The sequence below is a fragment of the Oryza sativa genome, chromosome 1 (genome assembly GCF_034140825.1).
Source record: "Oryza sativa Japonica Group chromosome 1, ASM3414082v1".
Lineage (NCBI taxonomy): Eukaryota > Viridiplantae > Streptophyta > Magnoliopsida > Poales > Poaceae > Oryza > Oryza sativa.
Window position 1 is genome coordinate 37,098,536 of NC_089035.1, and position 69,826 is coordinate 37,168,361.

Sequence of the window (69,826 nt, forward strand, 5' to 3'; positions counted from 1 at the left end):
ATCGGTTCGAACAGGTGGCACCTTTCCACGACACCTTGCTGCTGCTTATCCAGTTATCCCAAACCCAGATTAGACGGGCCGAAAAAGAGGTTTCTACCCCATTCATCCAACACGCCGCACATCGAACTTCTTATCTAGCTTTCCGAGTACTTCCAAGTTCCAAGTCCAACCCCTTCTATCATGCTCCATGCCGCGCGCATGCATCATGCACGCTGGACGCAAACTACGTGTCGACCATGGATGCGACGCGACGCGACGCGAGGCTTGCGTATGTGCTCCTCCTCCCTCTCCGCGGTGAAAGTGAAACCGATCGATCCCTGCAAATAATTCACCGCGCGCGCACTCCTCCTCGGGCGCCGATGGGTGGATACGTCCACGACGCGTTGGTTACTTTCGCGGAGTGCAAATCTCCGGCTTGGCTTTCCCCCCGTGCGAGCCCCGCGGACAGGGACGGGGTTTCGGCCCCGCGCCCTTGGCGGCATCGTCATCCGCATCGCCTTTTCCGTCTCGTCGCCACCGAGCCGTCCCCGTCCACGGCAAACAGGATAGAAAGCGGGAGCGAGCGAGGCAGCAGCGCCCGCGCGCATCGGGCGTGCGTGGACCTACCAGCCCGCCGTCGCGCGTCCCGCCGGCCACTGGACTGCGGCCGCGATCGAGAGCGCTAGCCAACGCCTTCCGGATCACGCGCTGACACTTGTAGACCCTAAGACCCGGACGGCCGGATCGATCTCCGCGAATTATTGAGCGGACCGGCTATATACGTCCTAGTTACCAGTAAAGGCATCGATCTTTCGGGTGGGTCTCGTCGTATCGTCGCGTGCGGGAGGAGGAGAGAAAAATCGGGAGAGCGAATCGGGGGCCGTGTGGATGTGCGCGCGGGGGCTGCCGGTTTCACGTCGATTCTCGGCGTCGGCGGCCCCGCCGCCGTGCCCTGGCCTTCCGGTGCGTGGCTAATTTCGGCCCGGCCGGAGCAGATCGGTCGATATCCGCGGCCGAATCCTGAGGAGGCTATCGAGATAAGGATGAACCGCGCGAGCCAGGACTGCAGGAGCACATCAATGTTCTGGCTGGTGTTCTCGCTCGCGCCAAAAAAGGCGGGCATCTTTTTCGACGAACCCAAATCCACTTCAGATAATATCTCCACTACTCGCTCGCCGCTCTGATATGGCACGGGCATATTTAGCCGTGACATGATGGCGTGCATGGTGACCTGTTACGGTGTTTTTCTCTGGGCCCCTGTTACAGTGAACCTTGGCTTGATCGCTTCATCATCAGCTCGACCCCTGTGGACCGATGGAGTTGACGACGACTTTGCATCTCTCGACGTACGTACAACCAGCCAATGGCGGCACGACAGGATCGGCATGGAGGATGGGCAAAAAAACGCATGTCGCGTCGCGTGAGCCGCCACGCCAGTGACGGCCGAGAAGCAAGAACAGTTCAGCCAACTTCCTTGGAACGGGCTGACTAACACGCACGCAGAGGTTCCTTTCCCATCATAACCTGAATCAGTCTCGGTCATTCTGGACCAGCTCGATCGCTCGGGGCCAATCAAGTTCGGCCGTGTGCATTGCCGCATTCGGGCAGTTTGTGCCGTCGCAAACTGCAACTCTGAAAAGTACACGCCCGATTTAAGCAAGTGATAGTGATCCACTGATCCTGGGTTAAATCCAGTCGAAAACCGCAACTAACTCTGGAAAGCGACGCCGCCCGATCTAATACCGGGATCCTTTGGTTAAATCCAATACTCCGTATACGTCGCAAACACACAGCCGTTCTGACAACTGTTGACTCGTGCACTGCAGAAAGCTGATGGAATCGTGGAGATTAAGAAACAAAGAAGCTGGAGGTGCGTGCAGGGGGAGTAGTGGATATTCCGGGTGGCAAATGGCCTGGGGTAGGAGGCGACCAGCGAGAGGAAAAGAAGAGGCGACGATAAGGCCATGGCTCAACATCGTCCTTGGGACAGGGAATGGAATCATCCTCGTAGGAGGTGAGGTCAAAGTGTGAGAGGTTGGAGGTATATGCTACGGCCCCATCGATTCCTCCCGAGTGCAAAGTCAAATAGGATGCAGTGCATTATGCTATCCAGAATCTATCTATCTATCTGCTGGTCAGTTCCTGCACAGAGCCGGGGACCTCCCTGCGAGTACACTTGTTGATCCTCTGTAAAATAAAAAACGAGAACGAATTCAGGGGATCGAAATGAACACCCCCTATCAGATTGGTTCTCGCACAAGGTACAGGCCGCTAAAACAAGGCTTTGCACGTGGTAAATTTTCAAGTGCCAATCACTTTCGGTGAATTCGATCATTATAGCTTAAAGCCTGAAACCTGTTTTTTGGGGACGGCGAACTACCGTGTGTGTTCTAGTAATCGCCCTGAATGCGAGGTTATCCGCATATGATATCTCCTGTTGATTCGAGAGAGGAGAATGAAAGATTACATCTTTGACTGGCTCAACAGCTGAAGCACGAAACGACCTTGTTGTGTTTGTTGTTCCCTTGGATTGATTTGCTAAGATCTTCACAGTTGGCTTATCATTTCACTACCACTTGCACACGTGTTGCCTTTGACAAGACAGATTGTTCTAAGGTCCCAACGTGGATGCTATGGGCCCCAACATGCACCATCTTATCCAAAGCATACCATATCAATTTCGCATATACTCCTACAGTCCTACGTTGATCAGTTAGTCGTACAAGCTAGCCTGCATCAGACTGATATATAAGTCACCAAGGGTTATACTTCCTCCATCTAAAATTCTCACCCGTATTACGTTTTCTAATTTTTCTATATAAATTGTATGCATTCGTAATCTACATGTATGCAAGCCTTAAATGAACAGCGTGATCGTTCGTTTAGCGCGCGGCGCTGGATTAAATTGATCTTGTGTCCCGAGCAGCCATCGTCCCACTCTTTTTTTTTTATTTAGAAACACCAAGGGGTTTTTCGGCTAGCTTCACAAGGTGGTGGGCTATACGACCTGGATTCGAAGCCTCATCATTTTTAATTATTTAATATTAGGTTCTTCCTTAATATTCGTGTCTTTTTTTAGCAGAGACGATGAACTCATGCATTACGCAGCCAACCAAACCAACGTGCATATGAATCGATGCGGATGTTTAATTGAATGAACGAGTATTTCGATTCTTGTTGGTTTCAGTGATAAAATATGTTGTAGAAAACTTTTGGACGAAGGAAGTAATACTAACGTAACATAGCACAAAGGGTATATAACCAACACAATAGGTATTTAATACTCTCATCGATTCAGATATAAATAATAAGAGACACAAGTCTAATTGTCAAATCCATTTCATATAACGGTTTTCAAGATATATTGATACTCCTATAAATTTATACAAATGAATTGATACACTTGGATAGTCAGTCTTAGCATGCACCTTACTATTATTGTCTCTAAGCTCCATGTGTTGTTGATGGCTACCTTTTGTCTGGGTTATGGATACCACATACCTAATAGTCATCGACTAAGTTCAGCGGGGTCCACCATATACTAAGTCTTATACGGAATCATATTTTTTATATAGAAAGAGTTCCGAATAAGGAAGGACAAGAAGTGTTTTATATGGAAACTATAAAGACTGCTCGGATTATATTTATATTGGTCGTTCTACTTGGACAATGAGACTTCTATGGGTATAAATACAAGCCCCCTAGGAGGAGAGGAGACACAACACACAAGTCAAGACAAGCTAAACATCGATATTGGAGATAGCCTAGATGGACTCAATCCGGTGCCTGCGGAGGCTGACAAGAGAGATCTAGTGCTATCTCTGATCTCGCCAAGTACGTATTCGACGAGGAGGACTACTCTGTCGTCGACTACATGTTGATGATCTATTCTGCCAAGTCGATGACAGCTAGATAGGTTATCCCAATTATTATACTTGTGTGATCCATATAAATAAAGAATAACACCGGCCTTCGGCCAACAGGAGTAGGGTCGTTACCTTCCTGTGAAGGGGCCTAAACCTGTATAAAAATCCTTCTCTCTATCTTTTTTACCTTGATCTCGCATACACCCTGGTACCAACGATCTCCATACCATGTAAATACCATAGTCATGACCTCAAACGTCGACACCTATCAAGGGTTAGGGATTTCGTACCGGTGAACAATTACGGACAATATAAGTGGCAACAATAACCACCATACGCACAATTCTTAATTGGCACTAGCATTAATTAGGGATGTAGCGTCCAATTTCTATCCCTAAGTAGAATAAAGTCACCATGTGGTATCTAACATGTAGGATCGAACACAAGTAACCAAGCCTACCAGGGGGGTGAATGGTAGGGAAAACTAAAAACCCAAAAAATTTTAGCGGAAATAAAAGTTACCCTCAAATTGATGGAAATCTCGACGTAGTCCTGTCGCCGCCGGTCGGACCGCTCGCACGCCGCCGGTTAGATCGCCTCCCTGTCGCCTGAACTCGAAGAAACACAAATTGAAGAACTCTCAAAGTAGATGACAACTTTATTGCTTCTCTCTATATTTACAAAGTGCAACAACAACACTCCTTACAAAAATCTCGACTAAACTCGAAACCCTAACTAAACTATCAACTTAATTGCTCTCAAAGCGATATCGGGAGGCCTCACCCTCCCTCTCTATTTATACCACAAAAACCCCCTACTCAAAGTAGGTGTAGAACTCCTATTCATAATAGGACTCAATCCCATAATTTCCTTTTTCTCCAAAACTACAGCCGCACAGAAGTCGGACTCCTCCTGCCGTCGCTGCTGCTGCTTGCTGCCTGAGCCGACTCGGCTTGCCTCTGCATGGATCAAGCCTGCCATCACTGAAGCTGCTTGACCACGCAACAAAGCCAAAGTCAGTCACCACCATGCATACATACATGCATCACACATGCATGCACGTACTGCATGTATACCACACATATATGCACGCTGCACACCAGCACGCATACATATATGCACGCTACAGTACACCACAGTACTGTAGCACCATACATAAGCCTCTTCCAATTTCTTCCAATTCCCTTTGCGAACACCGATGCTTGCACGCACACCTCGTGAAGCCCGTTGCGAAGATCTCTCCCACACGGTATCCATCCACCGTATGCCATCTCGTATCCAACTTCGTCACCCGGTATCCTTGACAGTCTGGACCTCAACTCCTTCCTGAGTCTAGTCCTGATCTCCACCGTTGACCGAAGTTGACCTCCAAGAATTCTAACTCTAGTCACCTTCTCACATGGTATCCCGACCGCACTAGACCTCTGTTTTTCTCTGAACATAGTCCCGGTCCTCGCCATTGACCAAGGCTGACCTCAAGTCACCTACACACAATCAGACAAAACAACCGTTTCTGGGCACAGATATCACAACCTGACCCACATTAGTCACACGCACTCACATCAACATCCACACATCTTTTCAAACCAATTCATTGATTAAATTATTTGCATAGCCAATTGTTCATCACAAATATTAATCATGACAATGATTTCACATAACATACCTCATCCGTTCCTCAATACAATGACTCATATGTATCGTCATCCATCGCTTCCCGGTCCCACACTCTATCAACCTCCGGTCTTTCTTTTAAAACCCTCACACAAGTACACCGAAGCTAGTATGTCGTCCCCATGAAGCTAGTTTGGTTGCGCATAAGTTTTCTATGCCACCGCCTATCGTTGCCATTACATCCAAAAAGAAGTCGTCATCCTACTATTCTAACAATGTGCCAACCGCTTCTACCCATGGTCAGCAATCTCTTAGCAACCCGACAACATGGACTATTCTACTTGCATAACTATGTTTAGTCATGTGGGACAAGTTAACGAGTGTTTGTGCAACTCCTTGTTGGAGACACACCATTGTTTTACTATGTCTTATACAACAACCCGTATAACTTTTTTAGATGTTCTGATTAAAAATCCTAGTTTTTTACATTATTAGAAATGAATTAAATGCAGATACACAAAATCAAATAAATTCCATGCTTTCAATAAATGCATTTGTTCTATATATATATACACCATATATACATTTATGGAAGCAGATTTATTGAATAAGATATTCAGCTGGAAGTTATTAAATAAAGATATCTTTAGGCTGCACATTTTTTCATATATGCCCTTTAAGCAATATGAAATTACCATTTATAGTCTTCATCATGTGCCTTTAAATACTGCCAAGTTGGAGACACTTATCAGTCAAGTGTTCTTGAGAATCCTCATCTCCACCCTCACCATAGAAACAGGACTAGAGTCCTTTCACGTGTCCTAGATTTGGGCACCTTTCTTTTGATCACCGAAATGGAACGCAAGAATCCGCTCCCTCAGCAAGAGTCTGAGCCTCACGTCGAAGGCAACAAGTCCCCTGCTCCCACCAGCATCGTCGACGACGCCACTAACACTACCGAGGACGACTCCGCGTTGAGGGACCTCCTCTACCCGCAATCTCTCGAGGTACCATTCAATATCTTTTGTAAGCATGCCGTTATTCTTTTAATTACGTTATTTGTGTTCGATGCGTTCTTATTTATTTATTAACTTAAAAATATTCACCTATAAATTTATTTTTATCGATTACATAGAAAACCTTATGTCTAACATGAGTTTTCACTTGATTCCATGGCTTCAAATTTTATATTACTTTTATATAAATGAATAAAAATTATAACTATGCACCAAGACAAGAATATGTCTAGATGCAATTGTATTCTAGAATGTACTGGATGTACAAGGGGCAAGTGGGTCCGTGTTTCAGTAGTAACCCACTTGTCCCCGTTTGACCGCTTCGTCTCGTACTAGTACTACCGTCTACAGCGTCCCGCTGATGCTCCATCAAACCGGTGGACGTAGACGATCGGAGGATCTCGCCGTGCATCGCGTGCTTTTTCGGCCATGCACCTCTCGTCGTCTTCCTGATTTCGCCGCCACTTGTAGCATCTGCCCGTGGGGTCCATCGGTCGATCGATCCCCGTAGCCAGCACATGTTGTCGTCTAGCTCAAGATTTGTTGGCTCGCCTTCCCTTCTTTTCGGTTCACTCTTGCTAGCGATCGAGACGACTTGAGAACAACCAACGGAGATAGCTAGCCGTCTCGTCAAAGCTGTGTCATCAGCCGACCAGCGAAGGCAAACTCGCAGAAGCCATCGTGTCATAGGTGTGGTGTGTGGAGAAGCGGTGGACCGACCGACGACGGCGGCAACCCGCACGGCGAGGCGAGGCGAGGCCGACGGCGGCGGCGCGCGTCCACGAAAAGCGGGGGGGTATCTACCTGTTTTTCGTATAAGCCCCTCAAGATCTAGGAAATCGCGGGGCGTGGTCCTCGGCCCGGGGCCTTTAAATGCGGGGGCACCCATGTAGGCCGGAGCAGAGCGCCACGAGGCGAGTTGTTGGGTGTTCCCTAGACTAGCCGTCTCTTCCTCCTCTCCCTCTCCTCCTCCTCCCGCCGCCGCCTGCAACCGCTTCACGTGGCCTGATCCTCCTCCGGAGCTCTCCCTTTCGACCCCAACAAATGGAGCCCAAGAGGTCCCCTGCGCTGCCGCAGCCCAACGTGGAGACCAAGAAGTCCCCTCCCCGCGCTGCCGCCGGAGGAGGCGGCGGCGGCACAGCTGCCGTCGGTGGCGAGTCGCCGTTGAGCAGCCTGTTCCACCAGCCGTCGCATGGGGTACTGATTCCTGACGCCTTTTGCATGTTTGATGTTATGCCTGTGTTCAGGCCCGACGTGAATCTTTCCTCCGAACAAGACGAAATTCGAGGGTGTTCTTTCGTTGTTTGTTTGTTTTTTTTGTTTTATTTTTTTTTGTTACGGTGACGCGGATGACACGGGATGAGTCCCCCTCCGTCTGCGAGGCGTTGATACATGCTGAATTTGCCTTTCATTCCATCGCTGTTGCACACGCATAAATTTAGTATGCTTTTAATGTAGATATGCCCCCCCCCCTCCTCTTTCTATTTGCGAAAATTAGTAATTTTCAATGTACAGGCGCCTGTCTTTCCAAGTGGATACGCGATAGTTTGTAGAATACTTTTGGAAATCAACCTTAGAGATTGTTTATATAGTTTGATGGTGATGGTATTTATCCAATCCCAAAGTATTGTTTTGCCGGCGCTTTGTTTACACTTAGTGAATTCCTTTACATTTTTCCATTTTCAGGCAAAAGGCAAAGAAGACATATACTCCATTTTCTACAAAGGGCAGAACGGGACTGCACAAGCTGGGACTGCAGGTAGTTGTGGTCTTGTGGATTGACCCAATCTCTTCCTTGCTCTTATGTAGGAAGGACATTCTTATTCCTTGGTGCCATTAAAGACACTGTTGCGAAAATGGAACATAATAATAAGCACAACTATATATAAACGAATTCAAATAAACCCAAAGAATACCAGTTCCATATAAAGCTTGAAAATTAGTAGCCTCCTTTTCATCTGTATTTACTATTTGCCTCCTTTCTTCTGTAATTACCATTTGCATCTGTTGGATATCTCTAGAGTTAACCAACGAGAAATTACTTTCCATCTGTTACTCTTGTCTGCACCATCATGTTTTTTTTTTCTTTTGTGGAGTGTCGTTGACTGTTATTCATCTTTGTGATCATCTTACTCGGTTCAGACTTTAGAGCACTGAGATGTTTCACGATAGCAAACTAACTGCATATAAACATTGATTTGTATGCCAGATGGTAAATCCCAGTGGACTCCTCCTAAAAGTCGCACCGTGTACACCAAGGATAACAAACAGTCAAATCAGTATGATTCGGTTGATACGTCCTGTTTTGGTTCTTCTGTGAACTATGGTGGTCGAGACTATTATGGAATCTCTGGACACAAGCAATCCACAGAATCCAATGATGTAAGAAATTGCCAAACCCAAAACTGCAAATTATGTTTGCAATTACTTTTTTTAAAAAAAGTATCATGAACTGGTCTATACAACTATACCACAACAAAGCTTTGAATATACTTTTGCTTTATTGCTTTCAGTATAAGGCGGACAAAAAGGACCCTTCCACAGATTCTCATGGTGACTGGTGGCAAGGTATATTTACTTATTTAGATATGCATTTATCTCTGAATTCAAGCTCCATATTGTTGAAATGTTGATTATTTATTTCTATCAGGTTCGTTTTACTACTAAGCGAACTTGGTGGCCTCTCCCTTGGTGGAAAAGGTAAAAGGCACATCTTAACTGTTTTTATGGTTTGCTGCTATTGTCTGTTTGTGCACATGATTATATGCTATTCAACTTACATTTGCGGCGCAATGGAATATCTTCTTTTCCATCTGACAGTTCATAGATATTGGTGTTAGCTCACTCGACCTATTTTATCAATTATTTGATACTCATGTTCTTTTTTATACGGAAGAGAACATATTCTCTTTTGTTTTGTTTTCCAAAATTCAGAACAGTTATACTAGAATTCAAACTACTAAGCCTTTGGAAATTATTGGTGATGATGTGCCCAACCAACGTTTCAATACAAAAAAGAGCCAAAAAAAACTATTTATATGAGGAACTGTTACTTTCAGCTGCACATCCCAAATGCTTCTAAGCTCTGCATATTCCCTCCCCCTCAAACACAAACACATGCAAAGTTTATCTATTCATGTGTCAATATCAAAGTTCCGTGCCTCCATTTAACTTTTTTTTTCCTGCACGATAAGCTGTATGGTTGTAAAATTTGACGAGGTTCAGTGGGCGGGAAAAGGGTTTAACTGTCCTGGAGTGAAAATTTTAGTTAGCTCCTGGCTTTATATGTCTCCATCACTGTATTAGTTACACCACTATCCCTATAATTTATTGACCTAGTGTATGCTACAAATTCACTTCGAGGAAGCAGAACAAAATTGCAATGAATCTTGTGCTGATGTTCCATTAAGCTGTATTACTTGCATACCGTGCTGTGTCAATTTTGTTCTGGTGAAACATGAATCCTCCATAAGAGGATTAGGCCCAGGTCCCATCTGGTAATGTAGTTTCATAAAATTCAGGTTATTCATAATATAAGGTAGAGATTGATTTTCTAAAGGCTGTTTTTAAGAAAAACAACTTAACCCTAAGTTCAACTACAAAACCAAAGAGGTTTAACGATGACCGTCTGTACGAGAAACAATCCGTTAATCCTAACTCCAGCTACATTATTTTCACTGTATATTTGTGTTATTTTATCGAATCTAACCATTATATTGGGCTTTTTGTGCCAGGGAATGGAATGGGAGGGGTTGGAGCTGGTTTTGCTTCACTGTTGCTATGCTGGCCGTATCAGTTACCTAAATCATACTAGTGTGACATCGTCCATCAGTGGTGGCAGTATTTGGATCATCACACCTGGGCAGATGTAGTGTGTCTTTACCTTTTCATTTCGTAGCTTGTGCTTTAGATGTGAAATGAATCGAACTTACAAGCACAGTAAGTTTTAGGTCGCAGGTTGCATAAATGGTCCCTATCCATTCTGCCAAATCTGGTCAGTAACCAGATTGGATCAGTTTGGTCTGGCTCTCTTAGATCGAAGTATATGTTCCTTGTACTCTCGGATCTTCGCTCCGGAGCCAAGAAGGCTGGAGAAGTGGAGATCACTTGCATTGTAAACATGTACTCGTTTAATTTCAAAGAACTTAGCAAACTGTTCTTATAAATAGTAGTACTTTTATTCCAACAGAATCATCAACTGCATTATTCAGAAAGATCCAGGAGAAGTCACATCCTTGAATTTCACAGAACTTATCAAACTGTTCTCTTATAGATAGCACCACTATTCGATAGTCATAAAGGTACTTTATTTCAACAGAGTCATTACAACTGCGTTATTTAGAAAGATTTATGAAAAGTTTCACGTGACAAAGGTAACATCAGTTTATATATATATATATCGGATAGTCAAAGTGTTCGAGTGCCCTTCCAGTTCCATCCCTTTGCTCCTCATGGCAGGGTGTATGCTGCACAGTTGAAAAAGAAAAACAGATGACTTGATGCGATTCATATTTTCGAAACAGACTGAAGGAAAAAAAAAAAGCAGCAGGAGCAGAAACTTACGGCCACATTTGTAACCGATGGGGCGGTTGGCGATGGCGCAGCGCTTGGGGATGGTCATGGCCACGGCGGGCTTGACGCCGGCGCTCCGCGCGGTGTTCGACAGCATGACGGCGCACAGGCACTTGGGGTTCCGCCCGATGCTGCGCACCTGCGCGCAGCAGTTGGGCGGCACCGCGGCGCGCGGGTTCTGCGTGGCCGCCGCGCACGGCGCCAGCTTAAGCGCCACCTGGTCCACGGGGACGCGGCCGCACTCCCCCGCGCCGCGCACGGTCTCCACCCCGGCGGCCACCACCACCGCAACCACCAGGAGAAACCACACGCACCTCACCTTGCTCTCCATCCCGTGCCCGCCGCTTTCCTTTTCTTCTTCGTCTTCTCGGCGTCGTCTGCAACTCTGAGCCGTGCTGCGATCGATGATCCTCCAGGCGTCTCACGGGGCGAGTATTTATGCAGCGCGCCGGAGCACGGAGCGTGGCTCGAAGCCATCATTGGGGGGCCGCTTGAGAATTCCCGCGGGTCGCACGGTGTGAAAGCCTCGGAAGTGGAGGTCGCACTGGCGAGCTCTTTCTGTTGCTCGCACTGAGCTCTGTTCTGTCCAATTTGGAAGTGTCACCTACTGCACTCCACTATGCTGAGGGGCATGCTTAGCGTCCATAAAATTCTCTCCGAAGAGCCTGAAGATCTGCCACGTAAATGGCCCGTGACGGAAAGATTTCGCTCGCCGATCGGTTCACAATCATCACCGGTGTGTCGGCGGCCTGCTTTTAGATCAGTGACACGGCCGGAGTTCTTGAAAACGCGAGAAGGAATCCACACTGCCTTTCCCGGACCGTCACAGACCTCTCCAGTACAAAGCTGCAGTAAGAACTTGCAGCCGTAAAATCTGCTGGTGCCAGTCTGCCAGAGGCAAGAACCGCAGTGAGTTAAGTTCCTCGGAGTTCATTGGCTTGATTCCTTTGATGCACTATACGGACAGTGGAGCTTTAATTAACCGTGTAATCATGATTTTATACACTTGTTATACTTGATCACGAGCAAATAGGAGCACACACCACACAGAGCTTAACACCAGGAATTTCAGGCGATACAGTAAGAACATGAATGCACTCAAATGGCACAAGTATACACAAAGACTAGTAGTCCTTAACAAATTTTATGAGTAAAACCTAGATTACCCTACATTACAGCTCTGTGGTCGTCGAGACATCGATCATCTTACCACCGCTGATTATCACCCCCATTACTTCAGGATTAACTAGATCAATTGCCAAGGCTTTCTTTGCGCCAAACCCCCTGTTGCTGTAAGACCGTCTCCCTGCACCCAGTGGGCTCCTCTCTTTCTTTGATGGGCTTGCAAGCTGCGCCGGCGAGAAGCTGGGCGTCGCATATGCGGTCACAAACGGTGTGCCTGAGGCAGGCACTTGGTACGGTGGAACAGCAGCCTTGTTGCAAGCAATCCTGCAATCTGCATCACCCTGTGGAAAATGCTCTGCATGCCTGTTCAGTTCATCGATGTTCAGTAGGTCGTCGATGCGAGCGACAATGTTGGACGCCAGACTCTCCAGCACCCTTGAATAACTCTCCAGTATTGATTTACCCACATCCTAGAAATGGTTCAAGACATAATAATGACAGGTGCATCAGTAACTAGCATGGCAATGTGGATAAAACAAACATAGGAAGATTCAGAGAGATACTGCACAAACCCTGTTATACTGAATTTTGCTCATGTCCAAGCTTGTCTGCGTCAGTCCAGGAAACCTTTGCTTCAAACATATCAGTAGGCCCTCTGCTCGTTCGGCAAGCAGCTCCCTCTTCTCCGTGTCTATTATCATGTCTTTCACCATGCCCCAGGATGATCTGCCACTGGTGGCACGGCCTAAGACACTTGCTGGTTTTGCAGCAATCCTCCGGCGCCACACATACACTGATGCCTCGACACGGTTGGCGATTTCCAGTGCTTGGTACTCCGTTGACAGGTCCAGGCAGTCGAGAAGGCACTCAGGAGAGAAATGATCAGACGTTATGTAGCGGTATATGATGTCACCCAAAGTTGCCCTTCCATTCTACATCCAAGATGAAGGTAACAAGCTGAGATCAACTAAATTACACATGAAATGGCAGATGAGGTTAGGTCAGGGTAGAGAGGCATGGTACCTTTGGTAGGGATTCTAGATACGATTCAGGGACCTCCATTTCAGCTAGAGCATTGCTGTTGATGGCCAAGGCAGCCTTCAAGATTTGATTAGCACAGTCACGTTTGTGCTGCAGTTGCTTCCTCGCTTTGTCACGCAGGCCTCCGGGAGGAACACGAGGCACCGGCAACCACCATTTCTCATCACGGCGGTGGAAAGCTGCTCTGAAGGAAGCTGAGCCATCACAATCCGGTGCGCATATCCCTTGTTCAACGTACCAGAACTCAGGGTCTCTGAAGCTGTCCAGGATTTCCTGAGAAATATTGCTCTGAGAAATTACTAAATGTCCGTGTTAAGGTTGGATTGTATTGAATTCACCGACGTGAAAAACTCACAATGAGCATATGGTCTAGCTTCCGAAGTGCTGGCAGATTGATGTATAAATCAGATCGTGGTCTGCTTGTCATGACCTGAAATGTTGCAACAGGAAAAAAATTGTAGCAGTACATTTTTTAGTGAGGAAAGGCAAACTTAATAGAAAAACTGTACAGCATTTGTCAGTTCGAAAATTACACGAAATCAAGAACACGGAACACGTATTTCACTCATGTATATGCAGCACTAATTACACGCACTACTGCTCATTGCCAATGGATTCAGTACTAATAGGTGGTTAGTAATCAATATTCTGCAATATTTGGCAGCCGCATAACATGTACTAGAGATTTGGTTTGGTTTCACTATTTCAGTACCCACGACCAAGGGCTGCTTATCATCTTCCTACGTTGTCCTCCGTTTCATATTATAAGTCGCCTTGATTTTTTTAAAAGTCAAAAATTGTTTAAAAAATATTAACATTTATAGCATCAAATTAGTTTTATTAAATTTAACATTAAATATATTTTAATAGTTTTTTATTTTATGTTGAAAATATTGATATGTTTTTCTATAAACTTGGTTAAAGATAAAGAAGTTCGACGTTTATTTTAAAAAAATCAAAGCGACTTGTAATATAAAACGGAGGTGGTATTCAAATTTTCAAATTGCGTTGTTTAATTAGATGTATGTAAAACATGTTATGCGTGCATGGGTTTTTCTATTGATCCCATTTAACCAAGGATGATACTCCCTCCGTTTCAAAATGTTTGACACCGTTGACTTTTTAGTACGTGTTTAACCATTCGTCTTATTCAAAAAATTTAAGTAATTATTTATTCTTTTCATATCATTTGATTCATTGCTAAATATACTTTCATGTACACATATAGTTTTACATATTTCACAAAATTTTTTGAATAAGACGAACGGTCAAACATATGCTAAAAAGTCAACGGTGTCAAATATTTTGAAACGGAGGGAGTATATTGATATGGGCATCTGTTGTCATGTTAGCATGTCCTTCCATGACATTACATTCGTTTGGTTACAGTTTAGGACTAAGTTCAGATACGGAAAACATGTTTAGTTAACAGGTTTCTCCTTTCTGTGGCTACAGTTCTCGCACTAAATATAACAAAAGCTGCGTATGTACACGGGGTACGTGCACTGTTTCAGTATCTACGGCCTACGGCTGTTTATCGTCCTGCTCTGCTGTATATTCAAATTTTCTGGTTGCGTCGTTTAATTAGCTCTGTATGTAAAACATAGCATGCGTGCACGGCCTTTTTATTGGGTACAGATGCGAAAATATACAACAGTTACAGTGATACAGTAACATTTTTGTCTTTCTTCTCCATGAAGCTGAATTCAGATAGGTAAAAACAGTTTGCTAACAACGGTTCGATCCCATTTTCTAGTGGTCCTTGTGCAACTAAAGTCACCATTATGAACCTTTCCCGTGCAGTGCCATGGTATCAAGTTCTATGGAAAGCCAGCAGTTGCACTTGTACTTATATAGAGCAACCGCTTTAATAGCCTCCAATTTCAGAATTGAACCAACAAATCCTATCGCCAGACAGCGCAGAGGTGTTGAATAATCAAATTGAAATAATGGGAGTTAACCGGACAAGCAAGACACTTGATGAACCGTTTTGAATTTGCAGCTCCTGAATTGAGCCAGCCTACACGGGTTGATCTGTCTGTGACCGTACGCTTTGAGTAGAAAAAATGGCGCGGTAGCCGCTCAGGGCCTGGAGTTTACTAAAAGAAAATTTTTTCGGTGTTTGGATGTTTGACAGGACGTTGGAAGGGGTTTTCGGACATGAATGAAAAAACTAATTTCATAACTCGTCTGGAAACCGCGAGACGATTTTTTTTTGAGCCTAATTAATCCGCTATTAGCATATGTGGGTTACTGTATCATTTATGGCTAATCATAGACTAATTAAGCTCAAAAGATTTGTCTTACCATTTCTTTCTAATTGTGCAATTAGTTTTTTTAAAATTTTATATTTAATGCTCCATGCATTGATATTTTTGGAATTTTTTTTAAAAAAAACTAAACCAGGCCTAAGTGATAATTGCAGCCAGATCGAGCTGCTATGCTAGTGCGTACCTCGAGCCTGGTTCCGTCGGGGAACGATTGCCAGGTGGGGACCAGTTCGACGATGTGGTCGCTGACGCAGAGCAGCCAGCCCATCTCGCGCCGCCACATGGCCTTCTTCTCCGGCGGGAGTGGCTCCAGCCTCCACAGCTGCCCGAAGATGGTGGCTGCAAGAGACGCAGTAGAGGTGCGTTAGTGCTAGTACACTGTACACCTAAGTAGAGCTCCACATTGATCAAACGGAATCATGAGGTGGGGAGAATTCTCACCGCAGAGGTTGGTAATGGCGTTGGCAATGGCGAGCGCCGTGCACACGCCCTTGCCGCTCCCGGACATGTCCTCCCCGAGCAGCAGCTTCGCGAACCTCTCCTTCATCATCTCCATCTCTGCTCATCACCATGCACAAGTATCATCAGTACGCTGCACAACCTGACCAAGGAGAAGAAGAGCGCGCGCATTGCTCGGTAGTGCCGGTACCTGAGCTGGGAGCTCTGCGCTTCTGCGCGTGCGGCTTGCTGCTGTCCACCACCTCCGCGCCGGGGACGCGGCCGCACGCCGCCGTCTTCCTGGGCGGCGCCGCCAGCGTCACGGGCCACTCGTCGGCCGAGGCCGCGTCGGAGCTGGAGCTGCTCCCGTCGGCGGAGTCCGTGAACGCCGCCTCGCTCCGCGCCTCCCTCTCCTCCTCCCCGCTCCCCATCCGATCGGTCCCAACCACGCGCGCGTGACGGGGTCTATCTAACTAGTTACACCTCTCCGTACGTGCGCGCTTGCTTTCGCGGGCGCGGGTGTAGTACGCGCTTCGCTGCTCCGTTCCTCGGCCGGCGCGGCCGAGTTCAGCTCCGCGTGCGCGACGAGACGCGCGCGGGCGGGGCGTGGCGTGGTGATTTGCGCGGCGTTTTGGCGTTTCGGTCTCGGTCGTGGCGCGGTGCGGTGGGCGAACGGAAGGCTAGGCGCTTAAAAAAGTTGGGCTTGGCTGGTCGATGGGGAAGAGTGACCGTTGGGTTTTGAGTTGTCTGGGAGGCCTTGGCGAGTTTACTTTTTAGAGGCGGAGAGAGAGAAGGAGAGAGGTTTTCCCTTTGTTTTTCTTTTGATCGGGGAGGGTGGGATGGAAATGGAATCATGGAATGGAACGGGCGGGGCGGCAGCGGCGCGCAGTAACGGTTAGCGAGTGAGGTGGAAGGCGTGCAGATAATAAAGAGGCTGGATCGGCGTGATGGAAACGCTCCCTCCTTGCTGCTCCTGCGGTGCTGCCGTTCTCGTTCTCTCGCCTTCCCCTTGTTGGCGACTTTCCGTTGCACGCTTTGTGTCGCTATAAGCACAGAAAGAAAGTAAGGAAAAGGTAATGGATCAGGAAAAGGAGTATTGATCAATAGCACGACCGATCCGTCCCTAACAATCATAATTAAGGTCCAGTTTGCATAGCTTAGATTGTGAGAAGTGAAAATCTAGAGAAGCTGACAAGCCATTTTCTAGATTCTACATCTACAGTTTTTTAAAATCTTGGTGAAAATCTGGACTGCTTAGGAGAGCTTCTGTTATCTTTTCAAAATGTGTTTATAGCTGGCTTAGAGCAGATACAATAGCAAACTATAAGCCAGCTTAAACACATATCGAGGAGATAAAAGAAGAGAGAGAAAAGCAACGGGCTACAGATTTGTAGCTAGGTGTATCATGGACTCCAAGACACAATGTATATATGACAGGTGAGACCATGTATTAATAGTCTAGTATATATTTATAGGTAATTATTGTACTCAATCCGTCCCAAAATATAAGAATCTAAGACTGGATGTACTAGTAAATGTCTCATCCGGTTATAGGTTCTTATATTTTGGGACAGATGGAGTATGAATTAGTTATTAGGGCAACAACAATATATATGGCTAAAGTAGTACATATAGATGGGACCCACATATATGGATTTTAACTATTGTAACCTTCACAATGTATATAGATAGTAAATAGCATTAAGAGGAGAAAAAAAGTAGAGACACATAATATATTTTATCCTCTATGGGCAGCCCATATGTTTGTGGGTAGCTTTTGTTATTTCTTTGTTATGAACTAGTTCCATAATGTTACTAGGTGGTTGAATGGAATACTATATTGCTTATGTACCAGTTTAGGACTACATTGTGGATGCCCTTAAGTTGACTATAAATAATTTAGAGTTAGTAGTTGGTTATATTGTTAAACTTGCTCTTATTTGCTCTTACTGTAGGACACTGTCAAGTTAAGGTCATGGAGAGCAAGCCGTTAAATATGGAAAGAAAACACGGTGGCAGCCAGTACTGTTTGAATGTCAGCCTTGTTTACTCCATGTGAGAGAACCCCAACGTTAGACTGTCTCCAACAGCCTTCACCCAAATTCATTCGTTTGGGTCACGCGGGATGTCCGGGTCACGCACCCAATTCTTTCGTTCTCCAACAATGGACCCAAACGAGCGTTGAGCGCCGCCCGCTTCCCTCCCCGCCGAGCACCGCGCCTCCCTCCCTCCCCGCCGCGGACCTGCCTCGCTACGCCGGTCGCTCCCCGTTGCGGGCCCGACTCACCGTCATCGTCCGAGGGCTCGCCTCGCCGCGCCGGCGTCTAAACCCGACTCGTCTCGTCGTCCGCTTCCGCGTCCCCGACTCACGCGGGAGCTCAGCCACAAGTCCGGCAGCGAGACCGTGCAGTGGCGGGCTGATGCAGCACCCGCACGAGAAGGATGACCGCGAGCACGCGGTGGCGGCGAGCGGCGAGCCTGGATGAGGCGGTTGCGGGGCGGGCGGCACCGATTTGGGTCGAGGAGAGAGACGGACGCATTTTTGCGTTCTCACTCGACTCCGACGCAAATTGCGTCTCCGGTTTGGGTACTCTGTTGGCCTCCGATTTTTTCATCGGATGACCCATATGTGGGTTTAGGTACCGTGATGGGCAAACTGTTGGAGACATTCTTAGGGACCCAATGTCAAAGGGTGCATCAATTTTCTACTCCTATCTTCACTCACTGGGCATCCCCACAAACACATAAAGAACGTTCCAAGTCCGACACAACACGGTCCCATACGGAGTACTGTATTCTGCTCCGATAAGCCAAAAAAGCCTGTGTTGATACTGTGCAGCAGACGCTCTGAGGGCCAAACTCCGAAGGAAGCTACGCTTGTCGCGGCGTGCCTGTCCGTCCACGCTTCCCCACTGGGCTGCACACAACTAACCCAGCATGCCACGCCACGGCTCGAGACGAGCGTCCATGCACACGGCAATGGCAATTTTCTCCGTGGCGCGGCGTGCGTCGCGCTCGGCTCGCTTCGGCACGGGCAGCCAGGCAGGTCTCTTCCAGAGTGCAATATTTTGGCTTGGCGTCATGTGACATCGCGCGGCACCTGATCAGACCTCATTGCAGGGTAAGCTGAGACACTCTTCAACTGGTAAGTGTTGTCGTGTGGACCAGTTAAGAGGGGAAGTCAAATGCATAGTTCAGTTGGAAGGTCGATGTGCACCTTTAGATACAGCATTTGGTGTTTTGGTCCTTGTCAGTGTTTGGCTATTTATGTGCCTAGTTTAGTTAGCGTGTACCGGCCGTGTCACCGTTGCCGGTGGCCGACCTCCATTTGATAGCAGCTGGTAGATGGTCACCAGTCACCACCATGCTGGTAGCTGGCTATAAGCCAGCTATAAATATATTTTAAAGAGATAAATGAAGAGAGAGAAGAGCAGCGGGCTACAGATCTGTAGCCAGCTGTAGTACGGAGTCCAAGATGTAACGTGTGTATGATAGGTATGATCAGATATTAATAGTATAGTAACTAACTATTATATGAATTGGCTATTAATGATTTGGAGTTAGTAGTTGGCTAGACTATTAAACTTGCTCTTACTTCAAGCTGGAGCTCTACACACAAGCAAGTTGATGGCGTAATAAAAACCAAAGGACGACTGAAGACAATATCTGTGTTGCTTTAGAAAACTCTGAATTTTCCAACAAAAGGATCCATGTGGGCGTGCTAGAGAGTGATGAGAGCACACGTTGGTCCATGAGGCTATATGGTGGTGTATTGAGGAAAAGCATGTCCTCATTAAAAACGCAACCCAAACATACCTTATCGGCCTCACACGCCGAATGTGACACGGGCACAGGGCGTGCGTATGGACTGATTCTCTTCACCCGGGCGCCCGTCGTGCAAGCGTGTAACAATGGCGAATCGTGATACAACATCTTCCTGTGTGACATTCGTAAATGCAGTTGCACAACTCAAGCTTGTGCGTGTAGACCATTACTTTCCACTGGGCGTTGGGCAAGCACACGGTTACACGGGGACACATAGATAGAAGGGGAAGACAAACAGTTCGGTCCTATTGGATCGGGCTATTATTTGCAGGTCGTCGGGGGTAAGGAATAAGTCTCTTCTACCTCCCTCAACTCACGTCTCTGGTTGAATAGTATCCCTCAATCGTAAAACCGGGTGTAACCCATCCTAAACTCTAAAAACCGATGCAAATCAATTCCCCTAGTTTTGGAGGTGGTTTTGTCCCACGTGGCATTTTCTGACTCCATTGACTAGTTGAGTCATCTTGTGGAACCCACATGTCAGTGACAAGAATAAAAATAAAAAACGGTGGGGCCCATTATCAGTGGCCACTGTAGTCGCACACATTCCCCATGCGGCTACACATCGCCTTCGCACGTCCCCCACTCCAATCCGCCGCTGCCGACCGATACGCCCCCCCACCCACCCCACCTGCCCTAGGCGCCGCCGAAGTCGACGCTCTCCTCCAGCGTGGGCGTGCGCCTCGAGGACACCGTGCTCCTACTCCCACGTCATCATTGTTTCCACCCTGGTGCCCAAGATTGTTAGGCTCCACCTCCCCGGCATCCACCTCGATGACGACGCAAAGGCCACTGCTTCCTTGCCTCTAGACACCACCATCAAGCCTCCCCCCTCTTGGGGTCACCCGCCAGCCACCGCCGCCGCCACCACGCAATGGGGGCAAAGGGGGAGGAGGAGGGAGGACGCGAGATGAGGAGTGGCGAAGAAGCCTTGTCGGCGCACTCAAGCCGGGTCGTCACAGGAGATCGATGAGGGTGTTGGCCGCCGCCATGCCGAGGAGCTACTCCCCCCACGCAGACGGCCGATGATCTCATCCCACGCGCGGCTATCGTCCGTCTGGCGAGCTCCTCCCCCATGCACCATTGCCGCCACCCTGCCTCTATTGATGGAAGTGAAAGGAGAGGAAGAGATGAGAGAGAGGGGGGGAGGTGAGGGGAAAAATGGGATGAGGTGGAGACCACTGACAAGTGGGTTCCATCTGATGACTTAGTAAGTCAACTGCCATGTTGGACGAAACCGCCTTTGAAACCACCCAAGAGTCAATTTGCAATGGTTTTGGGAGTTAGGGGACAGGTTATACCCGGTTTTATGATGGTGGGATGCTATTCAACCAGGGACATGAGTTGCGGGAGGTATAATAGACTTATTGCTCAGGGTAAAGGTTGTTGTTGGTCCAGTCCAGCCCAGATATTTTATTGTACAATACATATAGAGTAATCAGGTTGGCCTACTTGCTTTAAGCCTTTTGGGCTGCGACTTTGCGGCAATAGCCCATCTTAAACGGAACCGGGCCATGCATGCTCCAGTCTAGCTGTTAGAGGAAAAAAAGTTCACTCTAGAACCCTCGATTTATCACCTAGTTTGTAATTCGTCCCTAAACCGCATTAACAAATAAAACGCATCCCTCAACTTGTAAAACCGGTGTAAACCACCTTCCCTCATCCCCCCAGCATTCCACCGCACCTCCAATTCCCCATCTCTCTAGTGCGGTGACTGATGGGGAGAGGGCCGGTGATCGGCAGGAGAGGAGCTAGTCAACGGCTGGCGGGAAGGGCAGCGCGCTTCCGCGGTGGACTACCTGCCACCCTCGGCCTTTCACCGCACCTCTGATTGCCCATCTCTCCAGCGCGGCGGCGGCCAACGGGGAGAAGGCCGATGGCCAATGGGAGGGGAGCTAGGCGGTAGCGGGCTTCCGTGATGGACCACCTCACCCCTACCCCCGGCCTCCGCTGCACCTTCGGTTCCCCTTCTCTACAGTGCAACGGTTGTTGAGTAGAAGGTCAATATTCGACAACAGTGGAGTTAGGCAGCGGCGGTCGAGTGAGCTTGGCCCTCATAACTCCTTGAGCGGCCGACAAGAGAGGAGTTGGGTGGCAGCGGGTGACGACGGCGGTGGCCGTGTCTGATGGCTCCTCCATGACTCCATCCACGAGTGCAGCCTCTGCCTTTCTCCAAGTCAGCGCTGTCCTTCTCCCCGCCGCGCGCCACTCGCTTCCTCCCGTCGGTTGCCACCCTCTCCAAATTAGTGGTCGTCCTTCTCCCCGCCACCCTCTGATCGGGCATAGCCCTCCCCGTCGGGCACCCCTCTCCATGTTGGATGTGGCTCATCTCTCCGCCGCTCACTACCCTCTTGTTGACCACCGCTCATTGCCCTCCCATCAGTTGCCACTTGAATGCTTGAGAATTTGAGAGATGGGGAAGAGAGAAAGAAGAGTTGGCAGCTAACATGTGTTCCCACATCAGTCAAAACTGGACGCTATATTGCCCATGGATCTCGGGTACACCTGTTTTGTAAGTTGAGTGGCGTGTTATATCTGGTATTGCGATTCAGGATTGAATTTTAGACTCGATTGCAAATTGAAGGACCTCAAGTAAACTTATTCCTTTGTCAAATTAACAATGTGTAATCTAATCTGAACTTCAGTTCCGTGGGCCAGACCTTTTTCTTCGACGCTAGACCTGACTACATAAAAGCGTAGCTTAAAACTAATCCCACCAAAAAAAGCCGCATTTCCATGCCGAAAAGCTTCGATTCGCCGCTATGATGATGTACTCCTCCGGCCACCACCAATCAAACCAGTCCACTGATTCAGTGATTCTCTCAACACCGGTGGAAACGTGGAAGTGTGCTCGATGCTCGATGCCCTCCTTTTCCGCCATCTTTTTATCCCAAGAGCATATTTTCCGTGTCGCCCTTGCCTTAAGAGCAGCATCCACTCTTGCGCTGCCTTCTCTTGTTCCACCCTCTTCTCTCATTGGCCGAGCAGAGCTTTGTAACTGAAGCTGCAGTTGGGTGGTAGGAGATGAAGGATTGGGCGCCGGCGATCATCGCGTCGGCGCTGTTCGCGCTGCTGTGCCCGGGAGGCATCCTGCAGATGCCGGGCAGGAACCGGCCGGTGGACTTCATGAACATGAAGACCAGCTTGGCGTCCATCGTGGTCCATGCCGTCATCTACGGCCTGCTGCTCATGCTGTTCCTTGTCATCTTGGAGGCTCATCTCTACATCTGATCCGAGTGTGTTACTGTGATTTCGTTTTCTTGATGACACTGCTGTAGTGCTGTGTTTTTTCTGTTCTCTAGTTTCTTTAGATAACTTCTGGACCTGAGAGGCGCTGAGGACGCCTCGAGCCCTTGATCCTTCACAGCCACAAGGCTTATGGAATACTAATAAAGAAGCAATGATGCTTTATGCTTAAACAGTTCAAGCAGGAGTCGTATGGCTCTAGTTGACTCGTTGTTTCAATTGGCTAAAGCTCGGCTCATCGGATGTTCTTGAAATCGAAGAGAAGAATTATGTTCCGACAGTGATTTTTTTATCAGTTTACATGCAAGAATATAGTGTCTGATTCAAGCGGGGAAGACCGAAGATAGAACAGCATAGTGACTTTGTCACTGTGAACTCTTGTGCCACTTTGTTCTTGCTTGATTCATACCCATCCCGTGGCTTTTAATAGCAACTAGTATAATTTTTGCAGTTTTGAACAAGGATAACTCAGATTTCACAGTGTGCCTAGTGCAGATGTATAAAATGTACAGCGTACCTGCCAGTGTTGCCGTGTTGGGCTAATTAATGTCTTTCTTTTAAAGATAGCAGTAACATGTTCAGAACTAACAACATGTATTACGATTCCAGGCTTCCAGCTTCCAGGTACAACAGCAAACAAAGACATCCAGGATTATTCAACTATACGGACATACTCCAATACAGCTGCAAATGAAACAGCACTGCAGTACTATTAGGTGACAAGTTAGGGTACAACACGCAATATACATTGGATTGTTTCTGTCCAGGATGCAGGTTTGCATTGCTGTAAGAGTAGCGACTACTTTGCCTTGACGACGGTCACAGGGCAAGACGCATTCGACAGCACGTAGTTAGTCACACTTCCCAGCAGAATCCTGCAAAAACAATTTAAAAATCAAGCAAAGTACTGGATCAGAAATTCAGCTTTCTGAAAATGATGCTACAAGGGGATATTGTATCGCTGCCCCTGATGAATCTCTGGTTGCTCAAACAGAAACCAGACCGAAAGTTTCTAGAAACATGTCAATGCTATACCGTCGTATCATTCACACACCTCTGGATCTGGCCGAGGCCACGGCTGCCCATGACGAGCGATTCGAGATTGAGCTCCCCCACAGCCTCGCACACCTTCTCCCTCGGCTCGCCCCAGTACATCTTCAGCACCACGGACAGCTGATACAAACAACATCAGGCCTCTCGACCTGAAAGGCAAGACAAAGCATGCTGCCATGCATGCAGCACCAGCATATATAGAGCCAGCCTACCTCCTTCTCCCGGGACACGGCGTTGAGCATGTCGAACACCTCTTCGTCCGAAGGTATATCATAGCGCTGCCTCACCGCCGTCTCCATGAGCTCCTCGAGCGGGATCAGCGCTGCGTGCGATCAGTACAGAGACGACGCGACATGACATGACAATTTTCGATGGGAGATCAAGGCATTCAAAATTTAGAATGCAAGAGGTAAACTCGGTGCGTTTCTCTCTTAGTATTACTATTACGTACGTGATCCGGTGTGAGACCAGAGGACGTTCTTGGCCTCGTCGCGGCCGTGGTGCCGGATGTGGAGGAGGACGAGGGTGTCGCCCTTGCGGAGGAGGTTGTCGGCCGCCCACTGCAGCGCCTTCTTGCTGCTCGGCGAGAAGTCCATGGCCACGCCGATCCTGCGCTCGCCGCCCGCCTCCGTCATCTCGATCCCGGAGCAAACGACGACGACGACCTCTCAGTTTCCTTTGGTCCGCGATGGTCTATGCGGCACGTGTGGGTGTGGCTTTGTGCGCGTCCCCCCGGGTTTGCGCTGGAATTTGTTGTGTTTTCGATCGGTGGGCGGTGGTAGGCCGTGGGACGCTGGATGTGGTGCGACACGAGAGAGATTCGGCGGTGCGCGAGGCCGCGCCGCGCGCGCGCTGGGTGTGCGTCGCGTACGGCGTACGTACGTTTCGCCGTGCCATGCGTCGTGCCACATGGCCAACCATGCAGGCGAAGGCGCCGGGGGATCAGACGCGTGGCGCGTTGGCCGGGCACGCAGTTCGGACGGTTCAGTTGGGGACTTCAAAGGAAAGAAAGTCTGATTGTTTCTGAATTCTGATCTCACCCGGATTCAACCCTTACCGCCGCTATATATATATAAAGTTATAAACATAGATTTTCTTTCTCGTGTATACGTTTCCTATACCGCCGCATCTGCTTCATCGCCATCTCCATCTGGTACGACGATAATCGACTTTTTCTTTGGTTATTAAATGTTTCGAATCATTTATCAGTTCCCGTTAAGATCAAAAGTTCTTGGTAATTAGTAGCAAGAACGTGGTACTAGATACACCGACTCTCATATTTCACTTCCTTTTTCCCTCACCATATATGTTTCCTAAGATTGGAATATTATGAACGCGAGATTGTCAAAACACATTAATAGAAAAATCATAGAAGTAGAATATCATACTTATTAGATTCTTATAGAATTTTGAAATATAAGAAGGCTTCCAAATTGTCGTTTAATTGATAAACAGCATGCAGATTTTAGGAACTAACAATACATGAAGAAGAAAGCATGAAATACATGAAGAAGAAAGCATGATATGAGATTCTATGATTATTTTCCTCTATTTTTTCTAGAATAGTCCATTCCATAGATTTTAAAGGAATTGATAGAAATCAAACCCTTTTTTTCAAATGTCTCATTAGGATTATTTTACATAGGATATTTTTTTAAAAAAAATTATGTCTTTTATTTGTTTCAAATGAGATCTTAGAGTGCTGAAATGTTCTCGCTAGCACCACTTTATCCATGAACCGGAAAATTTTCGACATTACAAAAACCTAGTTCTTTTCTATTTCAGAAAAATACCTGTTTCAATATCTAAGTGAATTGTAGGCTGTATTTAGATGGTGGAAAAGTTAGGAAGTTGGGAGAAAGTTAGTAGTTTATATGTGTAGAAAAGTTTTTAATGTGATATGATATGATGGAAAGTTGGGAATTTAGGGAACTAAACACGGCCGTAAACTGATGGTCATGAGTCATAACTGTATTCCCCCGTGAGTGTTTGTTTTATGCTACCAAAATACTACTGATGGAGTTATCAAAGCAAGATTAGGATTTTTATTATGTAGGGAGAATAATAGATAAACAAGTTGATGATGCGTCTAATTTAAGATCAATTCATTTATGTACCAGGCAAAAAAAAAATGTTGGGTGTTCTTTTCCTCATAAACCGCTGTGTGAATTACTCTGATGCATTCAATATGCCTATCTTACGTATACATCTTTTATACTTATACCTGGCTGGAAGGATTATTAATATGTCATTTAAGGCCCTATTTAGTTTCTAAAAATATCACATCGAATATTTAGACACATGCAAGGAGTATTAAATATAGATAAATTAAAAAACTAATTGCACAGTTAGGGGAGAAATCGCGAGACGAATCTTTTGAGCATAATTAGTTCATGATTAGCCATAAGTGCTATAATAACCAACATGTACTAATGATGGATTAATTAGGCTTAAAAGATTCGTCTCGTAGTTTCCAAGCGAGTTATGGAATTAGTTTTTCCATTTGTATCCAAAAACATCTTCCGACATCCGGTCAAACGTTCGATGTGACATCCAAAAATTTTCTTTTCGCGAACTAAACAGACCCTAAGACTATCCATATAGTTTGTATATCTTTTTGCGAGTTTGTTGTGAAATGATGTAATCCAGATCAACTGGTGTCTCAGTGTGAAGAACCCATAGATCCTAATGGGTGCGAAGACAGACAAAGGCAAGGTTTCAGAATAACCATCCAAGGTTCTAATCAAGAGAAAACCAAAAACATCCAAGGTTAATTGATACTACAAGATTCCTCTCTCTCTCTCTCTCTCTATTTGTTTCCCAACATGACAACAAGTTTCTGATTTGATCTGTGTCTTTCGTTAGGTTCGACGATCACAAGGCAGAGGGTTTGGGTATGGGCACCCATTGCCATCGGTCGTTGGTCTCCCTGTAGCCGAGGCAAAGAGGAGGATAAAACAATGCAGGCCAGATGTCTACATTGAGGTCCTTTCGGTAAATGCGATGCTAACTATGGCTTACCACTCGAATCGCGTTAGGCTCTTAGTGGACAGATTCAACAAGGTGGTAGAAGATCCTCACATTGGATAGGCTAGGCTCATATGCAGAGAACATGCTTTTATGATAGCTTAGTCCTAGCGGTGTCCTGCGTCTGGCACAATATTTGTTAATCGACTTTAGGTTATGCAAAACTGAAGTTGCTTTGTTTTTGGAAATTATTCAACCAATTCTGATATAATTTGTGTTTTGGAGGAGAAACTTGGATGTGATATTGGAGAGGTGGCCTTTCACATACTCAACTACTTTGGGTCATATCGACCTATGTGGGCTTCTCTGCTTTTCGGCCCCAAAAATATCAGGCTTCTGTACCGGGCAGATCGAGTTATGGCTCTGGTTAGTTTTCAAATTTTTTTCCCTAAAAATATCACATCGAATCTTTAATACATGCATGAAACATTAAATATAAATAAAATAAAAAACCAATTGCACAGTTCGCATGTAAATCGCGAGACGAATCTTTGAGCCTAATTAGTCCATGATTAGCCATAAGTGCTACAGTAACCCACATGTGCTAATGACAGATTAATTAGGCTCAAAAGATTCCACATGTGCTAATGACAGATTAATTAGGCTCAAAAGATTCGTCTCACGGTTTCCAGGTGAGTTATGAAATTAGTTTTTTCATTCGTGTCCAAAAACCCCTTTCCGACATCCGATCAAACATCCGATGTGATATTTAAAAATTTTCATTTCACCAACTAAACAGGGCCTATGTTGACATATTCTAGGATGATGAATCTGGACATATGTATGTCCAGATTCGTAGCTCCCCATCGGATGGCCTAATCAGCTAAAGAAAAAGGTAAATTTTAAATTTTCAAACTTAATTTTTAGATTGATTTTGAGATATTTTCAACGTATTTTCTTTTTCAGCATTGGTTTTAAGTCACCAAGAACACATATATAAAAGTTTTATCTATAAATTAATTTTTATTCCCTAATAAGCCGTTTTGGCTTATCAGGGAAAAAGGCAAACGATGGGGCCTGTAATACTAAGATGTGTCACATCTGGTACTATGTTAGTTTTTTTATAGGACGGAGGGAGTAAGTAGTTGGAGTAGTCTCGACCCGTTGATGGGTTGGTCACAGGCTCACAGCAGTCTCCTCTGTGCAGATCATAGCTCATTTTTTTTAGCTTCAGTTCTCTAATCATTAGACCATCCCGTACCTTGAAAAATGCTCCTCCCGTATCAGGGGGTGTTTGGGAGGGTCACCCTTAATAGTCAAAAAAAAAAAAAGGCGAAGCATAGCTAACTAGGGTATTTATTTATTCAGGCAATAGGAATCAGACGAGGTCACAGGTACAGGCGCCTCGCCAAGTGTAACAAGAGACACGCCCCGTTCTTGTCTCGTACCGACTCTGCTTCGGACGGCCGTTCACCAGTTCTGCTCCTGCATCCTTTTGCCATCATCAGGTAAACACGCCCAGCTCTTTGGGTTAGGGGAGCTATTCCAAAACTGACCAACTCGAGCGATAGCTTGCAACAGCCAGTGGCGGACTTAGGATTTGAACCCAGGGTAGACCTAGCCAAAAAAAATCCGAATACAATACAATACAATATGATTCGATATAAAATGTGGTAAACGATACGGTATGCAACTCTAAATGATTCAATACAAGTAGAAAGTAACAAATAAGTTTGAATCTTACCTAAATAACAATGTAAATAGGATATTACAATACTTAATACTAGTCAAGACTAAGCTTTACGCTTCTTCATGGTCACGAAAGAGTGAATTATGTCTTCCTCACTTACATCAGAGAAGATATCACGCTCAATCTCCTAACAACCATCAAACCATGCAAAATTGTCATATGAAATTGAAGGGGTAGTACACTAGTAGTATGGTTTGCTCGGTCTTTCGCCTCTATTTCAGAAATAGGAAAATAGCTGATTCTACTTCATGTATAACTAATCGTTCCAAGAATTTCTCTAAACATGTTTGTTGATATTGTTCAATGCCTAAATGATAGTTGTCATTATGTACATCTATGGCTAATACGGCCAAAAAGTAATGACAAAATCAGCTAGTAGGTTTAGAATTACTCACCGGAGTCCAGAGAGGCGGAGAGCCGGAGCGGAGAGGCAGTGGCGCCTGGGCGGCTGCCGGCTGGGTGCTGGAACCGCCGGCCGGAGAGGGTGCGCTAGCCGGCCAGGCCTGGGGCACGCTGGTGACTCGGCGAGGGGCGAAGGGAGTCGTGGAGAGTGCGCGGCCGCGGCGCCGCGTGGGCGCCGGCGCGGCGCGTGAAGGCAGCGGCGCCGCTACCACGGCTGGGCGCGCGCCTGGCGGGAGCCGGGAGGCCGCCGCCCGCCAGCTGGACGCGGCGGGAGGAACGACGGCGCGAGTAGCGGCCTCGCGGGACGGCAGGAGCGCCGGAGTCGCGGCTCGCGGGACCGTCGTCGCCGTCGGTCGTTTGGGACTTGGGAGCAGTGGCGGAAAGGGAGGGGAGATTGCACGGGAGAGAGAAGAAGATATTAGGGTTTTTTTTGTTTGATGGGCCAGGCTTTTTTCGTGGGCCAATAAAACTGAATGCTGGGTCTTCTCTGGGCCAAATTCTAGGGTAGTCCTAGGCCTATCTGGACTACCCCTTGGGTCCGCCCCTGGCAACAGCGATGTCGCTGTCCGAGTAGAACCAGAACCAAATTATTTGAGCTCGACTTCGATCCCCGGATGGTCACCGGTTAGGTTAGCAATAACCAAAACAACGCGACTGAAATTGAAACATCAACCGGTAGCAGACTGCCCGGGCGAAAGAGACTCCTCTGGTCGCCAATAATTTTCGGTGTGACCACGGTTAAAGATTGTTCAGTGCAATACGCAACACGCAGTGCCTTCTCGAAGTGCAGAGGAATTATTAAAGCACCTGAAGATGAGATGACCGCATACTTCCAACATGGTTTGGTTCACGCGAAACGTTGGATTGGTTATCGTTTCGCGGTCTCTTCTGGTCGATTTGGTGGGTTAGCGGGTGATTGTGGAACAAGTCGGGTGCAGGGTGCTAGTGGTTTCCGTAAGCAGCTCGACTTGACAACAAATTTCGCCACCCAATCCGTAATAGAGCGTACAGTCTCTGCCGGTGCAACAGCAGGGAGATCAACAAAAATGGAATACAGTAAATTAGACTTGGTGCAGGAGTGGCGTTTTAGACTTAATTCGCACTTGACAGCTACTAGGGGTTTTACTTTTTCTTAGAAGGGTCTGAAATTGATTTTTCTTAACTAAATATAGTTGAATTGTACGTACTTCTAAGCCTGGAAGCAACTAAGATGCAATCGGTGAACTTCAAGTCCAGCATTTTTCTCAAGCAAAGCACCTTAAGGACAAATCCTTTCTTGCATCTGTGACTGTGAGTTCGCCATCAGACATTCAGACTGCTAATTCTCCCAGTACTTGGCACTGGCAGATCTGCCGATGTTTCCAGCGGAGCAAGAGGCTGGATAACTGCTACTAGCACCACTCACGCAAGCGAAAGAAGCACATGAACGCAAAGCACCAACGTATGTGCACTGTGCAGCGCAAATCGCCGAGATGCCGTTCTGTAAAGCGGCGAAAGATTTCGCTTTTGCTGTGCCAAAAAGGCTGCTAGTAGAACATCCGATGCCATCCGGACCGGCCTACGCGTGACCGCCACGTCGGCCGACCAACGGATCGCAAGCGACCGAAAGCGCGCTGCGCCGCCGCTGCCGCCACGAGCTCACGACAATTCCACGAATGCGAATCGAAACGGCAGCGACCACGGCGCCACCCCCATGTGTGTACCTGCGCTGTGCGTGCGGCCGAGCATCCGCGCCGCGCGACGAGCAGACGACTCGTCGCTCGCTTTTCTCCCCAGAACATCGCCGTCGCTGACTCGTTTGTTCTTTTCTCTCGAGCTTACGTGTGGAATGTTCTTATATGCTTTGAACTTACTCCAATGAGAAAAAATATATAGATTAAATTGAAATGCATTTATCATCCTATCGAAATTTCACGTGGAATTTAACTTATATAGAGTTATAAAAAAGAGAAATAGTGGTAGAAAATAAAGTGAACCTTTGTAGTAGTTCAGGGCTAGAGCTCAGCTAGTGTAGCAGCACCGCACACTAAATCTAACCAAATGGAGGCGAAAAGATGTCTCGCCACTCATCTTTGCCCTAGCCATGACCGTCGTCGCGTCGGCATCTTCTTCGGCGCCTGCACCAGCGTCTCAGACACCTTCACAATCTTTCATGCCATAGACATTCGCGAACTCTGTGGTGGTGGTGACATATATATCTCATGACATACGACTGTTGTTTGGCCAGATGGCTAGGAAGGTGCCCAGGGAGAGTTGCCCTGGCCCCATGCTGTATACGGCAGTCTTTCTTCATCCTCGATGCCAACCCTCTCCAGTGGCTCACTGGCGAGGCCTAAGGCACGACGACAAGTTATAGCAATGGCTCGGATTAAATTTTGTAAAATTTTAGTGATCATATAATAGGTTTTATAAATAGTAATGATATATTTTAAATAGTGATTTTGTAATGATGTGGATCAAATTGTACTTACTCGACGTGTTAGCTGAGCCACTAGAGAGATGATAATTGTAAGCAATTAGCAAATGACCATCCATAGGCCCGAAAGGACGCTTGCCATCTACAAGTTACAACCACGATGGCCAGAAATGGAGTAGAATCTCGCCTTGTCACATTGTTATCTGGAGTACACCAGTAGAGAAAATAGAGTATGATATTACCACCGTGTGTCCGGAAAAGATCTGCGTAAGGCATAAAAAGTGATTATGGCGCAATCCTTTGCTTCCACCCGAAGATTTTGGATTCTAAACGGGCCGACGCCCTGTTAGCACGTAGGAGTAGTATAATGCACATGGATAGCGTTTTCTGATCTTCTCATTGATGCGGCAGTACAGCGACATGCATTGTCAATTTCCAAACTACTCCAGCTTTACACATGGATGATGGATCCACTCGCGAGCTAAGATATTTGCTTTCTAAATGGAAGAGATATCAGTATTATCTTCGGTTCAGAAAAGGATATATCAGTACTATAAAGACATGATATCTCTACCCAGATCCAAAAGGTATCATGGGAAATATCCTATTGGACTTTGCTCGGTACTACTTCTACTTCGATAGAAGTACGGCCGTTGAGGCTTATTCAGAAGAGAAAAGTATGAATTATCCTATGAATTATTGGACGAGTAGTACTAATTACATCCCTAAATCTGAAAACTAGATATCTTTTATTCTCAACTATTAATACCAAACGAATCATCCCCTAACCTAATATGAAGTTGTTTTGGTTCTATGTGACAATTGAGTCAACAACTCTTTTTTAAAAAATAAAATCAGCGAGCCCAACCTGTTAGTCTCTCGAGTCTCACCCTCTCTCTTTCCCCTCACCTCTCTACTACCTCTATCTACTCTAGCTCTCTCTGTCTCTCTCTTCTCCCTCCCTGACCTCCATCTCTCTCTGTCATCGAGACAGCGACGGAGGGGGAGTCGAGGATATTAAGGGTTATGAATAAGGCATACCTTATATTGATAGGGTTACGCAATATATAAATATGGTATACCCTCAAGTATACAGAAGGTTATCATAATCATAAGGAATTTGGTCGAAGTATAAGGAAACCATCCTTCTGAATGAAAGGTGTTAGAGTCTTGTTTAGATGGATGTGGACTTTGAAATCTCGTACATGTGTCACTAGTGGAGAAACCATCTTTGGTCGGTCGGCCAGATTTCACAATAGTCCCGGTTGTATTAAAAACTGGGACTAAAAACATCTTTAGTCCCGGTTTAAAAGCTCAGAGGTACTTTTTGATCTTTAGTCCCGGTTGGTATTACCAACCGGGAAAAAAGATCGACATACTCTTTACTCCCGGTTGGTGTTACCAATCGGGACTAAAGATCTATTTGTAGTCCTGGTTGGTAACACCAACCGGGAAAAAAGATCGACATGCACGGGGAGGTGTGCGCGCGGATAGGATCGAGGTCTCCTCCTCCTTCCCACTCCTCTCTCCTTTAACTCCCGGCTCCTCCTATCCTCTAACTCTTTACACCTTATCTCTTCCTCTCCTCCTTTCTCTCCCCTTTAACCCCCGGCTCCTCCTATCCTCTAACTAGCTTCTTACACCTTATCTCTTCCTCTCCTCCTTTCCCTCCCCAATCCTCCCCACTTCTTGATCTGCAGCGCAGAGGCCCGACGGCGCCTCTCCTCCTTTCCCTCCCATCCTCCCCACTTCTTAATCTGCAGCGCGGAGGCCCGGGCAGCGTGGAGGCTCGGGCGGCCGGCGGCCTTGCGGCGGCACGGCGGCGGGCAGAGGGCCGGTCGGCCTCGCGGCGGCGGTCGGCGATCCGGCGGGCTGAGGGCCAGGCGACCTCGCGGCGGGCGGCGCAGCAGCGGCAGCGGGCGTTTCTTTGTTTTTTTTTGAGAATTTGTGATTCGGATCTGAGATGTATTTGATTTGTGTGTGATGTGAATATGTGATGTGTTAGTGATAAATTTTGTAAAAGTTGTGATGTAATTTTTTTTAAGATTTTGTGATGTATTTGGATATGATCGATTTGAGGATTTGGGGATGATTGATTTGGGATTTTGAGATGAGGATGGAGTGAAATCAATATATTAAAAATAATGAAGAAAAGAAAAGAATAATGGAGCAACTGGATCTAGCTAGCCTAGCTCTATCTTTAGTCCCGGTTGGTGTTACCAACCGGGACTAAAAATGCTCTATCTTTAGTCCCGGTTGATAACACCAACCGGGACTAAAAATAGATTTTTACTCCCGGTTATTTCACCCGAGATTAAAGATATCGATCTTTAGTCCCGGATTCGTAGTCCCGGATAGAAAACCGGGACTACAAAGGGTTATGAACCGGTAGTAAAAAGCACTTCTCCACCAGTGTGTGGTCCTCTTCGAGTTCTCCATATAAATACAAGACCTCTAGGGGGTACGGGATCATCGAATCATAATCGCAACACCAGCCATAGCAGTAGCAATTTGGAGGACTCGAAGCCCAGCCGCTAGTCGATCTCGACAAAGGTCTAATCGGTACTCGTCGGTTCCATTGTTCTCTATTGTAAGCTTTGTGGTTCTTCATAATCCTATATAAATTGGATTAGGGATACTACCTTATGAGGGACCTGAACCAATATAATCCTTGTTTTTTGTGTGCTTGATGTCATATCGTATAGATCCTTACTCCAACATACTCCAACATTCTCAGAATACGGTCTACGGATATCTCCCGTCGACAGATATGGCGAGCGACGGAGGGGGAGTCAAGGATGGCGGCGAGCGGAGCTTGAGACAGCCGAGGATGGCGAGCGGTGGAGGCGGCCCTCTCTCTCTTCTCCCTCCCCTTATGTCAATCGGTTCAGATGGCAAGTGACGAAGGCGGCAAGCGGTGGAGGTGGCTCCTCCTTGACCTCTGCTGGCGCGCGCCTCCTGCATGACCGCCTCGTGAGCTTGTCGCTGACGTCGTCGTCACTGCCGCTGAGACATGCCGCACCCAAGGCCGTCCACAACGGTGTGCACATGTGTCGTCGCCGCCACCAATGCACAGCTCGTCCTCGGCTTCCGTAGGTACACGGGGCTCCTCCTTGACATATGATAGAGATGGGTGAGACAGGGAAGAGATAGAGATGAGAGAGATCTGACAGGTGGGCCCCATCATTTTATTAAAAGAATTGCTGACTAGACAGCCACGTAGTACCAAAACCGCTTCCAAAGTTATTGGGGTTCATCTGGTATTGATAGTTAAGGGAGAAAGATATTTGGTTTTCGGGTTTAGAGGATTAATTCGTATTCACCCAATAATTTAGAGGTGTAATTTGGATATTTTCCTGTTCGGAATGGATGGATGTTTTTAGGAAGTTAGACTACGACGGAAAACATCAAAATTTAACTCAAATTAAATTTCAACTGGTGATTACGCAAGCACAACGAACGTGCTGCGGGCAATACACGGGTGGAAGGAGGACAACTGCACTTTTGTAGTAGGAGATAAAAATTCAAACTTTACAATTGGTAGTTCTATATTATATATATATATATATATATATATATATATATATATATATAAGAACATTACAATTGGCTATCAAACCAACAAGCAGATGCCGTCATTGTTGTCTACAAAGATGATTAAATTCTGGCTAGGGCAAAACATAACCTCTTAAGATCATGGTCATTTCATATCCTGGAGTCCCTTTCGAGCTTTTTGGTGTGAGAGTGCAATTACAGGTGCATAATTAACACCATGTCTTAGCCACCAGGAATTAATCATGGCGCCGGCATTTCCACCCAGGTTGTTGAGTTCTACTAGCATATAATTTATAGTAAACATAACCCAATATTATCATATCTATTCAGATTTGTAGTACTAATTTGTATCTATATGATATGTAGTACTATGTTACTATGGACGGAATAAGTTATCATTTTAGCAAATATACCATACTTAAATACATCTTAATATTTTTCTCAAACAAATGAGACAATTAGAGTTAAGACTGTATTAATGTGTGACTGCATTAGTAAAGAGTAGTAAGAGGGGATGCTTTGGATCGTGAGAACGTTAAGTATTTTGATTAAAAAAAACTCTAGCAGAACGATGGGTAACATAGTAGGTTATATTACCCGAGCTCCTTTTGTTAATCAAGCGTGTCATCCGTACATGTAAAGTGCCTAGACACTTGAAAATTTTCTGTCCATTGGTACAAATAGTAGTAGAACAGACTAATGTTTTCAAAGCTGCAGTTAGTAATTCTTCCTGCCTCCCTCCTAGGTGAAAAGGTCAAAAAGGGTATAGAAATTCCCGAGCGTGCTAATAATGTTTTTGTAAATAATATAAAAATAATATCATTTTCGTTTCAATGTATTTTAAGATGTATTGGAGTAGTTAAATTTATAATCATATAAAAAATAGTAATAATATGAAAGACCGTTTTTGTTCCTATCCCGCTTAGTACAGTACTCCCTTAATATAAGAGACTCATCGGTTATCCATATTTCCTAATAACCCAAAACAATTTATTAAAGAATAAAATTTAATTTGTAGGTAAAACTTTTATATATTTGTTTGTAGCGGCTTAAAAACCAATGCTAAAAATATCGAGAATATCTTAAAATCAACTTCAAATCAAGTTTAAAAATTCAAATTTTATTTAGCTACCAAAATTTTTTGCCAAAAACGTCAAATCGAATTTTAGACACATGCATAGAGCAATATAAATAAAAAAACTAATTGCATAATTTGCATGGAAATCGCGAGACGAATCTTTTGAGCCTAATTAGTCCATGATTAGCCATAAGTGCTATACACATGTTAATGACAGATTAATTAAGCTTAATAAATTCGTCTCGCGGTATCCAGACAAGTTATGATTAGTTTTTTTTATTCATGTACGAAAACCCCTTTCCTACATCTGGTCAAACGTCCGATGTGACACTAAAAAAATTTTATTTCACGAACTAATACTCCATCCGTACTCGTAAAGAAGTCGTTTAGGACAATGTTTAAGTCAAATCTTGGGAATATAAATCATGAATAACTCTCAAGTTGTTGAGGTTGAAAATATAAAAATTATATAAATAGATTTGTCTTGAAAAATACTTTCATAAAAGTATAAATATATCACTTTTCAATAAATATTTTTATAGAAATAAAAAGTTAAAGTTGTGTTTTGGAAACCGTGTCGCTGTTTAAAACGAATTTCTTTACGAGTACGGAGGGAGTACACCCTAACCGATGGGACTCTATTAGGGATGGCAATTGTGCCCGTTTGTCCGTTTACCCGTGGGTAAAAACCCTATTAGGATTGGGTTTGTTCTCCATTTTATACCCATGGGTATTTTATTGGGTTAAAAGCTATGCCCGATGGGTAAATGGACATGGGTATGGGTAATCACTACCCATGCCCGCTTTGCCCGTTTACCCGCGAAATCTAACTTACATGTAGGCTAGAAGCAAAATCCACTAGAATACATAAGCCACGTTCTTTGTTTTCTACGGTTTCCCTTTTATTTCCCTTATTATCTCTCCCTCTTACTCTGTCGCCGTCAGAGGAGAGACACCACACCGAGGCAGAGAATATTTGATGTTTTAAGTTCGATATCAAACTTAGAAGGTTGTAGACTTTTTGTTCCACTACTTTTGTTGTGGCGGGTAAACGGGCACGCCCGCGGGCACAAGACGCCCGCGGGCGATGGGCATGGGCAACCATCCTTACCCGTCATGTAGTAATGGGTATACCCACGGGCAAAAATAATCTCATGGGCACGGGTATGGGTAGGCACTACCCGTACCCATCGCGCCCGATTGCCATCCCTAGACTCTATGCTACCTGAACTCCTGAAGCGTCGTGCAAAAAAACTATTCCGTTAGAGCAGGTACAATAGCAGGCTATAAGCCAGCTATAAACATATTTTAAAGAGATAAAAAAAAGAGAGAGAAAAGCAGCAGGCTGCAGATCTGTAGCCAGCTACAGTACGGACTCTAAGACGTACTATGTGTATGATAGGTAGGACCAGGTATTAATAGTATAGTAAGCAACTATTATATTAATTGGCTATTACATTGGCTATAAATAAGTTAGAGCCAGTAGTTGGCTATACTATTAAACTTGCTCTTAGTGTGGCATGCACGGTTGCTAGTAGCTGCCTGCCTGCGCCAGAAACGCACTCATTGCCAGTTGACATTGGAAGCAGACGAGTTTTCTCTACAGTACGTGACGTGAAAATGCAAAAAAGAGTTGTACGCTACGTATCGGAACAGAAACTAGCACAACGGAAGGAACCAAAAATATCTCCGGGAAGGCGAGTAGGAGTACAGTGCGCGGAGGCCCAAGAAACGACCGTGACCGACCAGGCTCCGTGACAATAGCCGGGGCTCGGTTCGTCTACTCTCATACTACAAGGCTACGGCGTAACGACGGAGAGGAGGGAGGACGTGCACAGCGAGAGGCCTGTCCCATCAATCACGAGCCCCGCCCCCAAGACCCCGGTGTACGCCACGAAACAGCCGGCCGATGGCTTCCCCGATTCAAAAGAGAGACGCCGTAGCCCGTAGGACGACGTTAGGTCACTGTCGCGATAACAATCGTCCTGATAGGATAATATATATCTACATGTCCCGATAGATTGTTCTATGATAGGCCTCATCTAATATTACTATGTTGTTCCATTCTGAAACGGAGGGAGTATATACTAGAGTAATTTATGTCCACTGCTCCCTCCGTCCCGAAATAACTCAATTTAGAATGGGATGTGACCCAAAAATAATGAATTTGGACAAAGGTTTGTCCAGATTCGTTCCTAAATCTTGACATTTAAGTGTCACATCATCATCCACTAGCAATTATTATCTACAAATTTTTCAATCGCATGCAAGTGTACCAACTTTATTATCCGCTAGCAATTATTATCTAGAGTATTTTAAATATCATGTAAATATCATCTAATATTACTATGTTGTTCCATTCTGAAACGGAGGGAGTATATACTAGAGTAATTTATGTCCACTGCTCCCTCCGTCCCGAAATAACTCAATTTAGAATGGGATGTGACCCAAAAATAATGAATTTGGACAAAGGTTTGTCCAGATTCGTTCCTAAATCTTGACATTTAAGTGTCACATCATCATCCACTAGCAATTATTATCTACAAATTTTTCAATCGCATGCAAGTGTACCAACTTTATTATCCGCTAGCAATTATTATCTAGAGTATTTTAAATATCATGTAAATATGACAGATCATTTATAGTTTTGTTGTGTTTTTAGAACTCAGTATATAAGCAATGTCAAATCATTATCTCCAGATCATTTTCACATTATATATATATATATATATATATATATATAGGAAGGCTATTATGTACTCCCGGGAGTACATACTCCCTACCCTCATACCGTTGATTACCTTTGAGATTTGTACCTGATAACGGGTTAGCAGTGAAGGGGACGTGCGGTATCTACCCATTAGTGGATCGTGGATGGCATTTTGTTTTAAAAATTGAATTAATTGACTGCTCGTGTATAACTAATCCCTGAAGAATCGGTCTGTACGCAGGTAATGGGCGGTGAGGAATGGTATTTATATCATCAAACCACATACTGCTTCATTTGTTCAGGGCTGCAGGAACTTGGTTTGGACCTCCGTAGTCCAGCTCGAGGATACGCCGCCGCGCGGCGGTGCTGATTTAGGATGGATAAACAAGTGAAGAACCACAGACCTTCTGATGGTACGGATGGATCAAGGTATGTTGTTCTGTTTCAGTGATTTATTTCAGTATGTGCCGCTGGTTTTTTTTCTCTGAATTTCGCCGTGTGAACTTGAGCAATTCTAAATCATCAATTCAGGGAAATTCTTATGGACGAGCGCAACCCTACCATGGACATAGTAGATGGTATTAGTCAATCTGTCCATGATTCACAACCGGATGGTGGTCAGTCAAGGTTGGATCGTAGCTTCCGTGAATTTAAAACTCTGTAAATGGTAGCCAGATACTGACACATCTTGATTGTGTTATGAAGCCGTGTAGCAATGGAGGAGGACGTGCCGTCGCGGGTTGGATCACATGATTCAGGGCATGGAATTCCAGAGACAAGGTATGTGCATGGCTAGGTGTCAGCTGAGCATTCACTTTAAAGCAGTATATACTACATAGAAATGTTCAGTATGTGTCACATGAGAAAGTTCAGTATATGCTATCTTCTAGGAAAGTTCAGTATGTATCACATAGAAAAGTTCAGTATGTGCTATATTGCAGAGGAGTTCAGTATGTTGCACAGAAAATTTAGAACATACTATATGCTGTCGTATAACAAAGTTCAGTACATAGCCTCCCATAGAAAAATTCAGTATATATGTGAAAAATTCAGTAAATACTGGTGCGTATCAAAGTTCAGACTACGAATCACTATGGAAAGATTTAGTATACGTGTGGAAAATGCAGTATATGCTATCGTCTAGAAAAATTCAGTACGTAACCCATAGAAAAATTCAGTACATACTATCATTCAACATAAATCAGAAAGAACCCCTCCATTTTAAAAAATGAGTATATACAATCATCTAACAAAGTTCAGAACAAAGCTCCCCATATTTTTTTGTTAGTAGTACAACATATATTTTTTTTAAATTTGCAGTAAGTACTGATTATAAATTAGGTTGTTTTTTGTAAACTACATTTTCAGTTAGTAGTAGTATATGCTATTTTTAAATATAGTGTCTCCAATACAGAAATTTGGTCCCTTCACTGGATTGGACAGAAGGAAACCCATATGAAAAAGAAGGAGCTAGGATACCGATGGAAAGGTTTGTATCAGCATGTTACGGATTTTTACGATTTTTTTTGAGCCAGGATATTGGTGGTATTTTCTGAAAACTGATTGTACATTTTCTTTTCAGAATGGTGGTAGATAATGTTGATAGCAGTGCTGTCATACCTCCTGCTGATCCTCAAATTCTTACTCCGATGCTGGGACAAAGATTTAAGACTGAGAGGGATGCCTATAATTTTTATAATGTTTATGCTGTTAGTAAAGGATTTGGGATACGACTGGACAAAGATCACATGAATACTAAAAAGCAGAGAACAATGCGGCAAATATGTTGTTCTCACCAGGTACATACATTATGTAACAATATCTTAGTAGCAGAAATTTACCTAAATAAAGACTTGACGTACTATGTGTTAATTTCGAAATCTTTTATGCAGGGGAGGAACCCAAAAACCAAGAAGCCTTCCGTTCGAATTGGGTGCCCAGCAATGATGAAGATAAATATGTCTGGAGCTGGTAGTGGCTGGTCAGTAACAAAGGTTGTTTCTGCGCACAACCATCCTATGAAAAAAAGTGTAGGAGTTACTAAGAATTATCAGTCGCACAATCAAATAGATGAGGGGACTCGTGGTATTATTGAAGAGATGGTAGACAGTAGTATGAGTCTTACAAATATGTATGGTATGTTGTCTGGGATGCATGGCGGACCTTCCATGGTTCCATTCACGAGAAAAGCTATGGATAGGGTTGCTTATGCAATTAGGCGGGATGAGAGCAGCGATGACATGCAAAAAACACTTGATGTCTTGAAGGATTTGCAAAAAAGGAGCAAGAATTTCTTTTATAGTATACAAGTTGACGAGGCTTGCCGTGTGAAGAACATATTTTGGTCTCATGCTGTGTCCAGATTGAACTTTGAGCATTTTGGTGATGTCATCACATTTGATACTACCTACAAAACAAACAAGTATAATATGCCCTTTGCACCATTTGTTGGTGTAAACAATCACTTTCAGAGCACCTTCTTTGGTTGTGCCCTGCTTAGAGAAGAGACTGAAGAATCATTTACATGGTTATTCAATACATTCAAAGAGTGCATGAATGGGAAGGTTCCTATTGGAATATTAACAGGTATGTGAGTATTTGGCCGAATTTATAATTTGGAATGAATTCGTTATACTTTACTTATTTTAAGTATATGATGGGTTATTCATTGGATGCTTATTATTGTCCTTAATTTTGCAGACAATTGTCCTTCCATGGCAGCTGCCATTAGAACAGTATTTCCCAATACAATCCATCGTGTGTGCAAGTCGCATGTACTGAAGAAAGCAAAGGAATTTATGGGGAACATATACTCCAAGTGTCATACATTCAAGAAAGCATTTCATAAGGTTCTTACGCAGACACTAACAGAGGAGGAGTTTGTTGCGGCTTGGCACAAACTGATTAGAGATTATAATCTGGAAAAAAGTGTTTACTTGCGTCACATATGGGACATAAGGCGTAAATGGGCATTTGTATATTTTTCCCATAGGTTCTTTGCTGGGATGACTACTACACAGAGAAGTGAGTCTGCAAACCATGTGTTTAAGATGTTTGTGTCACCCTCTAGCTCTATGAATGGCTTTGTTAAGAGGTACGACCGGTTTTTCAATGAGAAGCTGCAAAAAGAGGACTCGGAGGAATTCCAAACCAGTAATGTAAGTATCCACTGTGATAGGTTTGTTGACCTCTTTTTATGGATATGTGTAATCAACATTTGGTGTCGCTTGGTGCAGGACAAGGTTGAAATTAAAACAAGGTCACCGATAGAGATTCACGCATCCCAAGTATATACTAGGGCTGTTTTCCAATTGTTCTCTGAGGAGTTAACCGATAGTATATCTTACATGGTGAAACCTGGGGAGGACGAAAGCACCGTGCAAGTTGTACGGATGAACTCGCAAGAATCATTCCTTAGGAAGGAATATCAGGTGTCTTGTGATTTGGAAAGAGAGGAATTTTCATGCGTTTGCAAGATGTTTGAGCATAAGGGGATTCTGTGCAGCCACATCTTAAGGGTATTTGTTTCTTCTACTGTCTAAACATTTATTTTCATTGGGTCGTACTATATGTTCGGTAGTGTTTGGCTTTTTGAAGTAATGCATTGGTTTGTCCCTTTAGGTACTTGTTCAGTATGGTTTGTCAAGAATTCCAGAGAGGTATATACTGAAAAGATGGACGAAGGATGCTCGGGATACTATACCACCTCATCTACATGGGTACAAAGATGATGTCGATGCTTCACAATCGAGGAGTTACATACATGTAATGCTGAAAAGGAAGACTGTGGAGGTGGCTAAGATTGCTAATAAAGATGTGCAGACATTTAAGATGGCAATGACAGTCATGAATAAGCTTTTGGAGGACATGAAAAATCAGTTATCTTTGGATGATGGTGACAATAGTAGAGAAGCTCCGAAGCGAGCAGCTAGGCATAAATCAAGGTCTACTGTATTGACTAAAGATGGAAACGAAGATGTTGGTGGAGGTGATGAGGACAGTGAGTATGACGTGCCAAGTGAGGACGAGGGTGGAAATTTGACTGCTGATATACTTCCACCGTTGAAAAAGAGAAGCAGAGGAAGACCTAAGGTGAATAGGTATAAATCGGGTGGTGAGGTTGCCAGCCTGAAAAGAAGAAAAGAAGTAGGGATTGAGAAGAAGAACACAACCAATGAGTGTGAGTCCGTTGAAGAAGAAAACCAAGTCATTGATCATGATGATGAAGTGCCCTTTCCTCGTAGGTTTTGCCACACATGCCACGAAGCTGGTCATAATTCGCGAACTTGCGGCCGGACATCTACGTACAAGAGAAAACTTTAGAATATGGTTCCCTGTAGTTTAGTTGGGACTCCTCTGATTGTTAGAAGTTGTTTTGTTTTAAGTACGTGAACAAATTTTTGAGAGGCGTGTGTTTTTTCATCCTATGAGCAATTTATTAAGATTATGTAACCTGTGGATTGGTCAGTATATACGACCTTAAGTAAAGTATGCTTCTAGTAGTAAATTGTGTCTTTTTTGGGTAGTGTATTTGCACCGGTTAAAAATGGATGTCTGCTGTAATTAGTTTCATTTGGATGATGGTGCTTTCTCTATAAAGAGAGAAAGAGATATAGTATACTGGTATTTATGACGATCATTGTTTGCAAAAGGAGTGTGATTTGGTGTGGATATGAGTTGTTTTTTTTAGGTATGGAGATAGAAATTAGCTGTGCAATGTATTGAATCCTCCCGTTCACTGAAATGGACATAATTATCGATAGCAATTGACTCGTTATCACGCAGAGTCAATGACATAATTTACGCAGAGTCACCGCATATATTGAATCCTCCCGTTGAAAATGATAAATGGAAGTAAATGACATACTGTTATTGTTTGGCATAGTGAATAATTTCCATAGCACAGTTCGTGCAACTGTCATTGCAACCCAGACGATACTTTGTCCATGCATAGCAATGTTTTCATGATTCTGTCAAGATAGGACAGAAGTGTATTTCGAAGATTACATGAAAATGTTCTGGTAAAGCTAGAAGTAGAAAATTGCTAAACTAATTGTCTTTAATTTGTCGAAGACGGTCCACCACATATTCTGGTAGTATTGCCTCGTTATCACGCAGAGTCAAAAGGTGGATCAAAAATTGCCTCCGGAGGTAGTACGGGTCCTGCGAAAGTTAGAGTATTTTCTTTATAGCTTTATGAGGACATATTTATGGTGGAGTGCGGTGTGTGCGGATATGAAAGCATTATGTACCTCTGTAATAGGGTTCAGAAGACGACGACCATCGTAGTTCACCATATAGTTGAATACGTAAAAGCCACAGTCATCCCTGTATGTTTTTGAGAAAGTAGTGTCAGTACAAGCTTTGGGTTGGTTGTATTTCGTTTGTTTTAGGAGTCACTCACCCGTTCTGCTGCTCTGGTATATTTTCAACTGTCTCAAAGTCCCAATTAAGTATGTCCATGTTCCACCCTGGAGATGCAAGACGCATGCATTCCATTACACACTGTGACACCATGATCTTTATCTTGTCATGCCTGGTGAAACGTGATTCCCCTAGTGGATCTTCTGTGTTTAGTGAATCAAGCACCGATAACTTCTTGCTCTCCATGTTAAATACGTACAGCACGTAATGATTGAATAGGTGAACAGGAATCAGTATCTGCAAAGTTTAGGTTTTTCAGTGGGACTACTTCTGTACTATTGTTTACAAGAGTTTCTACAATCTACGAACTGCAAATTTGTACTCACCAGGTGGCTTTCTGAAACATCATATACTACCTCTGGGCCCGAGAAGTGTGCAAGTTGATGGCTAGCTTCCCAAAATTCCTCACCAGCTAGCGCGTACATCTGACAATACAGAAAGAATCATTGAATTTATATTTTTATTGATGAAAGAAATATATTGTTTATTGCATGCAATGTTACCCCAAAATCTTGGTTAATGAAATGCCTCCAACCAAGGTAGTTTGTGTTGTGAAATCTCTCAACTTCTTGTTGGAACATTATTCGAATTGCAAGGTTGAGAGAATCTGAATCCATTTGGCTCCCAATCTTTATAGTTTCTTGGATGTTTCGTAGCGTCAATGATATTATGAAAGGATGGGAGCTCTGCAGCCATGTTTTTCTGAAATAAACCATGGATAAAAATGAATGTCAGATTTGGTGGGGTGAGATGCTTAATTATTCTGGAAGAAGAATGATACTTACTCTAATGATGCATCGTCAGAAATAGACATTATATAGGAATACAGGTCGTCAGCAATCCTGGATTCCAGCCTCTCCGTTGAGCATTGCTTTGACATGAAAGGTGACATGAGCTTCCTGTTTGGTTTGACTACACGCTTTGACTTGTGCTTCAGCAAGTGAGATGGTGGGTTTTCAACGGTGTATTTGCGCTTCTTCTGCCCATCGCTACCGAATTCTTCAATTAGCATAATGGAACATTGGTTAGTCATGCGAGTTCCCGACGTAGGCGATACTGAAGAATTTGGCCTTTTTTTCGAATCTGAAAACATTCGCATGATCAGGAGTAAACACATTGTTGGTTGAAATTTTTAATCTTTTGGTACACCAACCTGGAGCTCCATTAGATTTTGGAGGAGTACACTGCAAGCCTCCAATTTTGTGATCATATTGTTGGGTATCTGATACATGAAGAGCGTCCGAAAATTTGTTAGAGTGTCAAGTAGTACGAGTTTTATTTTTAAAATGGTGTATGTACTCAACGTTACCTGTTGGTTGATCCAATTGACTAGCATCTTTTGTAGCATGTGTGGAGTAGTTTGTGGGTGTGTGGTATCCCATGGCAGTTGTGTCTCCCCATGGATGGAGAGGACCTTGTATATCCTCAATGGTATCAATAACTTTCGTTACTGCTGCCCTTATCGCTATCTTAACTGCCGTTGTAATATTAGTCTTGAAAGCTCTCTTGAATAGGTTAGATGCGTGAATAGCAGTTTGCATGGTGCTTATGTCGACGAAATCTGATATGGTAGGCAAAATCTCATCGATGCGGTCGAATCCATCCTGAACGTAAGATTTCAACTCCTCGTATGCCTGTTTTATGTTATCATATATACCACATGTTAGTTTAAAATCCCTTGATCATGTGAAAATTACAACTTAATGAAGAAACAATCAAGTAACATAGCATACGGATGGTTGACATACCTGTGACCCGACAGTTCCACGTACGTCTAACGAAGAGAAGTGTGATTCCAAGAATTTTATTAAATTTTTACCGCCATCAATGGCTCTAGATGGGATCTTCGAACCGGAGCATAAGTTTAGGGGAGATAGCTCTGGCACATGGGGGTTGTTTTCTCTTGGTTCCTTCATCAACTGAACAGCATGTATATCGGAAATTAGCTAAATTTTGCAGCCAGAAATAGGCATATTACAGCCAGGGTATCGTACATACCTGGAGTTTCCCATAACGAGGGAAGGGGAATCCTGGGTTATGTTTACTAACTACATCTTGTTGAATCATCCTAGCAATTTGATCATCCTCAAACTGAGAAATGTGACATGTTTTAACACATGTGATCCCAACCTTCCGGAACTGGAGATTTCTCAAATATTTTACCTGCAAAAATGATTCACAATGACAATATGTGTGTTGATTGTATGCTGCATTAACAAGTCAGTTTTAAATGCTAACCATTAGAAAGATGATACACCCGTTAATGGATAGTTGAGCCTTATTCGGAAAGCAGGTGGGCATTGATTCTGCTGCTTTCTTCACCTCATCTACAACGAATTGGGACCAGTTGTACTGTTTTATATTGTCAACATCAGAAACAGCCATAATATACCTAGGAGATATGAAGTTTGCGCAGGATTGCGGTGCCAAAAGCTTCGTTGTGACATAAAGCACAAAAGCCGCCATGAAAACCCTCTTTTCATCTATTGTCATGGGATAACCATACTGCTTCTTTAGGATTCTCTCTAAGAGTGATATTTTCAGGTGTGAAAAGTTTGGTATCTCAAATATTTCGCACAATATTTGTTTCTTCCCATCCAATTCATCTTGAGAGCAAGGGATAATAGGTTGACCTGAGCATGGCAAGCCAAAAACTGCATTCACATCATTAGGACCGAATGGCAACTCCTGGTTGACATCTTTAACAATAGCGCATGATTTCGGATCAACTTTGCTCAGTAGCCATGCACCAAACTGCCTGTTTACCTTAGTAAGCTTGATATCCAAAAGTCCATCAAACCCAACTTCACCAATCAACTCCTTCTTCCTATCATCGAATTCTTTAATGATATTCACTACGCATTTGGGCTGACACCTGCAGTTGATACCAAAGGTAGTGTTGTCTTTCTTCTGTCTATTTAAAACTCTGCTTTGCCGATACCTGGATACCACCCGTGCAGCAGTCTTATTTAGGCTGCCCCTTGTGCCAGAAACCTTCAAAGCCTGCAGATAATTAGTTTTTCATTTCATAAATAGACAATACTACATGGACCAGTGTATTTAAAATTTCAACATATACTTCTATTTTTTAAAAAAAACAGCATACACTCATATATGTATGGAAAGATGAAGTACAAAATACTGCGTAGCAAATTCTACCTATGTGTACCCTCTTAATTAAAAAAAAATCATGTGCACTGAAAGAAAAGTCAGTATATGCAAAGTTTAGAGAATATTACTGTATGTAAAAAATCAGCATATACCTCTCTATGTAAAAGTGCAGTATATACTTCTTCGTAACAAGGTCCAGTATGTAAACCACTATGGAAAAGCCTCTGTATATATGTGGAAAAATGCAGTATATGCTATCTTCTAGAAAAGTTCAGTATGTACCACATACAAAATTCAGTACATACTATATGCTGTCGTATAACAAAGCTCAGTACAAAGCCTCCCATAGAAAAATTCAGTATATCTATGAAAAATTCAGTAAATACTGGTGCGTATCAAAGTTCAGTCTATGAATCACTGTGGAAAGATTCAGTATAGATGTGGAAAATGCAGTATATGCTATCGTCCAATAAAGTAGAGAATAAAGCTCCCCACATAAAAATTCAGTATATACTATTGCCTAACAGAGAGTTCAGTAAGAACCCTGCCACACCAAAAATCAATACTTAATACCGTCTAGCAGATTCCAAAAAGTTCCCCTCCAAAGAAAAAATGAGTATATACCGTTGAAAATTCAGTACGTACTACCATCTACATTTTTCTTTATGGGGGTGGGGGCTAAAACAGCATTAACTTCATCCACCCAAAAAACCATCATATGCACTAAAAGGGGAAAAATTAGCATCTGAAACTGAGAGAGTACATGAACCGAACTACACCTAATCCCTCTCTACAGGCATACATGTATTCAATTTCAGGTGGCATACCTTGGACTGTGGTGACAAACTAATTTTCCTGTGACCCTGCGGCAAAGAAGAAAATTTTAGGCAACGTGTCTTGATCTTGCCGTACAAAAATAAACGAATACTAACCTGCTGCTTTGGATGAAATCCACTGCTATGGCCCATCGATTTTGCCATTGTTGCCCCGCTCCTGCATTCAGCCGACTCTAGATCGATTACTTCTGCTTCAGGAACACATGTTGTTGAGAGAGGATCCATCGCTGGAGGAAGGGGAGGAGTCATCACTGGAGGAAGGAACAAACTGCTATCTCTGTACCGCCGCCAGCCACACAGTCGCCGCTGAATCGCTGGTCCGTCGCCGCGCTGACCCCCAAAACCCCGAAAGCTGAATCGCTGGTCCGTCGTCGCGCAGTTCCGTCGCCGCGCCGCCCCCCAAAACCCCAATTTTCGGGATAATCTGTTTGGCCTGTTGGGAGCAAACCCCAAATTACGGAATAAGCAGTCCGGTCTTTTAATTAGAAAAACTAATCGGATCCACCGAGCCAAACCCGTTATGATGAGGGAGGGAGTACATATCTGATCGATCAAATGAACGGTGGATGGGAGAGGGAGTACGTACTCCCTAGGAGTATAGAACTATTTTCCCATATATATATATATATATATATATATATATATATATATATATATATATATATATATATATATATATATATATATATATACATATATATATATATATATATATATATACATATATATATATATATATATATATATACATATATATATATATATATATATACATATATATATATATATATATATATATATATATATATATATATATATATATATACATATATATATATATATATATATACATATATATACATATATATATATATATATATATACATATATATATATATATATATACACATATATACATATATATATATATATATATATATACATATATATATATATATATATATATACATATATATATATATATAGACATATATATATATATACATACATATATATATATATATACATACACATATATATATATATATACATATATATATATATATACATATATATATATATATACATATATATATATATATATACATATACATATATATATATATACATATACATATATATATATATACATATACATATATATATATATATATATATATATATATATATATACATATATATATATATATATATATATATATATATATATATATATATATACATATATATATATATATACATATATACATATATATATATACATATATACATATATATATATACATATATACATATATACATATATATATATATACATATATACATATATATATATATACATATATACATATATATATATATACATATATACATATATACATATATATATATATACATATATACATATATATATATATATATATAAGTGAGGAGTATAAACTAGTAAGATGGATGAATTGTGGCAACGGAACCAACCGAAATATCCTGCATGACTATTTTATAATTTAGTTGTTTTAAAATTTTATTTTGAAAATGCGTATATAAAAAAATAAAAATAGATCATCTCTCGATGCTGATACATGGTGGTAAGTTGCTAACACAAAAGGGATCGGCGTCAAAAATATGTACGTCGAGGGTCTTTTTATAATGTTAAAATGCAATTATTCTTTCTTACAAATAGGCCTTTGGTGAGATCGAATTTGACAAAAACGACCTATTTATAAGAACAAGGAAAAAGCCCTAATACCCTCTCCTGGTGAGGCTGCAACATTGTTGATGTGTCCTCCTCCCTACTGGTATGTTCCTGGTAGCCGTACTTCTTTCCACCCTCCCCCAAGGGCATAATCAATAAATATTTATCAAGTGGGTAGTAAGATGGGACTCACAAAACTAGGTTATAGGCCCGGTTTAGATCCTCCAAAATTTTACCATTTTAGAGCACTTTTTGCCATTTTGGATCTAACACTACTAGTAAAAGTTGACAATTTATCATTTGCCATTTGCTAGTCCATAGTAGCAAATTGTGCCAAAACGTGCTTTGGGACCACTATTTATCTCTCTCTCTCTCCACCGAAAAGTGCTAGAATAGCAAAAGTTTAGTATGCATCTAAACACCAACTAGTATTTTTGCAACGTCAAAACTTTTGCCACCAACACTTTTTCCATTTGTCATTCCAAATAAATCTAAACATACTCATAGTTGTTTCTACCTCACACAATATACAATATGTGGGTAGTAAGATATGACCTACATGTAAAGCAATGATGGGATAGAAAAGAGAGAGAGTGAGTGAGAGAAGAGAGTTTAATATTTTTTTATGCTTGTTACCAGGTAGTAGTGCTATTGCCTGGTATAGTTATTATCTGCTCTACTATCCATATTCACAATGGTAAAGTAGGTAGTAAGGGGTCTTACTACCCACTTTTCATCCACATTGTGGGTGCCCTAAGTCATCACCTGCGAGGGATGGATGGGCTATGCGTGAGGAACGAAACGACTCGGCGGAGAGAGATAAAGGGTGTGTTTAGTTCCACGCTAAATTTAGAAGTTTAAAGAAAAAAGTTGGAAATTTATGTGTGTATGAAAGTTTTGATGTGATGAAAAAGTTGAAAATTTGAAGAAAAAGTTGGGAACTAAACCCGGCCATACACTCGTGTATGGGAGGAGGGAACACGTCACATGGCTTGAGGGGCGGTTGGGGAAGTCGTATTTAGAGCAGGTACAATAGCAGGTTATAACCTAGCTGCAAACATATTTTAATAAGATAAATGAGGAGAGAGAGAAGCAGCGGGCTATAGATTTGTAGCCAGCTGTAGCACGAACTCCAAAACGAAGTGTGTGTATGACATGTGAGACCAGTTATTAATAGTGTAGTATGTAAGCCTTAGGCCGTGTTTAGTTTCTGAAATTGGGGAGAAGTTTGGGGAAAGTTGAGAGTTTATGTGAGTAGGAAAGTTTTAGATGTGATGTAATGTGATGAAAAGTTGAGAGTTTGTGGAAAGTTTGGTGCGAACTAAATATGGCCTAAACTTGCTCTTATGCGGTAGTGCGAGGGGCTTCCTAGGGGCACACGAGGTGCAGATGTGGAGAGAAATCTTATAGCCAACAGGTTGGGATTGAATGCCATTTGAAGTGTTCGAGAGAAGCCGGAGGGGAAGAAACGCACACGCTTCATGAACGGAAAAAATCTATTAAAATTTACTTTAAAAATTATATGAATTTATTTTAAAATTTAAAATGATTAATATTATGTTAATGGCTTATCTCGTTTGATGTCCGGTACTCTCATTTCAATTTTTTCTCATATCTCAAACAAGTGCATTGTGAACGGGCTAATCATTTTTTTTTCTCTGGTACGATGGGACAGTAGTAATGCTTCTGCCACATTTTGTCAGTTGCATGCAGGGTAAAGACAGTGCTTTCTTCATGTGTGCGCGCTAACTTTTCTGCACAAACCGGCTGGCAGAGCAAAGCCCGGGGAAGGGAAGGGGCTTGCTTGCCGAGTGCCTTGCCTGCCGCTGCCTGCTTGCCTTGCCCCGCGCAGTGGGAGCCTGCGGGCTTGCTTGGAGACAAATGCCATCACCCACCACAATCCCCTTCGCTTTCATTTCTTTCCTCAGCGTTACGCACTCAGCTGCGCGATTCAAAGCTAGCGCTGCGTTGCAAACTGCTGGCGCAAGGCTGCCCATTCCTGGAGCAGTGGCGCGGGGACGGCACGAGCTGCCAAACAACGTGGGCCAACGTGCGGCACTGCACTTGCGCCGGTACCGGTAACAACGGCAATGGCTGTCAAAAAGGCGCGCCTTCCTCGCATAGCTAAAAACGAATCCAATGCGCACGGACATTTCAAAATATACTACACCAGACCGTATCGACAGTATAAGCTGGCCGGCTGGCAAGCACCGTTCTCCTCCATTTTGTGCCTTTTAGTACATATGAAATGTATTTTTCCTACCGACAGAAAACAAATCTTTTTAGTCAGACGCTCCTTTTTTTCGGAATGACATAAATTTCAGATTCTTTGTCCGCTGACGTGGTTTAGGGGGGGGTGTTTGGGACTTTAGTCCCTCTCATAAAAGAGAGGGACTAAAGTTTAGCCCCTAGTTTCCAAACACCCTCTTAAACTCGAAACTCCGCTCTTTTAGGTTGTACGCACGTCGGCCGCGCCTGCCGGCCTTGGCGCCTTGCACGTCGACCACGTTTTGTTTTCCCCTATGTCTCCACTTCAGCCGGAGCACAAACGCACGATGCATGCGAAAGCATGGGGAGCGACCAGCGTTCTCGGATCCTCGCTTCCACGTTTCTTTCTCCCGCGAAATGCTAGCGCCTCACGCTATTTTCGTCTGCCCGCCAAACAATGCGATCCCGCTAAGGCAAAAAAATAAAAAAAAAAGAAAAGGCACGCGGACGAGGCCAGATTAGCGGCGATAAAGGAGGTGAACGGAACGTGGTGGTTTAGGGCCGAGGCGTCCGCGAGGTGGGCGCGAGGTGGCTTGGCTGGTGCGCGGTGCGCCTCGCCGGTTGCAAAAACCGCGGGAGTTGCTGCCCTGGGAGCGGGGCCCACCGGGCAGCGAGCTCGGTGTGGAATTCCCCTCGACCGGCCTGATGCCCAGGAAAGCCAGGGCACGTATGTTTCGAACCACGTATTCCAGCTGTCGGTACTCGTACGACAATCAATGTCATTGTAAAGTAGAGATACGTACTCCCTCCCTCGTAAAAAAAGTCAAACTTGTCCAACTTTAACTGTCTGTTTTATATGAAATTTTTTTATAATTTGTATTTTTATTGTTGTTAGATGATAAAACATGATTAATATTTTATACGTGACTTGTCTTTTTAATTTTTTTCATAATTTTTTTTAAATAAGATAGACGGTTAAATGTTGGACACGGAAACCAATGTTTGTCTTTTTCTGGGACGGAGGGAGTATATAGGAGTATGTGTACGTGGGGTACGGAGTACATTGTATAACATGTGCATCATAGATGGCACGCATTTTGGCTGCTGCATTGGGCCCCCCACCCCAGCAGTGCCGTAGTTCGTTTCCACGCTCAATCTTAGCGGTGACCATCAACTGCTCGGCTGGGCCACACCACACACACCTACGGAGTGGCCCCCTGAAACCGCAAATCCACCGGCGAATGTTCGGCTGCGTTTCACTTTCATAGTTTCATGTCATCCAGGTTAGTACCTCTTGTACAGTTGTAACGCGTCGCTAGCCGGGTATACGGCTGGGCTCCGGTTCTTTGGGTTGCGCAGTATTTTCATACGTGACGTGTTTGGCTGCTGTAGCGTACATACCAGGACAGACGGTACAAGGCGCGAAACTCGCGCATTAATGTGCAGAACCAGGTCACGAATTGAATGCGGTTGCAAACACGAACATGAAGCCCTACGAGAACTGCGGCCCGGTGAAAGTCTCGTGACGATCGTGCTTTACGCCACATCGACCAATTTAATTCGTACCACGCCTATCTCGCCAGTACTCTCCCGGATTATCGAGTAGGTTGGCACCCCCCTCGCAAAAATGGAAAACAAGAAACCGATCGTACCACAAGGAGTAGGACTGGTGTAGTACATTACCATCAGATGTTGATGTGAACTTCAAACCTTTTTTGTTGTTATCATGTGGTTTTTTTGTCAACATTTGTTGAACTACTACTACCATTTTGGTGGGGGGAGTGTGTTGTCTTAATACCAAAGGAAAAATAGCAACAATAAGTTAGATGCATTTTTCAGAAAAAAAAAGGACCAATTCTCAGGAGGAAAACACATTACTATTATCTTTGGTGGTTTCAAACGCTAGTCCTAATCACATACACTGACTACCTTATTCCAGACACTCGGTTACTCATTTGGCCCTGTTTAGTTCGCGAAAAGAAAATTTCTAGATGTCATATGGAATGTTTGATCAGATATTGGAAGGAGTTTTCGGATACGAATGAAAAAAAACTAATTTTATAACTCGACTGAAAATCGCGAGACGAATTTATTAAGCCTAATTAATCTTTTATTACCACATGTGGGTTACTGTAGCACTTATGGCTAATCATGGATTAAGTATGCTTAAAAGATTCGTCTCGCGATTTCCATTCAAACTGTGCAATTAGTTTTTCTTTTTTATTTATATTTAATATTCTATACATGTGTCTAAAGATTCGATGTGATGTTTTGAAAAAAGAAAATTTAGGAACTAAACAAGGCCAAAATTTGCTTCCCAAATAGTCCTAACTCCAAGTCTTTTTTTTTAACCGTAAACAATTCATTTGGCATTTAAAGTTTACGGCAGATGTAGGCCCTCTTGGATATAGCTCTGGATCCAATTTTTTTTGTTACAGTTGAATATTTTTAGCTTTACAAATTTAAATCTATGATTACGTAGATAACATTTGGATAATCATTTTGTTTCCATGTCATGTGAAATTTATAATTTAAAATATTATAGTTTTACATACAGACTTTAAGTTTATCATGGAACTGAGATAAGCTATGCCTATGCCTGAGCCGTACTTGTGCCGTTGTGCGGTTAATCCGTAAAAATAAAAATCAGACCCACTAATTACACTCCTTCCGGCTCACTTTATAAAGCCACCCAACACAAGCAGAGATGAGGACCGCTTTGACCTCCGTAACCACAGCCGCTCGATAAAATCCCCAGCCGTCCTTGGACATTCTCCCCTCCATCCCACCCCCACGCCGCTTCCCCTCCTCCGTCCATCCGCTTTCCGGGGGATAATATATCTCATCTCATCATCTGATACTTCGCGTTTTGCCTTCCTGGGTCCCCCCCATCGCTCACACAGACGAGGAGGACAGGAGGTTGGAGCGTACTAGTGCTGGAGGAGGGAGGCGGGGAGGGGAGCCATCAGCCATCACCTCTCCTGGCCCTGTACGTGCCGCTGCCTATTATTGTTTCTTCCCCGCGCGGCAATTCCTGGCCAACACCACCGCCGTCCTATATTACCCCTCCTCCTCGTGTGGGGAGTGGGTGTTCCGTCCACGCTTGCAGCAGCCGCGCGGACGGAAGGGGTTGTGTTTTCGTGGGCCAAATGGCGGAGGTGTGCACCCCTGGCGCCGCCGAGGCGGAGTTGTGGCTCCCCGACGAGTTCTTGGACGATGATTTCTTCACCGTGGAGGAGAAGGCGGCGGTTGCGGCCAAGAGCGAGAGCGACGAGGAGGACGGGTTGGATGGCCTCGCGCGACGCATGGCCGACCTCCTCGCCGGCGAGGGTGGAAAGGGAACGGGTTCCAAGGTTGGTTGGTGTCTCGTTTGGCCTTGTTCGACATGCTTTGTGTTTGCGCCTTCGTTGTAGCGAAATCTGATCGTGTTCTTTTGTTTGTGACAGGTGGAGGTGATGGCGGGGTCGCCGCAGTCGACGCTGTGCGGGTTGGCGGCTTCCGGGGAGGATAGCCCCAACGGCGGTGCGTCGCAGTTCAGCTCGCCGCCGTCGTCGCCGCTGGAGCAGCCGCCGACGGACCCTTGGGACGTTCTCTCCGAGGCTGCCGGGCAGGTTGCTCGCCTGCGCATGAACAGCATCCCGGTGCCCCAGAAGCCCCATGCGCATGCCGGCCATGGCCGCTTCGTCCCACCTGCGAGAAACCCGTCTCCGCCGGTGCAAGCCCAGAAGACCGCCGGTGCCTTCCAGTTCGCGCCCAACAACAACATGCTCACCCAACGCCAGGTTCAAGTCGCTCATGTAAGTTCTTTCGCCATAAATCAACTGTTCCATGCCTTTCTGTTTGATTTTGTGACTGTTCTGATGTTCTGTTCGTCTCCGCCTGTTTCCAGTTCCACCTCCTGAAGCAGAGGCAGCTGTTGAAGCAGCAACGGGAGCAGCAGCTCGCCGCGGCAGCAGCGGCGGCGTGGGGAACGCACCGCGCCGGCGTCGGCGTCGGCGCGCCGCTTGGTCTGAACTCCTCCGGCTGGCCACCGCTGCAGAAGGCCCACCAGCAGGCGTCGTCCGCGGCCGGCATGCGCGCCGTGTTCCTCAGCCCTCCCGGCGGCAAAACGGAACGCACGGGCACCGGCGTGTTCATCCCCCGCCAGGCCGGCGCCCCCGCCGAGCCCAAGAAAAAGCCAAGTGCGCACCTCCTCCGAACCTCTTCCTTTACCTGCCCTTTTTTGCGTGAGTCGCGCCGTATTTTGGGCTAAAATTCTGCGGCTCTGCTTGCCTTCAGGCTGCTCCACCGTGCTTCTGCCCGCGCGCGTCGTGCAGGCCCTCAACCTCAACGTCGACGATCTTGGTGCCCGTCCTTGCTTTCCCGGCGGTTTCGTTCTCGACCACGGTAAGTTCACTCCACGCCTACAATTTTTATGTTACGGTTCACCAATGAGTAGTACTCCTGACAGTTTCCTGATTCATTTCTCACAGACGCTCTGGTCAGTCGGAGCAATGCAATGCTCACCACCCAGAAGCGGGTGCAGCACCACCTCCACGCGGCCACCGCGGCGCCGCCTACGCTTGCCGCTGCGCGCGAGGTGAATCTTCCCCAGGAATGGACATACTGAGGCGCAGATTTGCTTCGTTCGTCTGTTCTAATCCCAGTTTAATGGATCATATTTAAGAATTATTACTGCTACTATTATTAGTGCTAGGTAGGTGTTAGGCTAGAATTAGGAATGGCATTGGCAGTAGCATCAGTGTTAGGTGTTCTTTTGTATGGTGATATATTGGTTATTTTGGAAGGTGGGTGATGGATGCAGATCAACAGATGAGAAATACATGGCTTCCGTAGGTTGTTCAGGGTATTGACGGTGATATATCCAATAATAAGTGTTCTTTTGGAGAATTGAATGGAACTCCATCCGTCCCATAATATAAGAGATTTTAAGTTTTCATTTGCAAATATTTGATCACTCGTTTTATTAAAAAAATTTTGAAATTATTATTTATTTTATTATCTATAGTACTTTAAGCATAACTTTTTGTTTTTTATATTTGCGAAAAAAAATTAAATAAGACGAGTGGTCAAACGTTGTAAGCAAAAACTCTCAAAATCTCTTATATTGTGGGACGGAGGGAGTACTATGCTAGTTAGCTCTATGCCAGTTAGCTCTAGTCGTATGATGATTGGAAGAAATCATCAGATGTTTGAAAAGTTGTAAGAAAGAAATAATAAGAGCTTCAGATTTCCTTTAACACTGCGTTTGCTGTGTTGCCTTTGTCTCATCAGTCTCTCTTGCATCTTTTTGAAATATGTTGCTTCAAGAGTCAGGAACTCACATGAGTATACAGTTTATTCGTGTAATTGTGCATCAGTGCTTCCCCTTCCACTTTTTTTTTTTTTTGGTGCATAGCATATTGCTCTGGCTATGTATATGGGATTCTGATTTGGGTTGGGCGACAGTTTCTGTAGTTGGATGGATGTGGAGTAGTAGGAAGTACAGAGGTAAAACGGGTGGTTGTGGTACTCAACCTGTTCGATGTATCTTGACAAGTCTAACATATGACGTCCTAGTTGCTTAACATGGTGGTGTCTTATTTCTTTGGTCTATTTTTAGTTCCAATCATAATCAACTGGTCATCTGCCACCGAAGAATCTGCCCTGGTTGGGGCCCGGGATCTTGCATCTTCAGCTTCCTGTCATTACCTACCGACGGCGACGCTTGTGCTGCAACTTGCGAACTCGCAACTCCGATAATTCTTGCCAAATTGGTTGCGAGATTAATAACACAGCATCACGAGATCACGGCTTGTGTTGTGAATTTCCCCTTGGGTCCCCCGTCACAGCACCAAGCCACAAAGTTAAGGTACATCTGTCACATTTTAAACGTAACAATGGGTTTCTATGTACTTATGTACTTTCGTTTTATTTAAAATTTATATTATCATATTATTGATTGTTCATCTTATTTAAAATTTATATTATTATATTACTGTAGGATCAGAGTAATATGTCATGAATTAGAGCATATCTAAAGTAGTGAAAAAAGTAAAGTGTTTCGTCACCTCATTGCGCCACGTTATCAATTTAATAATGACCGTTGGATGCACAATGAATTCAACACCAGCCATCAGATGTGAAGTAGTAAAGTTGAGTGAAAAAAAAAATCTGGACCATGGTAGAATGCTCCAGTGGCCAACGGTCCATGGTCCAGCCGAGGCGTCGCGAATAGGAGAAGCCGTCGTGCCGTATAAAAAAGAAAAATCACCGAGCAGGTGAAAAGGTCCGAAAAAGAAAAAGAAAAAAAATTATCCACCGCTGCCTCCGCCGCCTGCCCATCTCCTCGCTTCCATCGCCGCCTCCCCATTGCCGTCGCCTCCTCCACCTCCACTTCCACCCTCCTCCTCCACCGCGCCCACTCGCCCCCTCCATATCCACGTCGTTGGCGCAAGTTCCTCATCCGCCTCTGCCTGCCACCACTTCCTCCTCCTCTTCCCCTCTACCAATGCCGCCTCTGTCTCCACTACCTCGTCCCCGTCCTCCACCCACAGATCGGTCTAGCCACCGAATCCCGCTGCGGCAGGAGGCCGCCCGGCCCGCTCGCCGCCATGAAATGGGGCGCCGGCTTCTACCACATCTCCGAGGAGACGCACCGCCTCGCCGGTGAGCTCTAGGGCATATAGCAAACTAGAGATGTTCCTGTTGATTGCCAAAAAGTTGAGTGAATTCCACGATCTTGATTCCTTGATATAACTGGACCCAAGAAGCTAGAAGCTGAGGTACGCTGGTTCGTTGATTCTTTGTCTCCATCAATGACGAGAGCTGTCAAAGATCCTCTTCCGAAATAACCAGATATGTGATTTTATTTGCAATTGATTCAGTAGCTTTTCAATCCATACATATATTCTGAAATCAGGCAAACATTAGCTACGGTACCAAATCATTGTCTCTGCATTTTCTTTTACATTTCCTCACAGCTAGCTTGCTCAAATTGTTCATATGTTTAACCACACCTATTGGATGTCTCATGATACTCATAATATAACCAAGGAAAGCTCAGATAAAATATCATGTAATTTTGTCATTGCAGTTGCAACAAATTTTGAAGTTGTTCAGATTAAAACAGTTAATTTTTAGCTAGGTTCATTTGGTTTCATATCAGCAGTAATCTCAAACATCAGTCAAAATACTCTGATGGTACCATGGCTGCAATATGCTGATTAAAAATGGTTGTTTCCCCTGTCACTGAATTCTATCTGATGACTACATGACCTGCATGCCAACCTTCAGAATTTCTAAGCATAAATACTCCGCCTTTCTAAATAGTTGGAATGTGTATAGTTAAATGCTTCATTCACAATATGGGTTTTTAATCATTATATAAAAAATGTTTTTTTCCTTGATGGGTGTCTTAAGGACAGTCCTAATAGAAGTCAAGTATAATCCAATTCATCTCAGATTATATGTGACATATTAATGTTCTAAATCTTAACTACTTTCGGCTTTATCTCCTTCAAAAGGGAAGATGATGAGCTCTGTGCTATGCATATACTCTCTCCGTCCCAAAATAAGTGCTGTTTTGCACTATTCACGTTTAACGTTTGACCATTCGTCTTATTTGAAAATTTTTTATGATTAGTATTTTTATTGCTATTAGATGATAAAACATGAATAGTACTTTATGTGTGACTAAATATTTTCAAATTTTTTAAATAAGACGGACGGTCAAACGTTGGGCACGGATATCCACGACTGCACTTATTTTGGGACAGAGGTAGTATAATATAATATGAACTTGATATAACACTGGTACAGGATGGAGGCGGTTTGAAGAACTTCCTAGCTAAAGGAATAAGTGTTAAAGTAATATTTTCCTATTATTATTTTCCTGAATTAGTAAAAGATGATTTATAGTCATTGTTATATTTACTTAAACAGTACTCCCCCCGTCTCATACTACAAGACTTTCTAGCATTGCCCACATTCATATATATGTCAATGAATCTAGACATATATAGGTATTTAGATTCATTGACATCTATATGAATGTGAGCAATGCTAGAAAGTTTTATAATATGAAACGGAGGAAGGAGCATATTGGCTACAAGCAGCACAAATATGTTTTCGCATGTGAATAGATAGATGGGATATAGGATTGTTTTGAGTTTATATTGAACATGGAATTGTACATTACAACATCAATTGTGTAATAAAATTTTGAACATATAGTTGAGGCCATATGCTTATCAACTTAGGTAATCCATCAATGACGCTTAATGATCAAAATTCAAAACAAACCAACCTATTATAACATTTCCAGTATAAGAGTTTTCTTGTATAGGGGGTTTAAAATGGGTATCTAAAGTCGCGCAACGTCCGACTAGGTGGCTAGTAATATTGATTTTAATATATTTAATTGTTTTTTATGTAAACTTAGTATATTTATTCCCATTATTTTCAATTTATTTTATTTTAAATAATATTTGATAGTTTCATAGCGATCGCAGTATCTGGATATACTCTCTAAAATTTGATAGGATCATGTGAAAAATATCGTTTAGGCTCGGGCACTCGGTATATAATCGTGTGGATTAGGATACAGATAACCTTGCCAAGCCGGGCGTTTGGCCAGAGTTTTGGGTGGATTCCGTTTCGGCAGCTGGCTGTTTCCTGTCGTCTTTTGTTGCGGCGTGTCGTGTGGCCGTGGCCGGGCAGGCCTCTGACCGGTCAATTTGTAAAGCTATTATCTCGTGTGGCGTGCCAAGTCCTTTTGTTTTCGGTTTGTACCACCTTGCCGTCGAACGAAACCTCGGGTTCTGTTCAAATTTAAAAGAGAACCTTGCCCGGCGCCTTGTTGGGAAATCCGGATTTTCTTAACGATGCCTTTACAGCAAAGCTGATACTACTACTAATACTAATCCCCCTCCTAATCCCCTGTTCGAAGGCGCCTTTGTACCCTTGCTTTGCTGCACCGTACGGTAGGCAGTATAGTACTAGTAGGATGGATCTTGGTGTCATGACTGATGAATGTGCACGAGGAGGCTAGCTAGGCGAGCACATATTGTTAGGCTGTCGTGATCGGTGGAAAGGTTGGGTTTTGCGTTGCGTCTGAGCTGGTGCAACCGGCGCCCATGTGGCCGTCAGGTTGCCGAGAGCCAGCAGTTGGGCGGTGCCACGGCCACTTTCTCTCTATCGATTGGTCTCGGCTCGTTGTCGCGCTGGTTGCGTCATTTGCATCCTCTGATTGCTCTCTCCGTTCTCCAGATCAAATCCAGCAGCGGAGCGTCGTAATGCAGGTGTACGACTCAAGTAGTAGAAAAACATATTTTTGAATCAACAGGCTACGAGGCTAGTATTTGATGGAGTTGTACTGGAGATCCTAGGGGCACTCTGTGTACTGGAGAATTCAAAATGTTTTGGCGGTACTATCCGTAGCCTGGGAGACAAGACCCGGACCTGGAATATTTGTGATTGTGAAGAAAGTTGAAATGGCAGAGGCGGGAATAGAAGAATTCTCTCCAATGTGTTTAGTCAACTGTAATCGGTTATATTTAAACTTGATTATGTTCTGCGCTTATGTCACGCTCTCATGGCTGATTGCTGGAGGCCTGGCAGACTGACTACCATGGCAATTAACAAAAGCCGAATTACGTCTGCGGAACACAAATGGAGCCTTTGTGCTTACCTACCAAGTCTTTTTCATTTTTCATTGCTCACAAAGTCAAATACTAGCTTGGAGCGTTATTTTGTTAACCACGTGAAAAAACTTTGGAGCGTTTGAGGCTGCCCGCCAAGAGAGCCGAGACGAGCGCCTGAACGTAGACAAAGCGGAAAAGGTGGCTCCTAGGTAGGAGTATGTGCATGTGTACGAGTACGAGAGTACAGTTGCACCAGCTGTTTTCTGTCGGACTTGCATTTAAATTTGTCCATCACCTTGGGCCATCGGCTCTTTCCCCAGGAGGCCAGGATGCACGGAGCGATGGATTATTGGTGTTGGTAGTTTCTCACTGCGAGGGGACCGGTATTGACAACAGGTCAGCAATGCACACAACCAGAATCTAGTGAGACAATCCGGTTTTTAATTCGTGAGCCTTTCTGTTTCTTTCGTTTGGGAGTTGGGACCATGGTCCAGCCCTGCGATAGGAGCTTACAGGCCTGATAGATTTGGTGCTGGAATTAACCTGTGTCCAATTATCTTATCTTCTCTAGCCTTGGCGGCCCTCCTCTAATTGTAAGCGAATGCTTTAGAAGGTTGAGTTTTTTTTTATGGAGGAAGTATTTTCATAGGTAATTATATACTCCATCCGAGCTGATAATATTAGTCGTTTTAGACAAGGGTAAAGTCAAACTTTAAAATCTTTGATTACAAATAATTTCTAAAATAATTATCTTAAAAATATGAAAACCATATTTGTAGATTAATCTTTAAAAGTACTTCAATAAAATCATATGTTTGTTGATATTTTTATATATATTATAATAGAAAATAGTTGTCAAAGTTACTTTTTGAAGACTGTGCCCCTGTCCAAAACGACAAGTATTATCAACCCGGAGGGAGTATCTTGATTTCCCACCTGTCACCAGTTTAGAGAAGTCCTGGTGGCGGATGCCAAAGCTTTATTTGACTCTCTTGTGTCTCCTTGGCTGCTGTGTTGCATACATAATTTAGACGTCGTTGACTTTTTACCAATCATTTGTTTTATTTAAAAAAATATACATTATTATCATTTATTTTATCGTGACTTGATTTATCATTAAATATTTTTTAAGCATGACATAAATGTTTTTATATTTATACAAAAGTTTTGAATAAGATGAATGGTCGAAGGTGGATAAAAAAAATCAATGGTGTCATCCGTTGAAATGCGTAGGGAGTACTACACAAAGTCAGCCACTTGTCGTCGTGTTGGCGTAGAACACGCCATGCTTCCCAGAATATACAGCAACGTGCCAACGTGTGGACCGCATCAGCTGATCAGCATAGTGCAGCAGAATCAGATACGGTGTTCCATCGATCACCCGATGCTATAGTCAACAGAGGAGTAGTACTACACTACTACATGCTCGCGTCAGCAATCCTCTTTGATCTGATTTGGTCCGGGGCTAATCACTTCATCGGATGATCCTGGTTTGCGAGCAATCTTCTCCTCATCCTATTGCATGTGCCGCCGGGTCGTGCTGCCGGTAGGCCACGCGATCGATGGAGTGACGGCCCACTGCGCGCGCGGCTGCGGCTCGGTTCAGTGGATACGTGCATGCACGCATCCGCACCGCACCCTATGTGCCCGAAGCTGATTATTCCTTCCGTCGCCCGCCGCCGGCGGCCGGCAGCCCGGCAGGCTGGTCCGGGGCCCAAGTCACACGATAAAAACTTGGAGTGCAATCTAGCCTTACGTTATTCGAGTGGATGCACGCATGCTTTCCGATATGGATAGGTCCGCCTCCGGGAAGGTCGGGCGTTGTGCTCGAGTCTCTGATTTTCTGGCCCAGTGGTGAGGAGGCTATGTCAGGACTATTCGCTTCTAAAGCCCGTTTGTGCTGCATGAATCCATATTTGGGCCATGACCACTGATGGCTTTAGGCCCATCATTAAGCAGTCATAGTATTTGTTTTGCTTTGGGCCCTCGCAGCCTACTAAAATCTAAGTTCTTTTTTTTTTGACACAACTAAAAATCTGAGTTAGTTCAACTGATCACACCTGAATATTCTTTGACAGAGTTGGGCGACACAACAGGATATGACAGTGAACATTTGGAATCATCTGTTCGTCACGGTGTCAAATCTCTCGTCATCTCGCTATCCACGAGCGTCTATTTTGGGGACTATTTATCAACAAGTTGATTTACTGATCCTGATCCTCGAAGTAATAATGACGACTGGGTGATTGTCGCCTGTTGATAGTTGCTATTGTCTGTTGATATGTGTACAGAGCACTACAAGGTTCTCTTCGATATACAGCGTCTGATAAGGACTAACGATGTAGGCGAAACAACTGCGGTGGATAGTTCCACTTTCATATGTTCTTGTACCTTTATCTTTTCAGTTTGTTCTCTTGAACTGTTGGTTCAAAACTCCCCATTTTCAAGGAGATCCAACCGAATTTGCTCCATATTCAAAATTCGCCAGCATTTCCTGACAACCTTACATTTAAGGAACACAAATGCCCTCCATCCTCATCAAACCTGATGCAAACTGGATATCTTGTGTCAGTTTCAATCCCTCTCATGTTGATGTTCGTTCGGAGAGGAAGGCTTATTATGTGCAAAACTCTCCCTCTCCTTGGGGAAAAGAAGGATTTTTGCCCCAAAACCGTTCCATTTTATTCCTTGTACACGACAGTACTAGTTTTGGATGTAAAACTAGCTAGCTGAGATCGTGATCGTGCTCGCAAAAAAAGAAAAAAAAAACGCCAGAAACGAACCGCTGTGAAAGTGCGAATCATGATCGAGACCGCAGCGTGCGTGTGTTGATGGCTCTACCGATCGCTACGCGTCTTCGACGCGGATGATGATGCCTCGCCTTTCCGGCTGAAAGCACCTGTCGGGTTCGAACAAAACAGGCGCCCATCTGGGCAAATACCGCGGCTTCTCGCCGTGCCCCTGTGGCGTCTGCTTGTCCATCTTGCTTCGCCGCGACTGCAACCTTTCTCCTCTAATTTTCATCACCTCCTCGCTCTGGACGCGTACAACTTTAGCCGTCCAAGCCAGCTTATCCGCCACGTGTGTGCATGATACGCCATGATACTGCTACGCAGATGATTCGGTACAGATGTGTATGATACGGAGTATTAAATTTGGCTTGGCCAACGGCACATGTCAAAGTTGCTGGGCGCAGACGTGCACTTGTCATCGGCTTGTCCCGTAGCAGCGTGTGATCACCACCACGTTCGCGTCACTTGGGGTTGTTTGGTTCTCCATGTTTCCATCTCCAGCTGTGTCGGTTTTTTTATGAACCCCGATCCGGATCGCTGGGATCTGCATGAGAAAGCAGTTAACAGGTAGTAGTATCAAAGTTTCGAGTCATGTTGAGAACATTCGAATTTCACATGGGGAAAATAGGTATCGGAATGACAAAATAAGACTTGGCTTGGTTCCCTTTCGTATTCTCCGAGCTTTGACTTGGAATGGTATTACAAGGAAGGTGGAATTTGCATGACCGGATGGTTATTCCGCGGATAGACAGCGTACGCTAGCTTGGTGCCAACCTAGCACAGAAGATGGAACGATGGATTAGCAAAGTTTGATCCTTCGAGAGAAGGATGGCACCGGCCGGCCTCTATATAATGTTCTATGCTTCGTTTTCAATAAAGAATTTGTGGTGTGCTACATAGGAGAGTACACATTAATTGTTTTGTATAGTATCGGGGTACGTACATTTGTTGATATCACAGCGGACAACGGTCAATACATGGAATAAACAAGTACACGTGCTATCTTCAATCACAAATACTGAAGATTTATATGAAAAAAAAGAATTCCCCAGCACCACCAGAATGTAGACGTATATATCAGTTAAATACTTAAATGTCCCTATAATGTTAATTGATACTAACAGTAAAATATGCCAAACTAAATAATTTGTGCAGGCCAAGTTTGAGTAAACCGGGTTAGGCTCTGGTTGGCTGCCGTAGCCAAGTCTAATTGAACATTGATAAATACGTCATTAGGACATTGCAAACTTCTTCCAAAAGCTCTTTGCGGCTCCATTGTTGCCGAGTGGCAGATACAATCATACAACTGTATGGCGCACATGGGACGACGGAGATCATTGGCAAAGACATCTTGTAGGGTATATTATTTTTGCTGTAAAATATATTATATTTATATTATAATCGCATAAAAACAGATTATAATCAATACATTTAAACACCAAAGAACTTCTACAATGATATTGGCAAACCGCAGAAAGCAAATGCGTAGCTGTGCTCGTGCACGGCATGTAGCACATGAATCGTAATCACCCCACTTGATGATGCATTAAAAAAGATTGAGCGAGTTAGAAATGAAGACAAGCAATCATATACACAAAGATCATATGATGATCGATACCTCGTGTATGAAATATTACTCCGTCCCAAAATGTAAGCATTTTTAAGATTGGCACGGGTATTAAGAAAGTAGGTGAGAATGATTGAAAAATGTGGGTGATTGGTTGAAAAGAGAAATTAGGTGAAAAAGAATGGTTGTGATTGGTTGAGAGGAGAAGATAGGTAGAAAAATAGCTTTATTTTAAGACAAAGTATTGTGCTAGAAATAACTATATTTTAGGACGGAAGGTAGTACCTAATTGATCTAATGGGCTGATGTCGGGTCGGTGGCTATACGCTATACTAGGGCATGTTTCTGGAGGTGTTGGTGTCACAGGTCGTGGTTGGTCTAGTCATCTCACCCTACGTAATGGATGTGTCTGTTCCTACCTATCAGAAATAATAATGTTTTGGTATTTCTATGGTAATTGGTTGTAAAAACTAATGCACTGTTTTGTTTCAAATTACCTTTTCAAACTATGACTATTAATAATTTCTCGATTTATTTTGGAGGGTATTATCGTAATGTTATAAACCTATTAGATTTTACAAAGTTATTTTAACACGAATTTGATGAACAAATTCATCAAAAACTATACTCCCTCTATTCCAAAATATAAGGCACAACCACTCTTAACATAAAGACCAAAAAATAATTATTATCATCTTGTAGTTTGAATCATCCTAATAAATATAATGCATACATCCAATATGATCAGATAATATGAGAGTGGAAGATTTAAAAAAGTAATAATTTAATGGAGAAGATGCCATAGTTAATTGCATGCTTGCATGCATGCCTTATATTATATAACATCTACTAAAAGTGGTTGTGCCTTATTATGGAACGTAGGGAGTATCAAATATTGCGAAAAACATCAAAGATTTGTAAACAGAGGAAGTACAAAAATTAAGACGAATGTTCCTCACATTTTCTTGAATTTCCCGTTCACTAGTATTTCGTGAGACATATATCGATCTAGTATCAATTTTCTATAATATGATACTACTACATTTAATTCCATGAATGGAACCCTAGATGAGCTGGAACTTGGATTCTTGGAACATTGGAAGCACTGGTAACCAAAAAAAATAGCGCAATCCTCTAAAAACAGGGGAAAAAGAAAGGAAAGAGAAGCGCAACTACTCCGCTTAATGCGGTCAGTTACTTAAACCCACCGCATTTTACCAAAACGCCCACTCCGCTGACCCTTTTGTTCCTCGAACCCACCCTCCCCCTCCCGGATTCAAACCGTCGACGCCGTCGCCGCGTGACTCTCCTCCGCGGCGGCCTGAGCCTGACCACCCCCACCCTCACTCGCCTCGTCGCCGGAAAATTGCATTCGCGCCGCTCGCCGCTCCCCCCCCCTCTTGGAGGCCCCGGAGCTAGCTGCTTGGGGGGATCCTCCTCCGCTCGGCGGGCGGCGATCTCGCGGCGGTCCCGAGGAGGTGGCGAGGTCCTGGCTGCGACGAGATGCCGTGATCCCAGCAGTGATGCGCGGATCGGAGCATGGGTGTGAGCCCTCCAGGGTGTACCTGTAGGCGGCGGGCGAGGAGCGGGAGTTGCGGCCATGGCGGTTTACATCGCTCGGGAGGCTACCAAGGTGTGGATTCGTTGGCACATGGGGTTGGGATGTTCTAGCTATGGTTTGTGATTTTTTTTTACCCGCCTTTGTGCAGCTATGGAGGAAGGTGTGTGCGGAGATAGCGGTGGAGCTGCAGCTTCTTTTCGAGAAGTGGCGCTTGCTCCTTGCCGGATTGGTGTTTCAGGTAAACTTCAGTTTATTTCCTTTGATTTTTTTTATCCTCCGTGGCTCCGTGTGCATAATTGCCATATTTGTGGCGTGCTTTGTAATTCTTGACTGCTATTTTCTGTGTGTTTCAAAAATTTTGATATAGCACGTGGTCGACCCCTTTTGAACGGCAATTTTAGCTAGCTCTGCATCGTACAATCTATGCTAATTTTAGAGTTGGATTTGGGGACCGGTACGAATTCTGTGTCAACACTGCCCAGAGGGTTTAGTTGTATGAACTAAGTGTGGTAAATTATACCTCACCTCGAGCAAGGGTGTGGCTGATTGAACATTTGCATGAAAACTATATGTCTGCACAGTTTAGGTGAATTTAGTTTGTTGTTAATCAAGAGGGGAGTATTGGGGATGGAAGTATGATTCAATCTGTTTATGTGATATGTCCTCAGAGTAGAAAAAAAAATCCAGAGCTTGTTGAGAAATGTTGGATACTTGGATGAGCAACTACTGCAAATTCACAGAAAGCAGTTCAAGCACTGGCAATCTTGGTTGAGCTGGAGCCAAGGTCAAAAGCAATATACCATGATAGATGTCATATCATGGGGAGAAATTGTTGCCTTGTGTCTTCTTCAAAAGTTCCCTGCTTAGAGAGTTTGAGACAATTAGCTTGCTATTGGTCCCTCTTGTAAAATATGTTAGATAAATTGCCTCTTATGTTTGTCTAGATTTTGCAAGTATTTATTTATTTCTGAAATTCTTTTCATAAAATCAGCGCGCTTATTATGCAGTTACTGTGATGTTTCTTGTCCTGCATGTAGTCTCCTCGAAACTGTAATCATGCTCATGCAAACAACTTGTAGGTTGGTTTATTGAACTAAAGATGATTATTAATGCCATTCTGGAAATGAATTGGATATTCATGGGCCTGTCATCAGATATATTCGCTTGTACTGTAACAGGATATGCTCTATTATGAGAAGATAATAATTAAATATCATAAGTTGACCTCAGAAATAATACTGCAATTAACATTTTGGGATAATAGGACTTGCATTATTTTCTATTTTGAGTTGAGATATAGGAGATGAATTCATTTGAACTTAGGTGCAACCTATCCTCTTGATATTTAATAAAATCGCGCACCCAATCCTTTGACATAGTTGGTTCCATTTGTGATACTGCTCCCTGTCAGACATGCTCCATTCCCTAGAAATCTGACTCAACTGTGGTGATTTCATATAACTTTTTTTCTCCATGTTTGTGTTATTATAATTGATTTACTTCCTTAGATGAGTAAACATTTTAGAGCGCAGTAAGATCTACAGTCCTTTTCTGTACACGATGGAGAAAGAATGAAACTAACTGTTGGGAAAGCGTGAGATTTGATTTCCCATATGGCTTGATAGGTTGCAATGCGAAATGCCGGTTGGCGCCTAAATAAAATCTTTCTTCTCCTTGTATTTTCTACAGGTTCTCTTTTTGAGAGCGTGGAAAAATAAAATAAAATGTCCAACTTTTATTGTTCTTCATCATCTTCTCAAGATTTACTTCTTACATAATATTATCTGTTCATTAATGGATGATATTGGAAATTCATGCAATCCTTTTACCTATAATTAGTACATTCATGGACTGGCTGCTCGAGGAGTACATTACTTGCATCGACCTGGGCCACTGCTCCAGGACTTGGGATTCATGGCTCTTCCGGTATGTGACCTGGTAAAAATTAATCTCATATCTGTCAAAGAACAATGGTACTGATTTGTTCCTGCCACTGGTGGCACTTCTCTTTGTTTTTAGGAACTTGGACAGGACAAAGGATATGTTAGTGAGAGCGTGTTCACATTC

General features: G+C 43.8%; 7 protein-coding genes and 3 long non-coding RNA genes across 12 annotated transcripts in view; 7 read left to right on the forward strand and 3 right to left on the reverse strand.

The window, feature by feature from the left end:
- The first annotated feature begins 6,218 nt into the window (after positions 1 to 6,218).
- On the forward strand, positions 6,219 to 10,641 carry LOC4324857 (uncharacterized). 2 transcript variants are annotated; one of them, XM_026022335.2, is made up of 6 exons: positions 6,219 to 6,466; positions 8,162 to 8,234; positions 8,685 to 8,857; positions 8,989 to 9,043; positions 9,126 to 9,175; positions 10,210 to 10,641. In XM_026022335.2, the coding sequence occupies exons 1-5, from the start codon at positions 6,314 to 6,316 to the stop codon at positions 9,140 to 9,142; spliced, it is 471 nt and encodes a 156-aa protein (XP_025878120.1). In that variant the 5' UTR covers positions 6,219 to 6,313; the 3' UTR covers positions 9,143 to 9,175; positions 10,210 to 10,641. The 2 variants fall into 2 exon arrangements, with proteins under 2 accessions (XP_025878120.1, XP_015622384.1); XM_015766898.3 differs by lacking the exon at positions 6,219 to 6,466 and adding an exon at positions 7,377 to 7,672.
- A 124-nt stretch (positions 10,642 to 10,765) lies between these two features.
- Positions 10,766 to 11,453, reverse strand: LOC4324858 (non-specific lipid-transfer protein 3). Its single transcript, XM_015766900.3, has 2 exons — positions 11,039 to 11,453; positions 10,766 to 10,941 (listed from the first exon to the last, which is right to left on the reverse strand). Exons 1-2 carry the CDS (start codon positions 11,376 to 11,378, stop codon positions 10,925 to 10,927), a joined length of 357 nt encoding a protein of 118 aa, XP_015622386.1. The 5' UTR covers positions 11,379 to 11,453; the 3' UTR covers positions 10,766 to 10,924.
- Positions 11,454 to 12,096: 643 nt separating this feature from the next.
- LOC4324859 (rop guanine nucleotide exchange factor 7) lies at positions 12,097 to 16,584 on the reverse strand. Its single transcript, XM_015766897.3, has 7 exons — positions 16,133 to 16,584; positions 15,925 to 16,041; positions 15,668 to 15,822; positions 13,569 to 13,643; positions 13,196 to 13,486; positions 12,745 to 13,104; positions 12,097 to 12,642 (listed from the first exon to the last, which is right to left on the reverse strand). Exons 1-7 carry the CDS (start codon positions 16,350 to 16,352, stop codon positions 12,220 to 12,222), a joined length of 1,641 nt encoding a protein of 546 aa, XP_015622383.1. The 5' UTR covers positions 16,353 to 16,584; the 3' UTR covers positions 12,097 to 12,219.
- Positions 16,585 to 22,703: 6,119 nt separating this feature from the next.
- LOC4324860 (uncharacterized) lies at positions 22,704 to 23,165 on the forward strand. Its single transcript, XM_015776535.3, has one exon. It carries the CDS (start codon positions 22,771 to 22,773, stop codon positions 22,975 to 22,977), a length of 207 nt encoding a protein of 68 aa, XP_015632021.1. The 5' UTR covers positions 22,704 to 22,770; the 3' UTR covers positions 22,978 to 23,165.
- A 452-nt stretch (positions 23,166 to 23,617) lies between these two features.
- On the reverse strand, positions 23,618 to 24,769 carry LOC4324861 (universal stress protein PHOS32). The gene is made up of 4 exons (XM_015776523.3): positions 24,497 to 24,769; positions 24,258 to 24,367; positions 24,047 to 24,165; positions 23,618 to 23,867 (listed from the first exon to the last, which is right to left on the reverse strand). The coding sequence occupies exons 1-4, from the start codon at positions 24,678 to 24,680 to the stop codon at positions 23,792 to 23,794; spliced, it is 489 nt and encodes a 162-aa protein (XP_015632009.1). The 5' UTR covers positions 24,681 to 24,769; the 3' UTR covers positions 23,618 to 23,791.
- Positions 24,770 to 25,075: 306 nt separating this feature from the next.
- On the forward strand, positions 25,076 to 27,303 carry LOC107281685 (uncharacterized). Its single transcript, XR_003240223.2, has 3 exons — positions 25,076 to 25,198; positions 26,712 to 26,814; positions 26,911 to 27,303. It is a non-coding gene; the product is annotated as an uncharacterized lncRNA (long non-coding RNA).
- Positions 27,304 to 54,998: 27,695 nt separating this feature from the next.
- LOC4324862 (uncharacterized) lies at positions 54,999 to 57,456 on the forward strand. Its single transcript, XM_015767620.3, has 5 exons — positions 54,999 to 55,569; positions 55,663 to 56,013; positions 56,106 to 56,397; positions 56,495 to 56,602; positions 56,689 to 57,456. Exons 1-5 carry the CDS (start codon positions 55,366 to 55,368, stop codon positions 56,823 to 56,825), a joined length of 1,092 nt encoding a protein of 363 aa, XP_015623106.1. The 5' UTR covers positions 54,999 to 55,365; the 3' UTR covers positions 56,826 to 57,456.
- Positions 57,457 to 58,669: 1,213 nt separating this feature from the next.
- Positions 58,670 to 61,806, forward strand: LOC136353995 (uncharacterized). 2 transcript variants are annotated; one of them, XR_010737636.1, is made up of 2 exons: positions 58,670 to 58,864; positions 61,466 to 61,806. It is a non-coding gene; the product is annotated as an uncharacterized lncRNA (long non-coding RNA). The 2 variants fall into 2 exon arrangements; XR_010737635.1 differs by lacking the exon at positions 61,466 to 61,806 and adding an exon at positions 58,966 to 59,267.
- A 313-nt stretch (positions 61,807 to 62,119) lies between these two features.
- LOC136353993 (uncharacterized) lies at positions 62,120 to 64,319 on the forward strand. Its single transcript, XR_010737633.1, has 2 exons — positions 62,120 to 62,235; positions 63,918 to 64,319. It is a non-coding gene; the product is annotated as an uncharacterized lncRNA (long non-coding RNA).
- Positions 64,320 to 67,426: 3,107 nt separating this feature from the next.
- The window catches only part of LOC4324799 (phosphatidylinositol:ceramide inositolphosphotransferase-like), a 5,033-nt gene continuing 2,633 nt past the window's right edge, over positions 67,427 to 69,826 (forward strand). Inside the window, exons 1-4 of the mRNA NM_001428158.1 lie at positions 67,427 to 67,831; positions 67,908 to 67,997; positions 69,599 to 69,685; positions 69,779 to 69,826. The exon at positions 69,779 to 69,826 is cut by the window's right edge and continues 21 nt beyond it. Coding sequence (NP_001415087.1) covers positions 67,799 to 67,831; positions 67,908 to 67,997; positions 69,599 to 69,685; positions 69,779 to 69,826 — 258 coding nt within the window. The 5' untranslated portion in view covers positions 67,427 to 67,798. The remainder of the gene's footprint in view (positions 67,832 to 67,907; positions 67,998 to 69,598; positions 69,686 to 69,778) is intronic.

Coding starts and splice junctions, on each gene's coding strand:
- LOC4324861 (XM_015776523.3), bottom strand. CDS start 24,680: ATGACGGAGGCGGGCGGCGAGCGCAGGATCGGCGTGGCCATGGACTTC. Junction 24,166..24,257: donor CCGTGTCCCGGGAGAAGGAG/GTAGGCTGGCTC, acceptor TGTTTGTATCAG/CTGTCCGTGGTGCTGAAGAT. Junction 23,868..24,046: donor GGCCTCGGCCAGATCCAGAG/GTGTGTGAATGA, acceptor TTGTTTTTGCAG/GATTCTGCTGGGAAGTGTGA.
- LOC4324859 (XM_015766897.3), bottom strand. CDS start 16,352: ATGGGGAGCGGGGAGGAGGAGAGGGAGGCGCGGAGCGAGGCGGCGTTC. Junction 13,487..13,568: donor AGCTAGACCATATGCTCATT/GTGAGTTTTTCA, acceptor AATATTTCTCAG/GAAATCCTGGACAGCTTCAG. Junction 13,105..13,195: donor ATCTAGAATCCCTACCAAAG/GTACCATGCCTC, acceptor TCTTGGATGTAG/AATGGAAGGGCAACTTTGGG.
- LOC4324862 (XM_015767620.3), top strand. CDS start 55,366: ATGGCGGAGGTGTGCACCCCTGGCGCCGCCGAGGCGGAGTTGTGGCTC. Junction 56,014..56,105: donor GCCAGGTTCAAGTCGCTCAT/GTAAGTTCTTTC, acceptor GCCTGTTTCCAG/TTCCACCTCCTGAAGCAGAG. Junction 56,603..56,688: donor CGGTTTCGTTCTCGACCACG/GTAAGTTCACTC, acceptor CATTTCTCACAG/ACGCTCTGGTCAGTCGGAGC.
- LOC4324860 (XM_015776535.3), top strand. CDS start 22,771: ATGAAGGATTGGGCGCCGGCGATCATCGCGTCGGCGCTGTTCGCGCTG.
- LOC4324857 (XM_026022335.2), top strand. CDS start 6,314: ATGGAACGCAAGAATCCGCTCCCTCAGCAAGAGTCTGAGCCTCACGTC. Junction 6,467..8,161: donor TCTACCCGCAATCTCTCGAG/GTACCATTCAAT, acceptor TTCCATTTTCAG/GCAAAAGGCAAAGAAGACAT. Junction 8,858..8,988: donor AATCCACAGAATCCAATGAT/GTAAGAAATTGC, acceptor TATTGCTTTCAG/TATAAGGCGGACAAAAAGGA.
- LOC4324858 (XM_015766900.3), bottom strand. CDS start 11,378: ATGGAGAGCAAGGTGAGGTGCGTGTGGTTTCTCCTGGTGGTTGCGGTG.